This window comes from Planococcus citri, chromosome 1 (genome assembly GCF_950023065.1).
Source record: "Planococcus citri chromosome 1, ihPlaCitr1.1, whole genome shotgun sequence".
Lineage (NCBI taxonomy): Eukaryota > Metazoa > Arthropoda > Insecta > Hemiptera > Pseudococcidae > Planococcus > Planococcus citri.
This window is the reverse complement of record NC_088677.1, coordinates 78491068-78562903: the sequence shown is the minus strand read 5'-3', so window position 1 is coordinate 78562903 and position 71836 is coordinate 78491068. Positions and strand designations below refer to the sequence as shown.

Here is a 71836-nt window from a genome sequence, read left to right as displayed (position 1 = left end):
TACTCGTGAGATCCGGGGGACCCTGTACACACATTTTCAGCCGGATCTCGTTTTGCCTACTATTCATATACTTATACACATGAAACTTGGTATTACGCAGCCCATACCCGATGTTACCCCGACTATTTCCAGCCCAATCCGACTATTTGCGGACCGGGTCCGGTCCGCAAAAAGTCATTTGAATTTTTTTCACTTTTCTCCACGTTTCAGACCAAATGAAGATGATTGACAATTTTTTTTTTTTTTTTTTTGGCGGAAAAAGTCGGTGGCATATTGCGAAAACATACAAATTAGTCCGCGGTATAATTCTGAAGGTAGCGCTGTAATCGACATACATGATACACGCGACTTTTTCCAGCCCATGATATTTCACTACTTTTTTGCAGCCCGTAAGTTTGGCAACATGTTATTCGCGTACTCGCATACTGATTTTTTTTTTATTTAGTCAGTGAAAATGAGTTCATGAAATTTTCTGATACGTATGGGATGCAATAATTGAGGTAGTGGCTTTTCGGAGTAACATGGTGAGATCGCTTTTGCGAGATGAATATTAGATTCAGTTGATGTTGACTCTTTTGAAATTTGTCTAAAATATTCAAAAAATGCAAAAAAAAGTTCAAATTTTGAAGAAGAAAAAAATCATATTTACCTAAAAAATGTGACCCATTGGCTGGTTTTTGGACAAAAATGTCTAAATTTGTTCCAGCCAAGTCTTAAGACTTGACTGCCGGCCCACCTCCTCAATTTTTTATATTTTAGAAGTGGGTTACCTACTGGCAAAATGGCTGTCATTTTGATTTACAGGTCATCCAAAATCTCAGATTTTGCTTTCCAACACTCTCTAAATTTGAAACGGTCAAATTTCACTGCTTAGCAGTCACGACATATTTTGCCTTTTTGAAAACAGTAGTTTTTTACTGCAAAACAGTGAAAAATCTACTGAATTGGTCAGTAAAAAATCATTTTAACTGACCGATTCAGTAGATGTTCTACTGTTTTGCAGTAAAAAACTACTGCTTTTAAAAAGGCAAATTGTGACTCCTAAGCAGTAAAATTTGACTGTTTCAAATTTAGAGAGTAGGACTCCGGCAAAGAATTTTGAACCCGATATAGCTAGATCGAAAGATTATGAAAAAATTCATCACCAGCTAAAATTTTTAGTAGGTAGGTACCAAAAGGTTTTTTTCATGTGATTAGTGTCTATGATTTTTTTCATTTGAAAATTTTACCAATAATTTGAATGATAGTTTTGCAAAAATTTCAAGTTCGAAAAAGATTAACAAATAGGCGCGAACGAAGTGAGGGCAGCTTTCAAAATTTGAGTTTGGAGAAATAAAAAAATTTTGTGTTTAATGTGAAGAGTTCATTTTTTGATTTAAAAATTCTGAATGAGAATAATAGAATTTTAGAAAGTTTGATTTTGAAAAAGAACTGATAGGCTCCCTCCCACTCTCCCCTTAGTTTTGTCCCTGGGTGTGGTATAGTGAGTGGTGTGGGTAATTAGGTGAATACATTTTCGTTTCATGAATGCGTACTGTTGTCTGTTGTCAATAATTTTCAGGGGTGATTCTCAAATTTGAGGAGGGGTCCGGTAGAGGTCATTTTCATATAATTCAAGCGATTCAAATTTCAGATTTTCCAAATGAGGATTTTGTTTTTTTTCTCAAATAATATGTTAGTCCAAAAAACTGCATTTTTGGCATATTTTTGAGAAAAAAAGCAAAATCCTAAATTTCAAATTCTCAAATAGGTATGAGGCACTTGAATTATATGAAAATGACGCCAAGAACGGTCAGAAAATGGCGTTTTGAAAAATGGGGGGCTGACCCCTTTGTTTGAAAATTTTTTGGAGTCCTTGCATGGGCAACAAGGAAAATTGCATAGTCGAGGAGGCCCCCATAAGGATCAATCGCACCCCCAGCCCATCCTCCGGGACAACTTTTTTCTTACAGGGGAAGTCCTAAGGAACATTTATAGCCCTTGTCCTACGAAATTTTTCAAACCTTACAACGGTAGATCGAAAGAGCAGGCAAAAATGTATCATCTGACAAAATTTCAAGTACTAAAGTGTCTTTTTCGATTTTTGGTGAATTTTTGAAAATCAAATTTTGGCCAAAAATGAGGGAAAAAATCAAAATCTTACCAAATTGACCTAGAAAGCAGAAATTTGGGATATACCCTATTGTCGACCTGCCAAATTGATTGGAAACTGTTTCAGACCGTTTAGAGTGGTTCTGGAGCCTCCAGCAGATTTTTTGAAACTTGGAATTCTCACAAAATTTCATCAAATAAGTAAGTATTGAGTTGGAAAGACGAAATTCATTCTGGAAACCAATTTCAATACGCTACGAAGACGATTTCAGGTGGGTTCAAGTCATTTTGGAGCCTCCAGCGACTTTTTGAAAATTCCTGGAGTCTCCAATAGATTTTTGAAACTTGAAATTTCAACAAAATTTCATCAAATGGAGTTGGAAAGCTGAAATTCACTCTGCACAGTACGTGCTAGAGTTAATTCGAACAGATTTTGTGCCATTTTTTTAAAAAAAACTGAAGTTTCAAAAAAAATCTTACCAAATTGACCTAGAAAGCTGAAATTTGGGATATACCCTATTTTCGACCTGTCAAATCGATTGGAAACTTCAGACCGTTTAGAGTGGTTCTGGTGCCTCCAGCAGATTTTTTAAACGTGGAATTCTCAAAAAATTTCATCAAATAAGTATTGAGTTGGAAAGACGAAATTCATTCTGCAGACCTCAGAAATGAGGAAAAACAGTGGGGCGTTGGGGGTTTCGAAGGGGGTCAAATGTGGTATCGGTGCAAAAAGGAAGTCAGCATGACCTCAAAACATGAAAGTTCCCAAATTTTTGAGCACCGGGAGGGACGTGGGAAGGGGGAGTAAAATTATACGGCGTTTTGATCGAAAAAAATACATTTTGATCTGTGTAGTTACTGCGTTTTGACGCAAATTTACTGATTTTTAATGCGTTTTGACGCAAATCTAAACTTTAACTTGGATTTTCGGGGTGGCAGATGGATTTATGACAATGGCTTCAATTAATTCCCCGTTGAATTTTACATAGGAAAACATTCTTATCTCATTTTTCATAAAAATGGACTTACTGCGTTTTGATATACAGCTCCTCAGTTAGGTATGTACCTACTAGGCATTTCAATTTGAAAACCTATACTCATTACTAAGACGGCGCAGTTGACTTTATTTACAAAGACAAGACTTGGAAACCAAATGGTCTAAGACTTTCCTTTGGTGGTAAGTAGTAGATAGTCTGAGTGACCTTCCGTCAAATTTTTGTCCATTTTGGTTGAATAGATTAGGAGTAGGTATCAGGCTTCGAGTTCACCGTCTTAGGACAGGGTTTCCTATTCCAGTTCGAAACATTGAGGAGCGATATTCCAAAACGCCCTTAGTCCATTTTTTTTGAATTTTTTTTTAAAGAAAAAAAGTGCTCCAAAACGCATTTTGTCCATTCTTATTGAATTTTTTTTAGCGGTATCTGGTGGATGAAGTTTTTAGCTACACTCCTATACATCATAAATCCACCCAAATAAAGTTTTCAACCTGCCTAAATAGCCAATTTACCAGATTAAAAATGAAAATTTTAAAAATGGACATGGGCGTTTTGGAATATCGCTCCTCAATTATTATACCTACTTTTTGTGCATCGATTTCATACTTAATGTATTTGAAAATTTTAAAAATGTTAGATCGTGGCTGTACTATACTGTACTAGCCACGCCCTATGTATTCCCAGATGATCGAGTCTATACTTACGAGCATAGGTACGCGGCTAGCTAGCTGGGCTAACCAGTTCGGTGGTGTCGCGTATGTATAGAAGTTGGCTATATGTACGTGTATGTTGACGCGATGTTTTTAATTCTAAATAAAGGCTTTAAGCCCCGATGGTGTTTTTATTTCTATCGTTACGATTCGCGAGTATATCAGAGCCGAATTATTCCAACATGGTGGAGGCGCCGGGTATCCCCCCCGGAACGAATATTCGAGTATTCAGAGAAGTGACAAGATGCTGAGGAAATGAAAAAGCAGATACCTACGAAGACGAAGATGGTACTTGGCACATTGGACAAATTGGGTATGATCATTTCATTTTTGGTAAACTGTATCAGTTCGTACATGGGTATGATTGTTTCGTTTATTTATTGCTTGATTATTTACGAATTACGAAATTACGAATTGCATATTATGATACCTACTAAAAGTCTTTAAAGTTGCGCAACTTAGGCAGGTACATACGAGTAGAATATTTTAGATTGTGTTGCATGTGAATTAAATACTCGTAGATACGTAATTTATAGATAATGTGTATATGTGCATGTGTGTAGATAGATACCTATCCACGTAAGGTGCACATTCGTGGATATGATAGGTACCTACCTACCTTAGGTGCGTTTATATGGCCATATTGGTGTGTTAGTATGTGGTACGTAAATGTGTGCATGTAAAACACATTGATAGAGCAGCGTAAGGTATTCTACCCTAGCTGTAGGCACCAAGATGCGTTACGAAGGGGAACCCCCATGGACATACCCGCGGATGATATTTTAAAACGTTAACGATATGGTGTGGTGGCGGCATGCGGCCTTGGTGCAGCCGTAGACAAAGTTACTACCTGTGATAGGTACAGGGTTTTAGTTACTTTTGTCAACGTTATCTTTTATTAGATAAACTTGCCGGTTAGATGTGATGGCCAGTAGGTACGAGAGGTACATTGGTGAGATGGCGAGACGCGGCCTTTTATTTTTAACAGCGTTGTTTGTACCTGGCGTGGACACAGCCCTTGATAGTGTCGAGTATGTAAATACGAGTACCTACGAGATGCGATGCGCGCAGTCGTTTTTACGACTTTAATTTTTGTTTGGCCGTATGAGACGCGAAGGATAATAATGAGATGTGAGGTGCAGCACATGTGCAGGTGCGTTGACTTTTACTGTCTTGATTTTTACTGCCTAATGAGCAGTACGCATCGTGAGAAAGGTGCGTTGATTTTTACTGCCTTTAGTTAATGAGCAGTACGCATCGTGAGAACGGAAATTGATTTTATAAAAATCCTATTATTCTAGAATAAATGTAACGATGCAGTGAATATTGTATATTTGTTGTGAGATGCGAGACTTGGTACCAAGCCATAAATATGTCGATTTTTGACAATTATTTGAAATGAAAAATAAAAATATTGTCTAGTTTTAGAGATGATAGAAAGGGGTGGAAAGAAACTTGCAGCTGCAACCTCTGCAAGGTACCAGCACAGAGTCGAGATGAGAATACAATTTTTATATTGTGCTACCTGGTGAAGGTGATAACTTGTATTGTGCTCTTGTGCTCTTGTGCTCTCGTGGTATAGAAAAGACGTACGTACGCATTTCTCGAAGTATTCTTATCAACTGTTGGGTGAGTCGATATTGATTATTTAAACTTTGAATATTTTGATGTGTCTTTGAATTTTTAATATGTGCATGTCTTTGAATTTCGGATTTATGATGATTAATTTACTGGAGCAAATTTTGAGTGTAGATTGCTATGAATTTACTGAACTAGAACATAAGAGTCTAGTTTGATATCATGTCTTGAGCTGTGTAGATTGCTATGAATTTACTGAACTGGAACATAAGAGTCTAGTTTGATATCATGTCTTGAGCTGTGTAGATTGCTATGAATTTACTGAACTGGAACATAAGAGTCTAGTTTGATATCATGTCTTGAGCTGTGTAGATTGCTATGAATTTACTGAACTGGAACATAAGAGTCTAGTTTGATATCGTGTCTCGAGTTGATAAATTTAATTTTCGAGCTCATGTAATTAGGATTTTTGAATTTTGATTTTTGATAGATGGCTGTTTGGTTCAGACATATGAGCGTTCCATATACCTACCTACAGCTTGAAATCATTGGCTATCGAATCTGAGTGGGTTCTATGTATTCACTTATACCGTGATGATCAATCTACGAGTGACCTTAAAAGTGATTTCTAAATTTGAATAATCCGAGAAAAATATCGAATAATTTGACATATGAGCAAATTTGAGAAACAGTTGAATAGTTTGAGCACATTACTTACGTATGGCTGACGTATATGAGTGTTCCTTATACTGAGGCTGAGTTGTGAATACGTGTAGCTGATGTGTATGAGTGTTCCATATACAAAAGCTGAGGTTAGAAATTTGAAATTTTGAATCTGAATAAATTGAATAAATTGATTCGTCGAATATTTCAGATATGTTGAGATCTGGTAGAGGTCGTAATCAGGGTCAGGACCAAGGTGAAGGTCGTGGTCAAGATGGAAGAGGTGGTTTAATACCTCCTCAAGATCAATCTAGAGATCAATTACTTGACTTGGTTTCAAATTTGATACAGCAGAATAGCGAATTGTTACGAAACATGAACCCTGGAGAAGCAGACGGTGAGCGTAGCGTTAATTTGAATATTAGAACGGATTATAAGCTTACTTCCCATGTAAGGTACGATGTGTGGTATGATAATTTTACGAGTGAGTTGTCCGCCTTGAATTTATTGGATATTGTTGAACCTACTACACCTCCTCCACGAGTTTTCACTCAAGGTGAGACTCAACGGAGAAAGGCAAAAGTGAGACACATTTTGATCAATCGTATTGACGAAACTTATCACAATAAAATAATCAGCATTCGAGATCCCTATGAGGCTCTCCTCAAAATTCGTGAATTTAGAATCGCAGAAATTAACACTACTTCATCAACCCTACTTAAACAACTCGAAGATGTTAGGTTTAATAAGCGTAAAGAGTCTGTAGCTATTTTTGCAGCTCGGTTTGAGGCAGCTGTCGAAAAGTATGAAATGTTAAGTAGCTCCCTTGACAATTCAGCAAAGTGTAATCGATTCATCATAGCTGTGCGTGAAGAATACGATCAATTTGAGCTTACTGCTGAAAACCGTTTTCTGACTAAAAACTATGAGGAATTATACAAGTTAGCTCTTTGGTTCGAAGCTAACGAAAAGGATAAAGGAACCTGGAAATCAAATGTTTCAGGTGAACAGGGTGCGTTTGTGTTTCATGGTCGCAATCGTGGTGGTCGTGGATACCATTCTGGTGGTCAAAATTTTAATTCTGATTGGCAAGGTCGTGGGCGTAGTTCTTGGCGAGGTCGAGGTCAACAATCTGGACGAGGAGGACGTGGACGTGGATTTGGACGTTTTCAAAGAATTGAACCTAGAAATGAGCCTAGGACTTTCTTTAATGATCCAAAGCAACATTGCTATAATTGTGGCGCGAACAGACACAAATCTCACGAGTGTCCTATTGACCCTAATAGTGGTATAAAATTTTGCTACAAATGTAAAAGGTATGCAACGCATATTTCGTCGTCCTGTAAAGGAATGTCCTCTGATTCGAATAATCCGCCAAGAACAGGTATGAAAAGAAAATTCAAGCGGTCTCAGGAGAAGGGGGAGACTGCTATAACTAAAAAGAAATAAATTTTACAGATAGAGTAAACGACCAAAATGAAGCGGGCGTGGCAGAAAATAATATAGGTGGTGCGTTTCTGCAGCTTCAACGTAAAAGTAAGTCGTTGATCTCATTTATCGCAGATAGTGGTGCGTGCGAACATTTAATTAAAGATAGAGATGCGTTGATTAATATCAGGAAGCCAAACAATAGGCTGTCCTTAATAGGTGCGAGTAATGATAGCAATTTGGTCATTACTACATGTGGTGATTTATTGGTATGTGATGAGAAAAACAAAGTATCTGTACTTAGCAATGTGCTATATTCAGATAAAGGAAGTGAAAATTTACTATCCTTGAGAAAATTTACTGATTTGGGTTATTCAGTTTTGCTGAATTCAAAAGTGGTGCGTATATTTGACCCTGAGACAAATGAAACTATAATCAATGGCGTATATCGGAATAATTTATGGTTCGTTGAATTTGAATTGTGTGATGAGAAGCAAATCTTGGAATTTTGCAATGAAACGAAGTTTATAATGAGTGGTGTGTGCACTAGAAAGAGAAATTATGATCATAATGATGAACCTGATGTGATAGAAAATAAAAAGGTCAGATTGGTTGATAACAAGACACCTGAGGTCTTGAAAAAGTCTGAAGGTTTCAAAGTTCATGAAAATTTAGGTCATATTTCTCGAACCTATTTAAAGAAAATGGCAACTGTTCATGAGAAACTTGAGAGCATTAATTTTGATGATTCTATTCTGGATTGTGAGGTGTGTATTGCTAGCAAAATGGCTCGTTTACCTTTCAAGAATAATAGGAGAGTAGCCTTGAAACCATTAGAAATTGTGAACTCAGATATTATGGGACCAATTAAGCCAGTGAGCTTCCCAGAGAGAAAATGTTACATTGTTTCATTCGTTGATGAGTATTCAAGGTACACCTATACTTATTGTATGAAATCTAGAGATGAGGTTGTTGGCTATTTTGAGAAATTTTTGGTGAGTGCTCGAAATAAATTGGGCCATGATGCGAAAATTTGTTATTTGAGATGTGATGGCGCTAGAGAGTATACTTTAGGTGAAATGTTGAAGGTCAAAGATAGGGAGAAATTTGAGATTGACGTATCACCTCCCTATACTCAACAATTGAATGGAAAGTCAGAGAGATGGAATCGTAAACTTCAAAATACAGTAAGATGCTTTATGCTTGATTCAGGTTTTCCTGCAAACCTGTGGCCTTTGGCTGTAGAAGCAGCTACTCATGTTTTGAATAGAACTTGTCATAAAGGCATAAATTTTGAGATTCCATTGTCTAAGTTTGATCCTAGAGATACAAATGAGATAAATCATTTGTCACGTTTTGGATGTTTAGCTTATAGAAAGGTTTTAAAAAGAAGTGATCTGAGAAAATTTGATTCTCGTACTTATGTTCAGAAAGAGTCTCCTGTAGAGAACTTGAAAAGGTATTTTCTGATTGGTTATGAATCGAATTGCTATAAGTTGCTGGACATTCAAACAGGTGAGATTGTCAAGACCCGTGATGTGAGACTTAATAGAGGTGTTGTCTATAAAGATGTGAGTAAAATTTTGAAAATGAATGCTATTCCTTTGCCTGATGATGAGTTGAATTATTATGAATGGTTTTCTGATGAGATTTCTGAATTAGAGGCGTTGAAAAGGACTAGTTTGAATAAGCCATTCACGCGACTAGATGCTAAAAAGATACTTTCTGAGAAGGAAGAAATTAAGTCTGATATTCATCAGAAGTTGCTTGCATTGGCCTTACTTGAAGATCATGGAGATGTTCAGGCTGTAATAAATAAAGATCCAGTTTCTTACGCTGATGCAATTTCACGTAATGATTGTGAGAAATGGCGTGAAGCAGTGAATGATGAGAATTTATCAATGAAGAATAATGATGTGTGGGACTTGATACAGAGAGACGAAGTTGAACCTCATGAGAAAGTGATGACTTACACTTGGGTATTTCGAAAGAAGATTAGCGTTACTGGAGAGGTGAGATATAGAGCAAGACTTGTGGTACGTGGTTTTGAAGATCCTACTGAATATGGTTTATATGAGACCTATTCACCAGTTGAAAGATTGCCTAATATTAGGGTCATATTTTCCCTAATAAATAAACTAAATTTGGATGTTGTCCATCTAGATGTGAAGACGGCATTCTTATATGGAGAGTTAGATGAGCCAGTATTTATGGAAGTTCCTGAAGGTGCGATGGATAATACTCAAAGAAAGAATTATGTTTGTAGAGTGAAAAAGGCGTTGTATGGGTTGAAGATAAGTCCTAAGAAGTGGTATGAAAAATTGGAGTCTGTACTCAAGGAATTAGGTTTCGAAAATAAATTGAACGAACCGTGTATTTTCTTCAAATACATCGGTAATAAATTAGTGATAATAGTGATCTATGTAGATGACTTGTTAGTGTTGAGTAATAATACCAGTGAATTGAAAGAAATTGTTGAAAAGTTGTCTGCCACATTTTCGTTGAGTAATTTAGGTGAGCCACAAAAATATCTAGGCATTAACATTGTGAGAGACCGAGGTAAGAAAATTATTACTCTCGATCAAATAAAATATATCGATAATATTTTGGATCGATTTGAGATGAGTAATTGTAAGATTGTTAAGACACCTATGGTGGAAAAAGGTGTGATGACCAAAGAACTAAAAGCTATTGAAGAAAGTGACGAGGGAAGTGAATTGAGAAAACTCTTAGAACCAACTGAGTACCCTTATAGACAGTTGATTGGTTCTTTAAGATATTTGACAGATGGTACTAGACCAGACATTGCATATGCTGTGCACGAATTGTCGACTAAAATGTCAAATCCTACAAATTATGACTGGCAGAGAGCCAAACGTGTACTTAGATATTTGAAAGGATCAAGAGATTTGAAATTAGTATATTCTAGTTTGACAAATGAAGTTGAAATTTATACCGATGCCAGTTATAGAGATCTGAAACCATCTAATAAAACTACTGAAGGTTTTATTATCAAAGTATTTGGAGATGTGATTTCTTGGGCTGCAAGAAAACGAAGGAGGCGCGTAACTTCGACTTGTGAAGCCGAATTTAGAGTTTTAAATGAAGGCATCAGAGAAATGAAGTGCATTCAAAGCACAATTAAAAGTGTGATGCGAGATTATATATATCCGGTGGTTGCATTTTGTGATAGTGAGTCAGCTATCAAATGCACTACTGTTACTAGTAAACCTAAACTCAAGCATGTAATTGAGGAAGAGGAACAATTAGTTAGAGAATGTGTCAAATATGGCGAGGTGCGAATTATGAAAATTGACACTGAAGATCAGCTTGCCGATATTTGTACTAAGCCACTTGGTCTGGCTAGATTCGTGAAATTGAGACACGAATTGTTGCATGATGAGATATAGAATTGTTGCATGATGAGATATAGAACTTTTGCATGATGAGAAAGAACTATTGCATTTTTCTAATACATTTTTGTAAGTTTCAGAAATGAATGTGTCACCAAATAATGCGTGTCCAAATAATGAGTCCATGGAACATGATTTTGAAATTGAATTGTTTGCCAATGACGAGGACATGGAATTGGACTTGAAATGATTTCTGATGTATTTTAATTATTACTTAGTTGTTATGCAAAATTGATTTATTTATTCATGATGAGGTGCGATTTATAAATAGTCACAGTATTTTGGCTTTCACTGTGGCGGGGCTTCTGCGTGGTGCGATTTGTCTTTTTCAAAATTTTATATTTTTATCATCTGTGAATAGGGGGAGTGTTAGATCGTGGCTGTACTATACTGTACTAGCCACGCCCTATGTATTCCCAGATGATCGAGTCTATACTTACGAGCATAGGTACGCGGCTAGCTAGCTGGGCTAACCAGTTCGGTGGTGTCGCGTATGTATAGAAGTTGGCTATATGTACGTGTATGTTGACGCGATGTTTTTAATTCTAAATAAAGGCTTTAAGCCCCGATGGTGTTTTTATTTCTATCGTTACGATTCGCGAGTATATCAGAGCCGAATTATTCCAACAAAAAATTCTCCCTTTCACCTCCATTTGAGGTAGAAGGATGAGATTCAGTTGACACCCTATTCTTGGATTTTGGAGCCTCTGCGCCTTCAAGTTTCAAAAATCTATTGGAGACTCCAGGAATTTTCAAAAAGTCGCTGGAGGCTCCAAAATGACTTGAACCCACCTGAAATCGTCTTCAGAGAGTGCTAAAATTGAAGTGAAGAGTAAATTTCCGCTTTTCACATCCATTTGATGAAATTTTCACTGGAGGCTCGCCAGTAATTTTCAGAAAGGTCGCTGGAGACTCCAAAACGATTTGAAGTCCACCTGCAGTCGACTTCGTAGCGTATTGAAATTGGTTTCCAGAATGAATTTCGTCTTTCCAACTCAATACTTATTTGATGAAATTTTGTGAGAATTCCAAGTTTCAAAAATCTGCTGGAGGCTTCAGAACCACTCTAAACGATCTGAAACAGTTTCCAATCAATTTGGCAGGTCGACAATAGGGTATATCCCAAGTTTCTGCTTTCTAGGTCAATTTGGTAAGATTTTGATTTTTTCCCTCATTTTTGGCCAAAATTTGATTTTCAAAAATTCACCAAAAATCGAAAAAGACACTTTAGTACTTTAAATTTTGTCAGATGATAAATTTTTGCCTGCTCTTTCGATCTACCTTTGTAAGGTTTGAAAAATTTCGTGCAAGTCCTATGTTGCATGAAACGCAAAATCTGCGAGTTAGGGTGACCTGTCAATCAAAATGGCCGCCATTTTGTGAGTAGGGCCATGTTTTTTTTTAGGACAAGGGCTATAAATGTTCCTTAGGACTCCCCCTGTAAGAAAAAAGTTGTCCCGGAGGATGGGCTGGGGGTGCGATTGATCCTTTTGCGGCCCCCCTGACTATCATGCTTTCATAATGAAATGTACTTCACTTGCTGTTTGCCCTTGGACTTTGTTTTTACCTACGATTGAGGCTCAAAATGGAAAATTGCCATTTTCATGTCTTTTTGCGTACCTACTATGCTTGAAACTTCATTTTTCCAAAAATTTCGACCCTGCGAAAATCCATACACGGCGAAAAATGACAAAAAATCACGTTTTTTTCAAATGTTTGAAGGAACTAAATTTCTGAGAAAAATTTACAGACGGCCCCCTGCTTGTTTTTTTCCTACAAATTGTTGAAATTTTCAACCCCCCTCCTCACAATTTCCAAAAATATAATAAATTTTTTTAAAAAGTATTCCACATACGCACCTATCTGGTGACTGATTTCTATGAAAGTTTCAAAATTTTTTGAACCACACCCTCCGGAGAACGAGAATTTTAAATTTTGAGCATGTATGGGCACATTTCTTGGGTTTGGAGTGGGAGGGTCGACTCAACAAACTTTTGGCGTCGTTTATTTACATCAAAACTAACATTTTGGATGAGTGAGTGTCGTCAAAATTAGAGAGAGTGCAGATTTCACTATCTCACCCTGAGAATGGCCTGAAACGCTCTATCACATTAGCGAAATCCAGATCAGATCACATCTAGGAAGTGATGAATAAACAAGACAATGAACGAATGTGTACCGTTCTTGGTTGCCATAGCAACGAGCATCTTCACATATGTCGCATGTACTAGAATTTCACTCTACACTCCAATATTAACACGCCATCAGTGACTCTGATAATGGAGAACATAACCAAAATGACCCGAAGGAAGCAAGGGCAAAAGTTCTGAAAAATTTACACTTTCAAGTAAAACTCAGTCACCGCATCAAATTTTTAAAATTTTTGAAGTAGGTAGGTAAAGTTACATTGATGATATAGATGTCGTTTTCATAATTTGAATCTAACCTGTTGAACATGAATATGGCTTCAGATTTAGTGCCATACTCACTCAGCATCTTCTTAAGTTTCAAAACTTTTATAACTTTTATCCTCAGCCCGTCCTGGTTTTTTTTATTTGTCGAAAATTTCATGCTTTTCACAGGTTAAAAATATGTACCTACAATCGAAAATTTCACCGACACCCAAGAACGAGGGGGCCAACAATTTTCATAAAAAATGTTTTGGTACATTTATACGATAATTCACGAAACAAATTCACCTCTACTTGCTGCGCTATCTAGTAAGGTTTCGACAATCTTTATAATTTCAGGCAACCCTATTTTTTAAAGAAAAAAACAATTTGTCTTCCCTCCCCCCTCCCATGATCTTCTGGTACAACTTTATCCTCAAAGGAAACATCATAAGGAAGATTTTAAAGCCAGCTTACTTGTTAACAAAAAAAGTTGGCTTCGCTAACAATAAAACAGTCGCCAGTTTGATTGTCAAGTCAGCTAAAATCGTATATTTTGTTTTTTGCCATAGAACTGACGTAAATTTGAAATCAACATTTCATCAAATTGACCTAGAAACCCGAAATTTGGGATATGCCCTATTTTCGACCTGCCAAATCGATTGTAAGCGGCTTCAAATCATTTCGAATAGTTTTGAAGCCTCCAGCAGATTTTTTAAAGTTGAACTTTCCACAAAATTTCATAAAATGAAATTGGAACGTCAAGATTTACTCTGCACTCTAATTTCATCGCTCTATAAAATCCATTGCAGATGGTTTCAAGTTATTTTGGAGCCCCAATAATTTCCATGAACCTACTGGAGCGCTCGGCAAATTTTTTAAACTTGAATTATCCATAAAATTTGATCAAATGAAATTGGAAAGCTGAGATTCACTATGCACTATAACTTCAACGCGCAATAAATTCGGCGTGTGATCTGTGGGAGGCTAAAGTAATTTCCAAAAAGTAGCCGGAAGCTCCAAAACGTCTTGAAACCACCTGCAGTCGATTTGATGGCGCGTTGAAATTAGAGTGCAGAATAAAATTCGGCTTTTCAACTTCCTTTGGTGAATGTTAATAGAAATTTCAAGTTTCATAAATCTGCTAGAGATCGAAAAGGTTCGAAACCGTTTCTAAATTGATTTGGCATGTCGAAAATAGCGTATATCTCAAATTTCAGTATAGTATGCCAATCGGGTAAAATGTTGATTTTTTTTTTTTCATTTTTAGTCCACGTTTGATTTTTTAAAATTCACCAAAAATCGAAAACTGCATTTTGCTGGAAAGAAACCTGTCAATCGAAATGACTGCCATGTATGTAGTTAGTAATGCCAATTTTTTTTGGCAAATTTGCTTCAAAATGTTCCCTTACAAAGTCCTCTTTCAGGAAAAAGTTGCCTCATAAAATCGGCGAGAGGGAGTGAGTGCAATTGTTCCTATTGTCACATGCAGAATCATCAGTAACTAAACCTCAATTATCACTTGAATGTTTTGTCATGGGTAATGCCTTATACCATTTCCTTGAAAGATTTTTCAATTCGTAAAAACAAAATAGGATCCAAAAAATTTTAAAGAAGGATATACAATGTTGGTAAGCGGTTCAAAGTAGCTTTATTTCAAAAATATCAAAAATTGATGCGGAAGTCGAGGCTTGAGAGAAGGTTTGGGAGAGCGTAGCATCAAGTTTGAAGTCATATTTGTGTCCAGCAGGAGATTCGATTCAAATGGAAATGATACCTGCACCATTCTTCAGAATTAATATTTCCCCCAAAAATCTATTTTCATCCCTTCACAAGTTTTTTCAATTTTCAAGTAGGTACAACTCACCCTATATTTTTTATTTTTTGAAAAAATATGTTTTTTTGCGATCGAAAATATTTTACGAGTAATTTTATTCCCATTTTGCATTATCCTCGCTAAAAAATAATAAACGAATTGGTATGTAATACGCCATTTTCAGGACAAAATATGTCCATCAAAAATGTCTACCGTAAGTATTCTAAAAAATGTAGAAAATTTGTCAACATGGGTCTTAGAGAAAAAAATTGTATGCAGTAATTTTACAAAAGAGAGTTGCTCTATGTCGGATATGGAAATTCACAGAGGTGATCTTATTGAATAGGATTTCAGACTGAAAGAAAGTATCAAGGTTGCCTCATTGGCGAGACAAGCAGTACCGGATTAAACCCTTACAGGGCACATTCAGGTTTACTCCCCCCTTCCCCATAAAAAGAAAATATTTTTGTACTCATTCAGACAGACACTCACCAGAAGATGCATTCCAAAAATTCGCCGAGTGAAACTCAAGTATTGTTTAAAAGAAAATGAAATGGCATAGATGAAGCAAGGGCTGAAGCTTTCGAAAATTAATTACTAAATACCTAAATTTTTAATGATTAAAAAAGTCAATTTTTCCTCTTTTGATATTTTGAAAAATTTGAAGAAAAGTTTTCAAAGAACAGCAGTCAAATCAAAAGAAAAAAACGCTTCCAGTTTATGAAACAAAACAAGTAAGTCTAAGTACTATGTACTTTTCGATTAGCCCATGTTTTTGCCTTCACATTTTAGAACATTTTAAAAAGTGTTTTCCAAAAATTTCTATTTTGAAAAAGAAGTTTCAACAATAGCTCGAATAAAGCGAGGGCAAAAGCTTCTGAAAATTCATAATTTAAGAAGGAAGTGAAACAGATTTTCATTTTGATGAGAAAAGTCATTTCTTTTTCTCATATTTACATTTTTGAAAAGTTCGAATCCCTCATTCACGAAAAAGAAAAACGTTTATTCCGAGCAAAGCGAGAGCAGAAGGAAGTTTTCAAGAATTTTTACTTGTAATTCAAAGTCAAGGACATCAAAAGTTGTAATTCAGTAGGTAAGCATCATTTCATTATTCTATACAAAAAGACTGCTACTTAATTTTAATTCTCAAATAATATAATTTGGAATCCACGAAATATTAATCAAATGTCAAGTTTTGGGTCCATATTATTTGAAAATTGACATTAGAACAACTGTTGGCTAACATTTTGCCATGGGTGCTTGAAAAACCATGAAATTTATGAGTATGAAAATGTTGAAAATACGTATGTCACTTTTTGGCAACTTTTCACCCCCCCTTGTACTCTCGGAGTAAGGTTGGGATATGGAAGGCTCACATGGGTCCCAATACATCAAACATGCCCTGTACAATCCGAAAATCGCCCCTAAGTCCAAAAATGGTATTTTTGAGGGGGGAAAAGCTGAATTCCGAGTTGAAAAATCTCAAATTTAAGGCAGTCCTCCCCTTCGGATCTTGAATGTAATGGCATTTTAGAACTCAGCGAAGTTGAATTACATGAAAATGGCCCTTACAACGACTCAATAGTCAAATTTCGAAAAATGGGTAGTGACGGACCGGATTGCATGGGGGGCCCTCAAAACGTGTTGTTAGAGGGTAAGACTAAAATTTTCCGACTTTCTTCTAACCTCAGACCCCCCCCCCCCACCTGTCCAGTATTTTTCATCTCAATTAGCCAAATGTTGTTATTCGAACAAATTTATTGAATAATACCAAATATTCAAAACCGATGCTTTTATGTACTTGACAAAAAATTTGAAATGTTCTACTGCAAGGTTAGTATACTGACATCTAGAATCAAAAATTCGTAATTTTTTGGTCTTATTCGTGGTTTTTCACCGTTTCGGCCTCTGAAAATCAAAGCGAGAGCGAAAGTTTCAGAAAATTACAGTTTTAGTCGGGGAGTCCACTTAAGGATAAATTGCACCCCACCCCCGTCGATCCTCCGGGACAACTTTTTTCTTAAAGGGGGAGTCCTAAGGAACATTTTTAGCCCTTGTACTCAAAAAAAAAGTGGCCCTACTTACAAAATGACGGCCATTTTGATTGACAGGCCAGCCGAAGTCGCTGATTTTGCGTTCCAACATAGGACTTGCACAAAATTTTTCAAACTTTACAAAGGTAGATCGAAAGATCAAGCAAAAATTCATCACCTGTCAAAATTTCAAGTGCTAAAGTGCGTTTTTCGATTTTTGGTGAATTTTTGAAAATCAAATTTTGTCCAAAAATGAGGGAAAAAATCAAAATCTTACCAAGTTGACCAAACAAGCTGAAATTTGGGATACACCCTATTTTCGAAATGCCAAATCGATTGGGAACGGTTTCAAACCGTTTTGAGTAGTTCTGGAGCCTCCATCAAATTTTTGAAACTCGAAATTCCCACAAAATTTTACCAAAGTGGAGTTAGAAAGCTGCAATTTATTCTGCAAACTAATTTCAATACGCTACGAAGTCAACTGCAGGGGGATTTCAAGTCGTTTGGGAGCCTCCGGTGACTTTTTGAAAATTCCTGGAGCCTCCAGTAGATTTTTGAAACTTTAAATTTTAACAAAATTTCGTCAAATGGAGATGGAAAGCGAAAATTTACTTTACGCTCCAACTTTAACACCCTCTGCAGACGACTTCAGGTGGGTTCAAATAATATTGGAGCCTCCAGCGAATTTCTGAAAATTACTGGAGCCTCCAGTAGATTTTTGAAACATGAAATTCCCGAAACATTTTACCAAAAGTAGTTTGGCAAGCTGAAATTTACTTTGCAAACTAATTTCAATACGATATGAACTCGACTACAAGACTACATGGTGGTTTCAAATCCCATACGACCTTTCAAAAACGTGGCTGGAGGCTCCAAAACGACTTGAAATCCACCAGCAGACGACTTCGTAGCGTATTAAAATTAGTTTGCAGAAAGAATTTCGTCTTTCCATCTCCGTTTGATGACATTTTTAGGAAATTTAAAGTTTCAAAAATCTACTGGAGGCTCCAGGAATTTTCAAAAAGTCGCCGGAGGCTCCAAAACGACTTGAAATCCCCCTGCAGTTGACTTCGTAGCGTATTGAAATTAGTTTGCAGAATAAATTGCAGCTTTCTAACTCCACTTTGGTAAAATTTTGTGGGAATTTCGAGTTTCAAAAATTTGATGGAGGCTCCAGAACTACTCAAAACGGTTTGAAACCGTTCCCAATCGATTTGGCATTTCGAAAATAGGGTGTATCCCAAATTTCAGCTTGTTTGGTCAACTTGGTAAGATTTTGATTTTTTCCCTCATTTTTGGACAAAATTTGATTTTCAAAAATTCACCAAAAATCGAAAAACGCACTTTAGCACTTGAAATTTTGACAGGTGATAAATTTTTGCTTGATCTTTCGATCTACCTTTGTAAAGTTTGAAAAATTTTGTGCAAGTCCTATGTTGGAACGCAAAATCAGCGACTTCGGCTGGCCTGTCAATCAAAATGGCCGTCATTTTGTAAGTAGGGCCACTTTTTTTTTTGAGTGCAAGGGCTAAAAATGTTCCTTAGGACTCCCCCTTTAAGAAAAAAGTTGTCCCGGAGGGTCGACGGGGGGGTCCAATTTATTGTTAAGTGGGCTCCCCGACTATTTCTGAGGTACAAAAAAAATCATTTTTCGTGAATCAATCATTTTTCAAAAGTAAAACAACATTATTATTTCGATGTGAGAAGTAAATTTTTCAAACCTCCTACTTTAGCCGGAAAAAAGAAAAGAATTCGCGAGGACGGTAGCTGTGAAGAACGTGAAGAATTGTTAATTCGAAACGTAGTGTTACACTCGTACCTGGCGAGGAATTGCACGGCAACGTCGCCGGGCCGCAAAAAGGCGGACCTTCATAGCAGAAAGATACAGAGGGCTGGAAAAAGATAAAAAGATATGTTGGGCTGCTAAAAGTCGGTGTAATATCAATTTCATAAACTTCGTAATTTCTTACCCCTCTGGGAGTGCCTTCATTACTTGGTCAAAATGAAATCGAAGTAAAAAAAAAAAAAAATTATATACACCATAGGAAGCCCGGGCTGGAAAAAGTCTGAGTGGTGTTGCGGGCTGCGCAATGCATGGAGGAAATCTATATATATACAATTTTTGAAAATAGATAAACGACGCATCTTGCGAGATCCACCCCCAAATCAGGTTTAGGCCGTTGGTGGATCTCGGTTTATGCGGATCGCGAAATTGATGGCGGCAATGCATAGAAAGGCACTGTTTACACACTGCAACGTGCGTTCAAACGAAGTTGTAGGGTTATTATTTCAGTTTTTAGCATTTTTCGGATTTTTTTTGGGTGGATCTCGCAATGCCTGTGTATATGTCGGATCTCGCAATGTACTCTAAGACAGTATATATATATATATTTTATAGATGTTGCATTTGTATCTGTTATGAATTCTTCATCCAGTTTTGCCCATCAAACTGTATCGAATGAATTTCCCCGAGATTAGCATCCATCCAAAGAACTGTCTCCGATAATTCATCTACAGTCAATGCCATTGGATGATGTAGATTTCCGTCATAGATAATTGTCGTATCACGTCCATCCATCCACGTTCTAATAATTTGGCATAGGTTATCTGAGTCATATATTGTTCCCGCTGAATAAAATAACAGCCTATAAAAATAATTTTGTATTATGCTAGGTATGTACTATGTATCATGTATGAGAGAATATTGAAATAGGTACCTACCCTGAACGTGGAGCTAAACCAAGATGGCGCGTATCAAACCAAGATAAAGGTGTAATTATGGTACAAAATTCTTCTTCGGAGCAAACTCCAAGGCACTGATCAGTTGAGAAATATATGTTACCAGTGATCCAATCAACATCGATGGAATATACCATAGATGAATCTGTACCTAAATACGAGGTAGGTGAAATAAAACATACAACCATTTAATTCACATCCCTCTTTTAAAGATAATACAAATTAATTATTTAGGTAAATTTCAACGTACATGTTTCAATGATCAAATCCGTCTCACCAGTCATCCACCTTGTTTTATGTAAATGAGCGGTTCGGTTTTTAGCGGTACCATAATAATAATAATCACCAGATGCGGCTAATCCTTGGCAATTGACATCTTCCCGGATCACCGGAGCCTCATTGGTAGTGAAATTGTACAGTTTAATTTCACTATCCGTCGAATACAGGAGAAGATTTTCGTAAGATACTGAAAAAAAAAGATACAAATTAATGCAATAAAATATCTAACCTGATGCGAGAACCATGTAGATGGTCTTACCATCGCTCATGCATTCTCGCCCCTTGGTTTCCGGCTTCGCTCGATAATTTTCTCTGCATGAGCATCGTTCTATTCCTTCATACATGACACATTTTTGATCACAAACTGCATCCGGACCACATTCTCGGAGATCTAGAGAAAAATTCTAAGTTTAGTTTGAAAGAAATGCGAGATGACTATGAGGGGAAGGATTTTGTACTCGTAGATTGTTTCATGTTCACAAACCTACGAGTAATGGACTGGATTTGCGAGTATTGTTGCTACTCAAACACACCGAGCCATGCGGGGAAGGAAAGCACAAATGATCACACGACTGACATAGAATTTCATCTGCAAATTGATTCCCAGGTTAATTTAATTCACCATCTATGATCATCGCACTTTGGAAAAGTTTACTATGGAACAAAACGCTCACTATATTCCCAACACAGGGCACTTTCATCTGAACAGTCGAAGCAATCGCATTCATCGTCGCACGCTTCTGATAAGTCGATGCATTTCTCCGTATCTTTGCACAAGAATTGGCCATTGTGGACTGAACAGTCTACAGAGTTTGTTTAAATAGCACTCGTAAAATAAAAATTGATTATAATAGGTACCTATATAGATAAATCAAGTAGGTAGGTACTCCATCTCTTAGCTGTATGCTTTACATACAATTTAAATTCGTTCACTTTTAAGCTAAAAATATTTAGGTAATTTTACCCTGTTTCATTGGTGAATATTCGTTGTTTTGTCCATCGACATTTTCGTTTTCTTCGCCAGGTAGGTAAAATCTATGTAAAACATGGCACGATTTAATTTCTCCAAAACGTTCTGTAAGTAACTTAAAAATTACCCATCAGCTCTGTTGAAATATTTACCGAGGAGGATTCTTTACAGACTCCGCGTTTACGACACAAAATACGAGTAGACAAAATATCGCAAAAATTCTCATCAATACTGATAAACGCCAAAATCTTGTAGGTATTTTTTCACACATACACATTTTGGATTAAATTGTTTGATTGAACACTTGAGAATTCTTATTGATGTTACTACCTACATCGTTGTATTTTTAAAATCAAAATGACGAAAATCATTTCAACGCAGTACCTACGAGTATTAATAAATTATTATGGTACCTAATTTAATGCCTTATCAAAATTAAATAGAAGTTGGGTTATCTCATACAGGTGGAAAACGAACCATACAAAGTTCAAAACTTATTTTATCAAATTGTAAACCTTCAAATAATGGGGAAATAATTCAATTTTACCTATTATCAGTTTCTATCTCAAACAACCTAATTAGTAATTACATTACGTGATAAATTTCAGTTTCCTGTTAGGTACCTGCTAAATAAGCGATTTGCAAAAATGTGGATTATTATTTTAGGTATTTTGAATATTCAGATGCTATTAGAATATGAAGTTATCTTTGATGGTTCTAAAGCTGTAAGTCATGGCGTTCGATGTGAGGGTAAAAAATTAGGTAAGTAAGTGTATTTTCAGTTGTGAATACTTACATTTGAGGTGGAACATGTAAAAATAATGTTGGAGGATTTTGATCAAATTCAGTAAAGACTTTGTTTTTTATATTTTGAAAGTCACCCTGAATTTTTTTTAGCTCCGGAGGTGTACCTGGAAGAGAGAAATTGGCGCTCGAAGATTTTTGTGAGCGAATTTTCGAAAAAATCGTTGTTCTTTCACTCCTAACGACCTCAAAATGGTAAAAATCAACGATCACATAATTTTTTTAAAACGGAATGGCTTGAAAAGTGTAGAGAACTGAAACGGCAAAGTAAAGTAGTTGTGTGAGTTTCATTTATAACAACCCTTAAAAAGTTAAAACATCGATATAAAATTTAACCAATCCTCAGTGAACTAGGTAGAGATTATCGAAAATTTCCCTTTTAAATCAATTTTGAGTGGGAGAGAGTATAGCCTATTGTAAGTGAAGGGTCCACGAAAAGAACCAGGTATGTAGGTAAGTCAATTCTTTTTAAAAATGAGTTTAGGGTTGAATTAAATTCACAATTAGGAGTGGAAAAATGTAGTCCATTAAGATTTTGAAAAAAATCGATTTTTTGTGGTTAACTAAAATGGCCTTTAAAAAAAGAGGAGGAGAGCGAAATGAGCCGAGACCAAATGTGAGGCGACAGGGGAAAAATGTCAACATCGTTAACTACTCAGAATGCGATAATTTTTCATTATGTCATCATAATAATCGATTTTCATCGAATTCAAGTTGTTGCAAAACACTAATTTTTCGATTCTTCGCTTGATTTTTTCACGAAAAGAGTGACTTTTCAACTCGTGACTGGCATATCTCTTCATTTTTTTCCTACTATGCCTCAAGTTGTGTTTTTGGGATGTTGTGTGATGCATTTCTTCCAATAATTACTTTGATGAAATTCAAATTCACTGCACACAAAAATTGAAAAAAGTGACTTACCTGGTTCTTTCCGTGGACCCTTCAAGTGCTCACACAACGTTTTCACTCAAATAGGGCATCTTTGTGAACTGTTGCGTGTTGCTATGTTGCAATCATGCTTGTTGAATAGTTATAGGATAAAATTTGAATATTTTTAGACTAGGGAAGTAATGAGTGGTGTAGGTATAAAAGGATTCACGTATTTGGATTATTGGGATGGGTAAATAGGAAGAATGGAAACCTACCTATCAACATAAAATTAAGCTCTATCAATTTATGAGAATAAGATTTGAATTAACAATTCTAAAACCAAAAGAGAGGGGAGAAAAACACACTATTTACATAATAGGCAGAGCCTATTTCAACAAGCACATGTTTAGGACTTGTCCTAGTTATTTATAAATTCAAATTGTAATTATTTTTTCATAACTACGAACATTCCAAACTCACGGTAGGAATTAGATGGTACTGTCTTATTAAATCTCTACAAGATTATCTTTATTTATTAAACTAGGTCCTTTGAGTCCTTAACTAGACTATCTTATTGGAATCTAATTACTAAACCATTACCTTGGATATGTCATAATCAAATTTCAACTGAGCCATTTACCTTGGCTATCTCTAAACCTAATTATGAAGAAAGACCTATACTCTGACCGGAACTGGCATGGGACCTAGTCCCAGCCTAGCCAGTGTACTCAATATAATGACTTACTCCATTGGATCCAATACTCAAATTATGAAGAAAATAAGTTCATTAGTTCAAATTAACTTTCACAACGCGAATATTAGATCATTGAAATAGTTTTTAATCCATTCGAATAAACACAATTTACATTGTATTACAAAATTGAAAAATAAAAAAGGAAAAATAAGCGATCGAACATAAACACGTTCTTACTATTGAATCGAATAATATACTACTGAAGCTAGGTAGGTAAGTACCTAGCGTCATAAACTTTTCCATTTCCCACTCTAGATTTATTCTCTGACGTAAGCTCATTGAGTCCAAGTAGCAAGTACAGTCTATCCCACGATAGCAAGGGGTACTTATGCCACATGCTCAGCATCCTCGAAAAACCTACAGGCACTCTCTAAATCAACGTTGGGCCCACCATTTCAGATGCATATTTACTCAATTTCCAAATAAAGGAGTGAGTTTGGTGCAAAACCTCCCTGGCATCAATTTTCATCTCGTTTTGGCGACATTCCCTTCTGCCTTCTATGTATCAAATTTAAAAGTAAATAATTATGTAGAAAAGTATAGTAAAATCTTGGTATAGTCCGAGTCGGCTTTTGTTTCTTTTTTGTATCTTCACTCGTTCCAGAGTTACAGTGGTGGGAAACATTTGTTTTAACTTACTCGTAATTACTCTCGTAGTTACTGGAACTTATACGAATTTTTAGTTTTTGATTCAATTCTCGTTTTCTAATTTTATTTTATTTGTTATAATCAAATTTTCAACAATTTTTATACGATTTTCGGCGTTCGATTCAATTTTTGAACTTTCATATTGTAGCAATTCAATTTTCGATTTTAATTTCTTTTTTTTTTTGTTTTCAGTTTTTAAATCAATTTTCTGAATTTTCTATTCCATGTTCAGTTTTTATTTCAATTTTCGCTTTCTAATTTTTATTTTTATTTTCTCAAATGTTGATGAAATTTTTAGAATTTTTTATTTGGTTTTCGAGGTTTGATTGTATTTACAGTTTTAAATTCAGTATACATTCTTTCGATTTTAATTTCAAAAATTTTTAATTACATTATCAGTTTTTAAATTTATTTTCTGATTTTCATTCAAATTTTTATAGTTTTTGATTATTTTAATTCACAAAATATTCGATTTTGTTTGCAGTTTTTGATTTCAATTTTAGTTTAGTTTCATTTGCATGGTCCCATTTTAAAAATCATATTTTTTATTTTCGGTTTGCTCAAAGATTTTCAATCTCATAAAGTAAGGTATTAGGATTCGTATTTATTTTCAGAGTTTTTGATTTCATTTTCACTCAATTTTGATTTTCACCCAATATCCCACAACCCCACTATAGCTATCTCAGCTGTACTTTTGATGAGAAATTTTCAAAGTTTAAAAATTGAAAAACTGAAAAATACTATTTGTGCTATATTTGGTGAATAAATGAATAACCAATGAATTATGGCATATTTTAATATTATTTTTCACAAAAAATGTCGTTGGTAATTATTTATTTTCACCCATATAGGTACATCTGCCTATAACTCCGTATCTTCATACTCTGTTGTGGGCCTGTTCAACATTTGAGAATACACTAATTCATCATTCTTACAGAACCCTTTCCTTCGAAAAACGAAATAAACTGCAAAACTGGTCAACACGATCAGACAACCGAAAATTAGTACTAAGATCATAGGAATTTCATCGTTAGAATCTTTTTTGATTGTTCCTTCTGGTTGGGAAGGTCGAATGTCCTCCTTGAAATCTTTTTCGAATCCTCCTTCAGTTTGGGAAGGCGGAATAAACGGATTATTACACCACTGTTTTCTGCTCGAGGATGTCACATTATCACACAGACATGTGAAATTTAAAAATCCTTTATCTGAAGATGGTCTGAGTAAACATAGACCTTTACAGGCTGAATTCGTGCAAGGATTCGAGATCTGTGAAAAATGAACAAACAAAAGTTCATCAGCATCCTTTAATCATTAGACACAAGTTGGCAGATATCCTTTTTTGGAGACTCAAGTACTGATTACTCGTAATTTAAGAAATAGGTAGGCTGATGAGTAAGTACATATTAGTAGTTTATGTATACTCACTTTATTGTGTTGTAAAACAGGGTTAAAGGCGTACAAATACTTCACCGAAGTTGCATTTTGGTCGATGATGAGATCCGTTGTGTTTTTCAAATGCATTCCAATAATGTTTTTGTTTTCTTCCGTCCAAAACAAATTATTTTCGAATTCGCTAATGGCAAAAACATGAAGCTGCCGACTTTGAAATATCCTCTGAAATTGACCTCTGGTGTTAGCATTTGATTTGATCGATAGTTCGTGTATTTAGGTAAATATGTAAACCTACCCTCCAATTTTTTCCATCAAACTGTATACAATCAATTTCTCCGAGATCTGGATCAATCCAAAAAACCTTTTCAGATAATTCGTCCACAGTAAGCGATATTGGATGGAGTATTTTTCCTCTGTGCTCGTAAAATAGTATTTGATTAGAGCCATCCATTGATGATTTCAGGATTCGGGCATCTGAATAATGATGCCATACAGTTCCCACTGAAGTAAATAACAACCTAAAAAAATAATTTCGTATTATTCTAGGTAAGTATATCTGTAGACATGAGCTCACAAGATAGAGAAATATTGAACTAACTACCTACCCTGAACGTGGAGCTAAACCGATATGGCACACATCAACCTGAGACAAAGTCGGGCTTACTCTTGTACAAAATTCTTCTTCTCTTGAACAAACGCCAACGCACCGATCAGTTGAGAAATAAATGTTACCAGTAACCCAATCGATGTCGATGTCGTATATCTTAGTTGATCCGTTACCTAAATATATGAAATTGTACAATCATATTCACATTCCTCTGCTATATGATACATATTTTAGGTAGGTAAATTTCAACTTACAAGTATCGATAATCAGATCCGTCTCACCACCAGTCATCATTGAAACTTTATGCACATGAGCTTTGTTATTATCATCAGTTGTACCGTAATAAAAATAATCACCAGCTGCGGCTAAACCTTGGCACTTGACATTTTTCCGGATCACACGAGCCTCATTGGCAGTGAAATTGAACAGTTTTATTTCATTATCCGTCGAATACAGGAGAAGATTTTCGCAAGATACTGAAAAAAAAACATTACAAATTAATGCAATAAAATATCTAACCAGCTGAGAACCATGTAGACGTTTTTACCATCGCTTATGCATTCTTGTCCCTTTGTTCCGGGCTTCGCTCGATAATTTTCTGTGCAGGAGCATCGTTCTGTTCCTTCGTACATTACGCATTTCTGATCACAAAGGGTATCGGCCGGATCACATTCTTGAAGAACTAGAGAAAAATTCAAGGTTTAGTTTGAAACAAATTCGAGATGAGGTGTGAGGTGAAGAATTTTCTATGAGGATTGTTTTACATTCACACACCTAATACGAGTAATGGGCTGAATTCGCTAGTATTGTTGTCTTGCAAACACATCGAGCCATGCGGAGAAGGGAAACACAAATGATCACACGATCGACATAGAATTTCGTCTGCAAATTGATTCTCACATTGATTTAATTTACTACCTACAATCATCTTACTTCGAAAAAGTATAGTCTGCAACAAAATTCTTACCATATTCCCAACACAGGACACTTTCATCTGAACAGTCAGAGCAATCGCATTCATCATCGCAGGTATGATAGAAATCAATGCATCTTTGCTCGTCTTCGCACAAGAATTGGCCATTGTTGACTGAGCAATCGACTATAAATTTGTTTAAATAGCATCAGTAAAATGAAAAAAAAAATTAATAGGTACCTAGGGAAGTCAAGTAGGTAGGTACTCGATACCTTTACATTAGCTGTATGCTTTACATGCAATTTAAATTAGTTCACTTTAAAGCAGAAAATATTTAGGTAATTTTACCTGATTTTATCGGTGAATTTTCGGTGATCTGTCCATCTTCGCCAGGTAGGTTAAATCTATGAAAAACACGACATGATTTAATTTCTCTAGAGTTCTGCAAGTAACTTAGAAATTAACATCAGCTACCTATGTTAATATATTTACCGAGGAAGTTTCTTCACAGACTCCGCGTTTACAACATAAAATAAACAAAGCATCAACAATCTCATTGATACTGATGAACGCCATGATTTTGGCAAAAATTCGATAATTATTTTTTCACACATTATAGTACAGTTAGATTGACCGGTTAATGGAACACTTGAAATTGCTTATAAACGCGACTACCACATTGTTGTATTTTTAAGATCAAAATGATGACAATGATTTCGACGCCAATAATAATGAATTATTACCTAACATGGTGACTTTACGCCTTATCAAACTCAAATTCCGGTTGCTTTATCTCACCCAAGTGGAAAACAAACCGGAAGTATGAAGTTCAAAACTTGATTTTATCTAATCGTACTTGGTCCTTTAAACAGATGTACATTTATGTACTCAGTGTATGTAGGTAGTTATGTAAGAAGGGTGATCAAAAAGAACATAAGACAATTACTCTGGTGAGCGTTCTATTGAAAGCTACCTACACGATTCACAAATATATCGTCATCTGAAAACGACATCTTTCCTCTATAAAATCATCTCTAGTATGTATAAGGGGTTTGGTGGTTCCCAAAATGCGGTACATAGAACAAGTGTGCCCAAAGTGCGCTCGACGATTTTTTAAATAACAAAAAATTGTTGAAAAAACGTTTATTTAAATAAATGCACGATGAGTATCAATTAATTTTCCATCACCTCCAAAGCAACAACAACCGTTATCGATATATCGTATTTACCCCAGGGGCTGGTCAGCTTCTTGAAGCACTTTCATTCCGCGGCAGGAATTACACAAAATCTTTCGCTGGTCAACTGGAAGCGCTCCCCTTTCAAAAACGCTTTTTAACCTCCAGAATATCCACAAATCACACGAAGTGAAGTTTGGGGAATATGAGGAGGTGATAAGGCGCCTGTCTGACCGAATGACATGTAGAACGCCTGACAGAATAACCATACTCGTAAATTTGTTTCACTCACTTAAACGACTCTGTGAACGTTTTATTTGTCTTCAAACACAATTTAATATGTATTCGCGCGTTAGACATGGAGAAAACCGTTGAAATGAAATTGAAACAACCAAAATCTGATGAAATATCTCGAAACATTAAAAAAAAAAAACCAGATCATTGATAATCATTGCAAATTAATCCGAAAATTTTGCAAAACTGCACAAAATGTAAAAAAAACATCAAAATTAGTGTAAAAATCACCAATGATTATGTACGTAGGTACTTCAATGTTACAAAGTTCAAGTGAAATTGATCAAATCTTTGCTCAAAAGTCAGAACTGTTAAAATTTGTGAAAATGAATAAAATTTTAAACAAAACAAAACACTACTAACTGCTCTACAAAAACCAAAAGGTGAAAAAAACGGGAAAAAATTGTTATTATAACCGGTTTTTAACCGCAATTTTTGAGGTCAAGGTTTCGGTTAAGGTGATCAAATTTTGGAATAAAAGTTAAGGTTATTGGTTAAGGTTACACAGATTTAAATGCAGGAGTTTTTTTCAGTCAAGGTTTATGCAATTTTTTACCATTTTTCGAGTTATTTCCTGAATGAAGGTTAAGGTTAAAAACTGTTCAATATCCCTGCTTTTTTGCCAAAATGTTTGAAAAATTTTATCGGCAGAATAAATGCCAAAATTGTAAAAAAAATTACGTTTTTTTGAGTTACCAAAATATTCTCTATAAGTAACTAAGTACTGTAAACTGGGGTAACATTGAAGGGTGCGGTTTTTCATCACGTTATGCTCCATGGCGATGGAACTATTAAGTATGGAACAATTCTGACACCCGGAATCGATAGAGTACACTTTGGCAGTTATTTTTCCTATTTTATCATTTTCAAATAGTGTTTCCAACACCAGTGAAAAAGCAAGCGAAAAAAAGTGGTGTTTTAATTAATTTTAATTAATGTGAAAAGCTTAGTGTCTGGAATTTTGAATTTTCAAATAATAATGAGTCAAGTGACATTATAGATGTGTTGGCACACCTCCCGACTATAAATTAGCGCATTTGTTCATGTGCCAAAATTCTTCCCTGAGGAGTAAAAAAATAATATTCAGACCGGGGTAACTTTGAAGGCTGTAAAAAAATCATGAAATTTCAGTAAAATTGGCCAAAAATGCATGAAAATGCTTGAAAACTTGTTAAAAACGATGTGAAAACTTGAAAAACAGCTCTAAAATCATTGAAAAATCATGAAATTTGGTCAAATTGGCCAAAATGCATGAAAAACGCCTGAAAACTAGAAAAATTTCAAATTATCATTTTGGAGCACACTTTCATAAATTCAGTTGTGAGTATGGATCATTTTGTAGGTGCTTGACACGTATAAAGTGACCAAGAAGTGAATACTTATTTATGTTTTTGATAATTCTTGACCTTGAGTGAAGCACATTTCAAGGGGGCCTTCAAAGTTACCCCAAACGCTGGGTAACTTTGAAAGGGCACTTATTTTGGCTCTTCCACTTGACAGGAAAAAGGTAGGCCACTTCTGTAACCGTCAAAACGTAGTGCTGACATAGCTTTATCAAAAGCACCACACACATTTCCCCTACCTCCGCCATTCATACCTCTAAACATAAAAAATTTTGAAAAATCCCTCAATGTTATCCCAGGTTACAGTACCAATTAAATTTTTTGCAGAATGACCAAAAATGTGTTAGTACCTAGCCAAAATTTCAAAAATTCCTGCTTTTATTGCCAAAAATTATGCTAAGAAGTCCTTGTTATGTTTTTTGCCAGAATCACCTTCAAAGTTCAAAGTTCTGTTTTTGCCTAAATTGTCAAAAAAATCTTGTTTATGTCAAAATTGTAAAGAAGTTCCTGTTTTGTCAAAATTATACCTAAAAAACTCCCAACTTTTGTAAAAATCCAAACAAACTCCTGATTCTTGACAAAATGTTCAAATCCTGTTGCCAAAATTGGCAAAAATTCTCGCTTTCGCCAAAATTATCCTAGAAAGTCTTGTTTTTTGCCAAATCATTGTCAAATTTTTTTGGTACTTTATCAAAAAAAAACAGCTTTTTTGCCAAAAGAAATTAAAGTATTGTAATAATTATGTATAAGTACTGCTTTTAGCCAAAAATTTTAATCTCCTGCTTTTTGTCAAAATTGTCCACAAGTTTTACTTTTTTGACGAAATATTGTATGTACTTAGGCAATGACCTTTTTTTTTCGAGACGTTTGTCCGATTTTTCTATAATCGCGTAAATTATCTCTTGATTTTTGGGACAGTAACCTGATTTTGAACTGTTGGTTATGGTTTCTGAATTGGTTTTTAATCACAGTTTTTCTGGTTCTGGTTTGAAATGGTTTCAATTTTTTCAACATATGGCGTGGATGTGGTTTTGGTTTTGTAGGTATTAATACTTTTTTTTGAGGTAGTGGTGGTTTTTGATACCTATTATGAAAAACCATTTAAAATTTTCAAATGGTTTTGGTGGTTATGGTTTTGATATCAAAAAAAATGTTGAATTTTCAAATAAATTAACCGAAAAACAAATGAAGGTATGAGTAATGTCTGATTTGAGACTAGCAAACAGAAAATTTCCATCACTGGTCTGGAAAAATTGAAAAAAATCACAGAAACCAATAAAAAAAACATTTTATGAATTGGTTGTTATTGGTTATGGTTACATTTAAAAATTGATTGGTTCTTGTGGTTGTGGTTTTCTCCAAAGAACACAACTTTTTGGTGGTTTTGGTTTTTTCAATCCATTTTTTTCCCAATATATTGGTTTTTTGTTGTTGTTTTTGAAATGTACAAAAAGAAGTTGAAATAGTTGTGGTAGTGGTTACAACCAATTGAAAAGCAATGACGGTCAACATTTTTTTATTCTAAGTATACATTTTTTCGTATATTTTGCATAATTTTGGGGGGAAAACGTGTATTTTTCAGGTTTTTTTTTTGTGACAAATATGAGCCTTTTGCAAACAAAATTTCAATTTTATGGATCGGTAGGAAGAAAGTACCTTCCTACTTGTAAAAAGACACTTTTTGGCGAAAACAGTTTTCGTACCCAACCCTTCAATCCGGAGCTGTGGGAGTTCAAAGTTTTCTTTTGTCAATTTTACCTCTACCACTATGATAAAAATTTTTGAAAAAAATTGTGTTGAAAGGCGCAGGCTTTCCCTACAGGTTCCATGTGGTACCAGAATTTCCTTCCCACTACTCATGGATATTCAATTGATTTTTTCCCACACAAAACGCGTTTTTTGGTTATGCTGTACAGGTGGAGAGGGAGGGGAGGGGGGTTGAAGAGCGGAAATTACGCTCGATAACTTTTTTTTGAAGGTATTCTACAATAATCCATCATACTTAATTGTCCAAATCTGGGAACAGGGGCATTTCGCCTATCTTACCTGGGAATGGAATAGGAATATCTTTTCATTTCCAGTTGTAGGCCTACATTCATTTTTAAATTTTTAATTCAAGTTTTATGGTTTTTGATTTTATTTACCAATAATTCTGTTTCATTCACAGTTTTTGATTTCAATTCTAGCTTCATTTGAATGATCCATGATTTCATTTTAAAAATTGTAGGTATTTCTTATTTTTGGTTTTTGATTTTAATTTTTTGGGTTGCTCAAAGATTTTCAATTTCATCAGGTAAGTATTAGGGTTTGAGTTTATTTTCAGAGTTTTTGGTTTCATTTTCACCTGATTTTATTTTTCACCCAATATCCCACTGGCTATCTCAGTTAAACTTCTGATGGAAAATGTTCAAAGTTGGAAAGTTGAAAAATACTAGGTACCTTACTTATTAGATATGCAATGCTAGGAATTTGATAAAAAGTGAACAAATGAAAAATCAATGAATCATGGCATATTTCAATTTATTATTTCTTTCAAAAAATGTCTCAGGTACATCCCTAAGCATTTATTATAAGCTTGCATTTTCACACTCTGTCAAATGCACATATGATATTATTTGAGAATCTGCATTACTTCTGTACAAACTCCTTCTTCGAAACATGAAATAAATTGAAACACCGGCTAATAGGATCAGAAAACTACAAATTATAACTAATGAGATCACGTTTAACCATTTGAATCTTTCTTCTGTTTGGGGAGGTTGAATGTCCTCCTCAGAATGTTTTTCGATTCTTCCTTCTGGTTGGGAAGGTCGAATGTCCGCCTTGAAATCTTTTTCAAATCCTCCCTCTGTTTGGGAAGGTTGACTTTCATCCCCATAATCTTCTTGAGAATCCCATCCATGTGGAAGTGGAATAAACGGATTATTACACCACTGTTTTCTGCTCGAGGATGTCGTATTATTATCACACAGGCATGTAAAATTTAAAAATCCTTTATCTGAAGATGGTCGGAGTAAACATAGACCATTACAGCCTGAGTTTGTGCAAGGATTCAAGATCTGTGAAAAATAAACAAACAAAAGTACAATATCAGTAGCCTCTAATCTTTATATAGGTATGTACAAGTCGGTAGATATTCCTTTTTGGAGACTGGTACAGATGAATTTAAGAAATAGGTAGGCTGATGAGTAAGTATACATTAGTAGGTTAGGTTTAGGTACTCACTTTATGGTGTTGTAAAACAGGGCTAAACACGTATAAATATTCTATGGAAGTTGCATTTTCATCGACAATGAATTTTGTTTCATTATCAATATTCATTCCAATGGTGTTTTTGTTTTCTTCTGTCCAAAAAAAATTATGTTGGAATTTGCTTACGGTGAAAAAATGAACGTAAGTATTTGGAAATATTATCTGAAATTGACCATTCGGGTTAGCATTTTATTTGATTAATAGTACATACCTATAGCCTAAGTATTTATGTAATAAACAGTGTTGCGGAGCGGAATGAATTTCGTTCCGGGTTCAGGGTTCCGCTCCAGCATGAAAAATAATTCTGTTCCGGTTTCCTATATCGTTCCGCTCCGCTTAAAAATACCGTTCCGTTCCGGTTTAGCGTTCCGTTCCGCTCCGACTTTTCTTTTTTGTTTTAGAGAAGGTTGCATTCAAAGTACATCAGAATTTTCATATTCTGAGCAAAAATTGAAGTTGAAAATGTTGAAATACCCGAAATTTAAAAAAAATGGTTGAATTAGGAGCGTTTTAAGTTTTAACGAAATTTAAAGTCCATCTCGCACAAGAAATTTGAATTTTGATTGCTGAAATTGCAGCTTTGTTCCAATAATACATTGTATATGGTCTTTTTCATGTCATTTACCATGTTTTTTAAAACTTTTCTAGTTTATTGAGGTAAAATTTCAGCAAAAACACCTTTTTTTCACACTAAAATCTTGAAAATCGTTCATTACAGGTCAAAAAATGTTGTTAGGTCGGAGCTTTAAAAACCGAAATTTTTATTCCGGTTCGGTTCCGGTTTCGCTCCTGTATATTTTTTGAAAGTTGCTCCAGGTTCCGTTCCGCTCCGCCAAAATTCTCCCAAAAGTTAGGGGTTTAGCGTTCCGGTTCGTTCCGGTTCAGTTCCGCTCCGCAACACTGGTAATAAATTTAAACATACCTTCCAATTTTTGCCATCAAACTGTATACAATGAATTCCTCCTTGACCAACGTCCATCCAGAAAACCATCTCCGACAACTCATCGACGGTTAAGGATATTGGATGAGCAGCATCCCAATACAGATCAGTTTCATTTGTTCCATCCATGGATGCTTTTGTGATGTAGGATTTATTTACATGTGGATTACGGTATGTACCTGACATTGAAGTAAATAACAACCTATAAAAATCATTTTTTATCAACTTAATTATTATAATAGGGGGTATCTGTATGGGCTCATAAGATGGATAAATACTGAAATATGTACCTACCCTGAACGTGGAGCTAAACCAATATGGCACAAATCAGACTCAGGGAAAGATTTAACTCTTGAACAAAATTCTTCTTCTCTTGAACAAACACCAATGCAAAAATCAGTTGAGAAGTAAATGTTACCAGTGATCCAATCTATGTCGATGGAGTGAATTCTAATTGAATCGTTACCTAAATAGGTGATATGAAACAATCATTTACCTTATTCACATTCCTCTGCTGAAGATATCCATTTAGGTAAATATCAACTTACACATTGTATCAATAATCAGATCCGTCTTGCCAGTCGTCATTGAAGTTCTGTGCACATAACCTTTGTAATCATCAGATGTACCGTAATAAAAATAATCGCCAGCTGCGGCTAAACCTAGGCACTTGACATTTTTCCGGATCACAAAGGTCTCATTAGCAGTAAAATTGAACAGTTTTATTTCGTTATCGGTTGAATACAGCAGATTTTCATTAGATACTGAAAAACCAATAGGTATAGGTATAAATTAATGCAATATAATATCTAACTAGCTGAGAACTATGTAGGCGCTCGAGCCCGTGAAATTTTTGAAGTGCTTAAGTGCATGCAGAAATGCATGAGTAAAAAGAGACTTTTAAGGTGTTTCAGCATGTGGAAACGCATGCGGTTCCCACTTCTTTTACTACCTATAATAGTACTTGATTATGTAGCCTAACAAAAGAAAATGTTCTTTTGTGCCAGGACTACAATTAAGGGAAAGATACCTTGCCTGTACATCAGACTGTCTCACATAAGTGGTATGTGGTAGTGTAGTTGCTCTCTATACAGTGCACAGAAATGTCATCTCTTCCTTACACCCAAACCGGTTTTCTCTCTACTTTCTCTTGGAATATTAATTGCTGTTTAGATGCTGCATGGTCTCCTCCAACCCCGCGTAAGTAGTATTGTTAAGGGATGTTTCTTCATTTATAGGAGTACACCACTGTTGCAGGTCTAGAAATGGGTATTGAAATATGCATATATGTGAGGGCGCATCCCGTGAGGCCTTGATACGCTGATATTACGCTGACGTACTTTACGCCTGAAATACGCCAAAATAACCATGGTAAAATTGTAGTATAATTGTCGTAAATATGAAAATTCTGCATACGCTCAAAATACTGCAATATTACAGTGGTATCTTTAGCGTAAATTTGCAGTTGGTACCATCAACGATGCATGTACCAACGTATATTCAGAGTACAAAAGCGAAATTTACGGGCAATAATACGCAGGTAAATTTGCAGTAAATTTACGTCAAATTTACCTGCATATTATTGCCCGTAAATTTCGCTTTTGTACTCTGAATATACGTTGGTGAATGCATCGTTGATGGTAACAACTGCAAATTTACGCTAAAGATACCACTGTAATATTGCAGTATTTTGAGCGTATGCAGAATTTTCATATTTACGACAATTATACTACAATTTTACCATGGTTATTTTGGCGTATTTCAGGCGTAAAGTACATCAGCGTATTATCAGCGTATCAAGACCTCATGTGTGCCTCACGGGATACGGAAAGGGACCTAATGACCAAAAGTAAAATTTCACAAGAGGAGGGTTTAAAGTTTTGCGTTATTTCCCTTGTTTTAAGGTACGATTACATATATAGCCAACTTCAAAGGTCCTATACATTATCACACATTCACACACGCCCTCCAACGACCTGTACTGGCCAAATTAGGCCCTACAAAGTTGATAAAGTGAGCAATTCTGTTGATATTATCAAGAATTTTAGGGTATTAGTTTTGATAAAAATCGTTTGCTGCTGATTGTGGCAGTGTTTTTCGGTTCAACTTGTGTTTTCTATATAGTTTCACATTAAAGTTAGTTGTATATTGTTAAAAAATACATTTCGTAAATCGATACCGGTGGCTAGGTGTATGTACCTTGCCAAAAGTCTTCGATTCGAGTTCTGCTATCAGAAAATTTTTCTAATGATTTTTTCCACTCATGTCTTATTAAAGTCACGAGTTTTTGTAAAATTTTAATTTTTTATGCGTTTTTACGTCTTTTTTCAAAATTTTTGCGTAATTTTTCAACTTTAATGAATGATAAATGTATGCATGCTTCACTTAAAAGTAAAAAAAATCGATGAAATAATAAAAATTGGGGCCTATGGAGGGTTCTACTCGATTTTTAAAGAGTCCCTACAAAAATTTGGCGAAGAAATAAAAAATTGATTTTTTGGTCATAAGGTCCCTTTCCGTATGCGCCCTCACATATGCCAATCTAGCCTCATTTAGGGAGGCAATTTTTTTTTCATCAATTTTGACTAATTTATCCCCAAGAAATACGCATGCGTAGCACATAATTTTTCAAGTTTTCTGAGGTGTGTTTGAGCAGCATGTGCTACTTTGATGAGGGTGAAATATTTTTTTGAAAAATAAATTGGTTATTTGTGAATGTATTTCCTACATAACATTGCAAAAATATTATTTCCCATCCCAAAGTTAATATGTAATAGGTAAGTATATTTTGTAATGTACCTCTAAAAAGTACTTTTTTTTTGAAAGTGCTCACATTAAAAAAAACTGATACATAATTGCATATCTATGCAGATATCCAGTGCATAAATGCACAGAAAAATACAACACCAAGAAATGCATTATCATTATCAATAGATAATTATACCAAAACTCACAACCTACCTAGTTCAATTAGTAAAAAAAAAAAAATAAATAAAATAAATCCAATATGAATATCTACGCACTGCATAGATAGGTAATGCTTTGATGCATGCATAAAATAGTTGCAAAAATACATGCACTCTGAGCTATGCTATGAGAAACGTCTGTCTTTATGCAGTTCAAACTGCAGTGATAAACGCATGTAGTATACGCACTACGCAGGTAGTAAACGCGGAGTTTTAGACATGCTAATATGCATACATTAACGCCTTAAGTGTCTCTTTTTATGCACACCTATGCGTATACGCTTACCAAACGCATGCATAGTTACATGCACCTTTGCACATTTCACGGGATGCAGCATTCGTTCACTTTTAAGCAAAAAATAGGTATTCAAGTAATTTTACCCTGTCTCTTCGGTGTATATTCGTCTTCGTTATTCCGTCCTTCGACATGTTTGTTTTCTTCGCCAGGTGGGTAAGATCTGCGTAAAACATGGCATGATTTAATTTCTCCAAAATTCTGGAAGTAACTTGAAAATCGCATACCTATCATAATATACCTAAGTATGGTATGTTAAAATAAATATTTACCGAGGTAGATTCTTCACAGATCCCACGTTTACGACACAAATTATACAAAATATTGCTGAAAATCTCATCAATACTGATAAATGCCAAAAATTTGGCGAAAATTTAGTAGGAGTTTTTTCACACATAAATATAAGTTGAATTAAATTGTTTAATTGAACACTTGAAAATTCTTATAGATGCGACTACATCGTTGTATTTTTAAGATAAAAATGATGACGATCATTTCAACGCCAATAATAATCAAATTACGAGCATATTAAAAGGTACCTAACAACTTTACGCTTTATCAAAATCAAATGTCAAGTTGGTTTATCTCACACAAGTGGAATAGGTACTTACGAAGTGTATACAAAGTTCAAAACTTGATTTTATCTCATCGTAATTGAATACATACTTGATTGAAAAAAATATCTATACCTATATGGGTATATTTTTAGCAATGAATATATTTGTGATGGACCATCGAAAGAAAAATGTCGTCTTTAAGAGCTGTCGCATGCTGCAAGATTTTTAGCATCCTCGAAAAACCCACAGGAGTTCTCTAAATCAATTTTGGGGCCCATTCCGGTGCATTCTTACTCAGATTCCGAATGATGCAGTGAGTTTTGTGAAAAATCGACTCCGGAAAAATGAACAGAAAAACCAAGATGCATAATTGGACGACATTTTCTCCGCACCAAACGCTGGAGGAAAATAAGCGATCGGACCGCCGCAACAAAGACTGTTTTGGACTAAATTATTACCTGATTCTCATAAATGAAATAGTATCTAAGTTCAAATGCAGTCAAAATAGGTATATTTATTATTCAGTTAGGTATACTGTTTTTTTGGATAAGTCCTCGAATAATTAGCCGGACAACACTGAGCCTCACAAGTGATGGTCCAAAAGGTGCTTTCATTAGTGCACGAAATCCAGTTCGCTGTACCATATATGATGAGTTTCTTTTCACCTTTGGCACAAGATTTACACATGCTAGTTGGACATGGTAGACAGATTTCTCCATTGGAGATATTCATGCATGCTTCTTTCCTATAGAAGCTTTCGGTTTTTGCGTTGGCGATGTCTGGTTTGCAGTAACAAAAGCAAGAATTTGTGGACTTGGAAGGTGTCGAGTTCGTACCGCTGTTATCGAATAATGGCGCGAAAAGTCCATTGTTTCCGAACAATGACTCGTAAATGTTGCTAAACCAACTGGTGAAGGTATCCCATAAAGTCCAATTTTGGGTTTTCGGGGAGGTGGAGTTTTTTGCTGATGAAATCACCTAAAAATCATTGTAAATTGTTCCCTATTTACTAGGCATACTTATTCCTAATTATTTATTTACCTATTTGAAAAATACATACAAAAGTACCTACCTTTTTATTATGTGTAACAAAAATAAAAGCTAATCTTTTGCTGGTGGCTTACCTGTAAATTTGTCAAACTCACAAATATCAGCAGGAAAGAGCATTTCGAGAATGAAAACATGTTGAAATTTGAACCGATGTCTTACAAATTTGTGAACGAAAAATATACCTATTTGGTGTATCTACCAAAGCTTTAATATGAATGTAGGTACATTATATGTAGTAGATACCTACTGAAAATGTTCTCTTTATTCGTTGGGTATGGTATGTATAAACCATAGGTATCTTTCATTTTAAGAAAAATTTATGGCTTTAAAAATTCCAACAAATGTAGCAATAATTTGTTTCAACGAAGAAACATCACCTGATTACTAATATTGTTCGAAGTATTTGCAGTGAAAAAAATATTTTAAAAAGAAGAAACATCACCTGATTACTAATATTGTTCGAAGTATTTGCAGTGAAAAAAATATTTTAAAATTTTTTCCCTCGTAAATAATAGCATGACAAACTCAAGCAGACGAGCAATTCAAATGTGCTATGACTGTAATACATACATATTATGACAGGAGTAAACTATTTTTGGAATTTAAAGAAGTTACAATGAGGATAAATGTACCAGTAATGAACTCAGACAGTTGAAATATAGGTTACAATTTGTTAGAAAGTTTGCTTGCTTATAGAAATTTTTAAAAAAATTGCAGGTGAATAATATTTTCTTCTAGTAGGTATAGTTTGCTTCATCATCATGAACATTGGTCCAGTATGAATACATTGCAGTTCATGTGTATGCGAGATTAGGAAAGAGACGTGGAATATAATGTAGAAAACCGCTACATATTTGTAATCAACTTTTGAGACTTCTTCAATCTGAGGATTTTTTGAATTTTGGCTTTGGCCGCTACTTCTTCATTTCGGACCACTGTGCGCCATCTACAGTACATTGTACAACAATTGAAACGACTCTCTTAAAGAGAGAACAAATTTCAAAATTATGAGACAGCGCTTCAGGCGTTGAAAACGAGAAGTTCTTTTGTTATACTCATTTTGGATATAGAAAAAGGTATTTTTCCGCGTGTGAATGAGGATAATAAAAGAAGTTCCCATTTCTGCCATCTGAAGCGCTGCATCATTTTTCAACAGAATTCGTTCTCTTTTTAAGCAGTTGGTTCACTTTTAAGTTACATTAGGCCTACCACTGTCGCATTTTGGAAATTATTTTCTGAGCTTTCATTTTCTAGAAATAAATTTTCTTATAAAAACAGCAGGGTCATTCCATGTCAACTCAACCAAAAAAAGGCGATTTTGAAAGTCATGTCTTTCGATTTCGCTCAAATTTTTTTTACAATATATACCCACCCAGTAAGTAAGAACCCCGCGATTAGTTTGGTCCCAGCCGCCTCAGTGGGCAGGTGGGGGGGGGGGGCTTCCATTATTTTCACATTGTCTCGAGGTACTCAACTTCAGCAGCCCATTCCTCCAAAACTATGATACTTTGATCAAAATTGATTTCACAGTTCGAAAGGGCATTGCATTTAAAACTTTTTAAGCATTTTGAAATTTTCAAAAGTTGAAAGTTGAACTTTGAAATTGAAAGGAAAAAATTTCCATAGATGTAAATATTCAAGCTTCGAGATGGGATCTCTCAATGGAGGGGGAACACCCCCACCCCCAATTTTGGGCAAAACTTTCGAAAGATAATCTGAGGCATGTGATATATCGAATTCTATGTTTTCGGTGACGCTAAACACGAATATGACGTCAAATTTGTGATTGGACCCTATCCACGGCCCACAGCACCACCCCAAAGGGGGTGACCCCCAAAAAAATAGTTACATTCGTGTGACACATGAAATAGTATGTTTTCGATATCGCTGAACACGAATATTGCCTTATTTTTTCGAATCGACTTCACCCATGGCCCCCAGAACCTCCCCCAAAAGGTAAAAGTCCAAAAAAACTGTTGGGGGCTATGAATGGGGTCCAATCACAAATCTGACGTCATATCGTTTGCATTTTTGGGGCTTGTATGACCCCCCTCAACCAAAAATAACACTTTGAGTTGGGTACATTATCTAGATCATGTAAAAAACCCAAATGGCCCAACTCAAAATCCCAAAAACATTGCAAGTTGTTTGGAGTTATAAGGTGACATCTCAAAAAACTCCACCTTTTTTGAGCAAATTTCGTACATACAAAGTGTTAACAAACAGTTTTGATTGTTTTGAATGTTTGTCAGTTAGAAATAGTCACAAGGAGTGTACCAAATGGAAAAATTTTTTTAAATTGATCACTTTTCAGAAAAATGAATTTGCACATATAATGGAATTTTAGTTTTTTGAGAAAAACTCAAAAACTAAGCACTCTAGAAAAAAACTAACGACATTCTGTCGATTGGAAATTTAATTCTCTACAACCTTGTTCACATGAATTGGACGCTTCCTTTCGCCTCCACATCAACTTTAATGAAAGGTTCTAACTCAAAATGTTTTCCAAACATTGAAATATTTCCTCTTTATGATTTTATTTTTCAAAGTGTTCTTATGCTAAATGAAGGTAGGATACCAGATCTTTAAAATGAGGTGCTATTCATTCCTCACAATTAATTATAAGTTGATAAAAATACAAATGAATCAAGTTTTTAAAAAAAAGAATAATATTCAGACCGGGGTAACTTTGAAGGCTGTAAAAAAATCATGAAATTTCAGTAAAATTGGCCAAAAATGCATGAAAATGCTTGAAAACTTGTTAAAAACGATGTGAAAACTTGAAAAACAGCTCTAAAATCATTGAAAAATCATGAAATTTGGTCAAATTGGCCAAAATGCATGAAAAACGCCTGAAAACTAGAAAAATTTCAAATTATCATTTTGGAGCACACTTTCATAAATTCAGTTGTGAGTATGGATCATTTTGTAGGTGCTTGACACGTATAAAGTGACCAAGAAGTGAATACTTATTTATGTTTTTGATAATTCTTGACCTTGAGTGAAGCACATTTCAAGGGGGCCTTCAAAGTTACCCCAAACGCTGGGTAACTTTGAAAGGGCACTTATTTTGGCTCTTCCACTTGACAGGAAAAAGGTAGGCCACTTCTGTAACCGTCAAAACGTAGTGCTGACATAGCTTTATCAAAAGCACCACACACATTTCCCCTACCTCCGCCATTCATACCTCTAAACATAAAAAATTTTGAAAAATCCCTCAATGTTATCCCAGGTTACAGTACCAATTAAATTTTTTGCAGAATGACCAAAAATGTGTTAGTACCTAGCCAAAATTTCAAAAATTCCTGCTTTTATTGCCAAAAATTATGCTAAGAAGTCCTTGTTATGTTTTTTGCCAGAATCACCTTCAAAGTTCAAAGTTCTGTTTTTGCCTAAATTGTCAAAAAAATCTTGTTTATGTCAAAATTGTAAAGAAGTTCCTGTTTTGTCAAAATTATACCTAAAAAACTCCCAACTTTTGTAAAAATCCAAACAAACTCCTGATTCTTGACAAAATGTTCAAATCCTGTTGCCAAAATTGGCAAAAATTCTCGCTTTCGCCAAAATTATCCTAGAAAGTCTTGTTTTTTGCCAAATCATTGTCAAATTTTTTTGGTACTTTATCAAAAAAAAACAGCTTTTTTGCCAAAAGAAATTAAAGTATTGTAATAATTATGTATAAGTACTGCTTTTAGCCAAAAATTTTAATCTCCTGCTTTTTGTCAAAATTGTCCACAAGTTTTACTTTTTTGACGAAATATTGTATGTACTTAGGCAATGACCTTTTTTTTTCGAGACGTTTGTCCGATTTTTCTATAATCGCGTAAATTATCTCTTGATTTTTGGGACAGTAACCTGATTTTGAACTGTTGGTTATGGTTTCTGAATTGGTTTTTAATCACAGTTTTTCTGGTTCTGGTTTGAAATGGTTTCAATTTTTTCAACATATGGCGTGGATGTGGTTTTGGTTTTGTAGGTATTAATACTTTTTTTTGAGGTAGTGGTGGTTTTTGATACCTATTATGAAAAACCATTTAAAATTTTCAAATGGTTTTGGTGGTTATGGTTTTGATATCAAAAAAAATGTTGAATTTTCAAATAAATTAACCGAAAAACAAATGAAGGTATGAGTAATGTCTGATTTGAGACTAGCAAACAGAAAATTTCCATCACTGGTCTGGAAAAATTGAAAAAAATCACAGAAACCAATAAAAAAAACATTTTATGAATTGGTTGTTATTGGTTATGGTTACATTTAAAAATTGATTGGTTCTTGTGGTTGTGGTTTTCTCCAAAGAACACAACTTTTTGGTGGTTTTGGTTTTTTCAATCCATTTTTTTCCCAATATATTGGTTTTTTGTTGTTGTTTTTGAAATGTACAAAAAGAAGTTGAAATAGTTGTGGTAGTGGTTACAACCAATTGAAAAGCAATGACGGTCAACATTTTTTTATTCTAAGTATACATTTTTTCGTATATTTTGCATAATTTTGGGGGGAAAACGTGTATTTTTCAGGTTTTTTTTTTGTGACAAATATGAGCCTTTTGCAAACAAAATTTCAATTTTATGGATCGGTAGGAAGAAAGTACCTTCCTACTTGTAAAAAGACACTTTTTGGCGAAAACAGTTTTCGTACCCAACCCTTCAATCCGGAGCTGTGGGAGTTCAAAGTTTTCTTTTGTCAATTTTACCTCTACCACTATGATAAAAATTTTTGAAAAAAATTGTGTTGAAAGGCGCAGGCTTTCCCTACAGGTTCCATGTGGTACCAGAATTTCCTTCCCACTACTCATGGATATTCAATTGATTTTTTCCCACACAAAACGCGTTTTTTGGTTATGCTGTACAGGTGGAGAGGGAGGGGAGGGGGGTTGAAGAGCGGAAATTACGCTCGATAACTTTTTTTTGAAGGTATTCTACAATAATCCATCATACTTAATTGTCCAAATCTGGGAACAGGGGCATTTCGCCTATCTTACCTGGGAATGGAATAGGAATATCTTTTCATTTCCAGTTGTAGGCCTACATTCATTTTTAAATTTTTAATTCAAGTTTTATGGTTTTTGATTTTATTTACCAATAATTCTGTTTCATTCACAGTTTTTGATTTCAATTCTAGCTTCATTTGAATGATCCATGATTTCATTTTAAAAATTGTAGGTATTTCTTATTTTTGGTTTTTGATTTTAATTTTTTGGGTTGCTCAAAGATTTTCAATTTCATCAGGTAAGTATTAGGGTTTGAGTTTATTTTCAGAGTTTTTGGTTTCATTTTCACCTGATTTTATTTTTCACCCAATATCCCACTGGCTATCTCAGTTAAACTTCTGATGGAAAATGTTCAAAGTTGGAAAGTTGAAAAATACTAGGTACCTTACTTATTAGATATGCAATGCTAGGAATTTGATAAAAAGTGAACAAATGAAAAATCAATGAATCATGGCATATTTCAATTTATTATTTCTTTCAAAAAATGTCTCAGGTACATCCCTAAGCATTTATTATAAGCTTGCATTTTCACACTCTGTCAAATGCACATATGATATTATTTGAGAATCTGCATTACTTCTGTACAAACTCCTTCTTCGAAACATGAAATAAATTGAAACACCGGCTAATAGGATCAGAAAACTACAAATTATAACTAATGAGATCACGTTTAACCATTTGAATCTTTCTTCTGTTTGGGGAGGTTGAATGTCCTCCTCAGAATGTTTTTCGATTCTTCCTTCTGGTTGGGAAGGTCGAATGTCCGCCTTGAAATCTTTTTCAAATCCTCCCTCTGTTTGGGAAGGTTGACTTTCATCCCCATAATCTTCTTGAGAATCCCATCCATGTGGAAGTGGAATAAACGGATTATTACACCACTGTTTTCTGCTCGAGGATGTCGTATTATTATCACACAGGCATGTAAAATTTAAAAATCCTTTATCTGAAGATGGTCGGAGTAAACATAGACCATTACAGCCTGAGTTTGTGCAAGGATTCAAGATCTGTGAAAAATAAACAAACAAAAGTACAATATCAGTAGCCTCTAATCTTTATATAGGTATGTACAAGTCGGTAGATATTCCTTTTTGGAGACTGGTACAGATGAATTTAAGAAATAGGTAGGCTGATGAGTAAGTATACATTAGTAGGTTAGGTTTAGGTACTCACTTTATGGTGTTGTAAAACAGGGCTAAACACGTATAAATATTCTATGGAAGTTGCATTTTCATCGACAATGAATTTTGTTTCATTATCAATATTCATTCCAATGGTGTTTTTGTTTTCTTCTGTCCAAAAAAAATTATGTTGGAATTTGCTTACGGTGAAAAAATGAACGTAAGTATTTGGAAATATTATCTGAAATTGACCATTCGGGTTAGCATTTTATTTGATTAATAGTACATACCTATAGCCTAAGTATTTATGTAATAAACAGTGTTGCGGAGCGGAATGAATTTCGTTCCGGGTTCAGGGTTCCGCTCCAGCATGAAAAATAATTCTGTTCCGGTTTCCTATATCGTTCCGCTCCGCTTAAAAATACCGTTCCGTTCCGGTTTAGCGTTCCGTTCCGCTCCGACTTTTCTTTTTTGTTTTAGAGAAGGTTGCATTCAAAGTACATCAGAATTTTCATATTCTGAGCAAAAATTGAAGTTGAAAATGTTGAAATACCCGAAATTTAAAAAAAATGGTTGAATTAGGAGCGTTTTAAGTTTTAACGAAATTTAAAGTCCATCTCGCACAAGAAATTTGAATTTTGATTGCTGAAATTGCAGCTTTGTTCCAATAATACATTGTATATGGTCTTTTTCATGTCATTTACCATGTTTTTTAAAACTTTTCTAGTTTATTGAGGTAAAATTTCAGCAAAAACACCTTTTTTTCACACTAAAATCTTGAAAATCGTTCATTACAGGTCAAAAAATGTTGTTAGGTCGGAGCTTTAAAAACCGAAATTTTTATTCCGGTTCGGTTCCGGTTTCGCTCCTGTATATTTTTTGAAAGTTGCTCCAGGTTCCGTTCCGCTCCGCCAAAATTCTCCCAAAAGTTAGGGGTTTAGCGTTCCGGTTCGTTCCGGTTCAGTTCCGCTCCGCAACACTGGTAATAAATTTAAACATACCTTCCAATTTTTGCCATCAAACTGTATACAATGAATTCCTCCTTGACCAACGTCCATCCAGAAAACCATCTCCGACAACTCATCGACGGTTAAGGATATTGGATGAGCAGCATCCCAATACAGATCAGTTTCATTTGTTCCATCCATGGATGCTTTTGTGATGTAGGATTTATTTACATGTGGATTACGGTATGTACCTGACATTGAAGTAAATAACAACCTATAAAAATCATTTTTTATCAACTTAATTATTATAATAGGGGGTATCTGTATGGGCTCATAAGATGGATAAATACTGAAATATGTACCTACCCTGAACGTGGAGCTAAACCAATATGGCACAAATCAGACTCAGGGAAAGATTTAACTCTTGAACAAAATTCTTCTTCTCTTGAACAAACACCAATGCAAAAATCAGTTGAGAAGTAAATGTTACCAGTGATCCAATCTATGTCGATGGAGTGAATTCTAATTGAATCGTTACCTAAATAGGTGATATGAAACAATCATTTACCTTATTCACATTCCTCTGCTGAAGATATCCATTTAGGTAAATATCAACTTACACATTGTATCAATAATCAGATCCGTCTTGCCAGTCGTCATTGAAGTTCTGTGCACATAACCTTTGTAATCATCAGATGTACCGTAATAAAAATAATCGCCAGCTGCGGCTAAACCTAGGCACTTGACATTTTTCCGGATCACAAAGGTCTCATTAGCAGTAAAATTGAACAGTTTTATTTCGTTATCGGTTGAATACAGCAGATTTTCATTAGATACTGAAAAACCAATAGGTATAGGTATAAATTAATGCAATATAATATCTAACTAGCTGAGAACTATGTAGGCGCTCGAGCCCGTGAAATTTTTGAAGTGCTTAAGTGCATGCAGAAATGCATGAGTAAAAAGAGACTTTTAAGGTGTTTCAGCATGTGGAAACGCATGCGGTTCCCACTTCTTTTACTACCTATAATAGTACTTGATTATGTAGCCTAACAAAAGAAAATGTTCTTTTGTGCCAGGACTACAATTAAGGGAAAGATACCTTGCCTGTACATCAGACTGTCTCACATAAGTGGTATGTGGTAGTGTAGTTGCTCTCTATACAGTGCACAGAAATGTCATCTCTTCCTTACACCCAAACCGGTTTTCTCTCTACTTTCTCTTGGAATATTAATTGCTGTTTAGATGCTGCATGGTCTCCTCCAACCCCGCGTAAGTAGTATTGTTAAGGGATGTTTCTTCATTTATAGGAGTACACCACTGTTGCAGGTCTAGAAATGGGTATTGAAATATGCATATATGTGAGGGCGCATCCCGTGAGGCCTTGATACGCTGATATTACGCTGACGTACTTTACGCCTGAAATACGCCAAAATAACCATGGTAAAATTGTAGTATAATTGTCGTAAATATGAAAATTCTGCATACGCTCAAAATACTGCAATATTACAGTGGTATCTTTAGCGTAAATTTGCAGTTGGTACCATCAACGATGCATGTACCAACGTATATTCAGAGTACAAAAGCGAAATTTACGGGCAATAATACGCAGGTAAATTTGCAGTAAATTTACGTCAAATTTACCTGCATATTATTGCCCGTAAATTTCGCTTTTGTACTCTGAATATACGTTGGTGAATGCATCGTTGATGGTAACAACTGCAAATTTACGCTAAAGATACCACTGTAATATTGCAGTATTTTGAGCGTATGCAGAATTTTCATATTTACGACAATTATACTACAATTTTACCATGGTTATTTTGGCGTATTTCAGGCGTAAAGTACATCAGCGTATTATCAGCGTATCAAGACCTCATGTGTGCCTCACGGGATACGGAAAGGGACCTAATGACCAAAAGTAAAATTTCACAAGAGGAGGGTTTAAAGTTTTGCGTTATTTCCCTTGTTTTAAGGTACGATTACATATATAGCCAACTTCAAAGGTCCTATACATTATCACACATTCACACACGCCCTCCAACGACCTGTACTGGCCAAATTAGGCCCTACAAAGTTGATAAAGTGAGCAATTCTGTTGATATTATCAAGAATTTTAGGGTATTAGTTTTGATAAAAATCGTTTGCTGCTGATTGTGGCAGTGTTTTTCGGTTCAACTTGTGTTTTCTATATAGTTTCACATTAAAGTTAGTTGTATATTGTTAAAAAATACATTTCGTAAATCGATACCGGTGGCTAGGTGTATGTACCTTGCCAAAAGTCTTCGATTCGAGTTCTGCTATCAGAAAATTTTTCTAATGATTTTTTCCACTCATGTCTTATTAAAGTCACGAGTTTTTGTAAAATTTTAATTTTTTATGCGTTTTTACGTCTTTTTTCAAAATTTTTGCGTAATTTTTCAACTTTAATGAATGATAAATGTATGCATGCTTCACTTAAAAGTAAAAAAAATCGATGAAATAATAAAAATTGGGGCCTATGGAGGGTTCTACTCGATTTTTAAAGAGTCCCTACAAAAATTTGGCGAAGAAATAAAAAATTGATTTTTTGGTCATAAGGTCCCTTTCCGTATGCGCCCTCACATATGCCAATCTAGCCTCATTTAGGGAGGCAATTTTTTTTTCATCAATTTTGACTAATTTATCCCCAAGAAATACGCATGCGTAGCACATAATTTTTCAAGTTTTCTGAGGTGTGTTTGAGCAGCATGTGCTACTTTGATGAGGGTGAAATATTTTTTTGAAAAATAAATTGGTTATTTGTGAATGTATTTCCTACATAACATTGCAAAAATATTATTTCCCATCCCAAAGTTAATATGTAATAGGTAAGTATATTTTGTAATGTACCTCTAAAAAGTACTTTTTTTTTGAAAGTGCTCACATTAAAAAAAACTGATACATAATTGCATATCTATGCAGATATCCAGTGCATAAATGCACAGAAAAATACAACACCAAGAAATGCATTATCATTATCAATAGATAATTATACCAAAACTCACAACCTACCTAGTTCAATTAGTAAAAAAAAAAAAATAAATAAAATAAATCCAATATGAATATCTACGCACTGCATAGATAGGTAATGCTTTGATGCATGCATAAAATAGTTGCAAAAATACATGCACTCTGAGCTATGCTATGAGAAACGTCTGTCTTTATGCAGTTCAAACTGCAGTGATAAACGCATGTAGTATACGCACTACGCAGGTAGTAAACGCGGAGTTTTAGACATGCTAATATGCATACATTAACGCCTTAAGTGTCTCTTTTTATGCACACCTATGCGTATACGCTTACCAAACGCATGCATAGTTACATGCACCTTTGCACATTTCACGGGATGCAGCATTCGTTCACTTTTAAGCAAAAAATAGGTATTCAAGTAATTTTACCCTGTCTCTTCGGTGTATATTCGTCTTCGTTATTCCGTCCTTCGACATGTTTGTTTTCTTCGCCAGGTGGGTAAGATCTGCGTAAAACATGGCATGATTTAATTTCTCCAAAATTCTGGAAGTAACTTGAAAATCGCATACCTATCATAATATACCTAAGTATGGTATGTTAAAATAAATATTTACCGAGGTAGATTCTTCACAGATCCCACGTTTACGACACAAATTATACAAAATATTGCTGAAAATCTCATCAATACTGATAAATGCCAAAAATTTGGCGAAAATTTAGTAGGAGTTTTTTCACACATAAATATAAGTTGAATTAAATTGTTTAATTGAACACTTGAAAATTCTTATAGATGCGACTACATCGTTGTATTTTTAAGATAAAAATGATGACGATCATTTCAACGCCAATAATAATCAAATTACGAGCATATTAAAAGGTACCTAACAACTTTACGCTTTATCAAAATCAAATGTCAAGTTGGTTTATCTCACACAAGTGGAATAGGTACTTACGAAGTGTATACAAAGTTCAAAACTTGATTTTATCTCATCGTAATTGAATACATACTTGATTGAAAAAAATATCTATACCTATATGGGTATATTTTTAGCAATGAATATATTTGTGATGGACCATCGAAAGAAAAATGTCGTCTTTAAGAGCTGTCGCATGCTGCAAGATTTTTAGCATCCTCGAAAAACCCACAGGAGTTCTCTAAATCAATTTTGGGGCCCATTCCGGTGCATTCTTACTCAGATTCCGAATGATGCAGTGAGTTTTGTGAAAAATCGACTCCGGAAAAATGAACAGAAAAACCAAGATGCATAATTGGACGACATTTTCTCCGCACCAAACGCTGGAGGAAAATAAGCGATCGGACCGCCGCAACAAAGACTGTTTTGGACTAAATTATTACCTGATTCTCATAAATGAAATAGTATCTAAGTTCAAATGCAGTCAAAATAGGTATATTTATTATTCAGTTAGGTATACTGTTTTTTTGGATAAGTCCTCGAATAATTAGCCGGACAACACTGAGCCTCACAAGTGATGGTCCAAAAGGTGCTTTCATTAGTGCACGAAATCCAGTTCGCTGTACCATATATGATGAGTTTCTTTTCACCTTTGGCACAAGATTTACACATGCTAGTTGGACATGGTAGACAGATTTCTCCATTGGAGATATTCATGCATGCTTCTTTCCTATAGAAGCTTTCGGTTTTTGCGTTGGCGATGTCTGGTTTGCAGTAACAAAAGCAAGAATTTGTGGACTTGGAAGGTGTCGAGTTCGTACCGCTGTTATCGAATAATGGCGCGAAAAGTCCATTGTTTCCGAACAATGACTCGTAAATGTTGCTAAACCAACTGGTGAAGGTATCCCATAAAGTCCAATTTTGGGTTTTCGGGGAGGTGGAGTTTTTTGCTGATGAAATCACCTAAAAATCATTGTAAATTGTTCCCTATTTACTAGGCATACTTATTCCTAATTATTTATTTACCTATTTGAAAAATACATACAAAAGTACCTACCTTTTTATTATGTGTAACAAAAATAAAAGCTAATCTTTTGCTGGTGGCTTACCTGTAAATTTGTCAAACTCACAAATATCAGCAGGAAAGAGCATTTCGAGAATGAAAACATGTTGAAATTTGAACCGATGTCTTACAAATTTGTGAACGAAAAATATACCTATTTGGTGTATCTACCAAAGCTTTAATATGAATGTAGGTACATTATATGTAGTAGATACCTACTGAAAATGTTCTCTTTATTCGTTGGGTATGGTATGTATAAACCATAGGTATCTTTCATTTTAAGAAAAATTTATGGCTTTAAAAATTCCAACAAATGTAGCAATAATTTGTTTCAACGAAGAAACATCACCTGATTACTAATATTGTTCGAAGTATTTGCAGTGAAAAAAATATTTTAAAAAGAAGAAACATCACCTGATTACTAATATTGTTCGAAGTATTTGCAGTGAAAAAAATATTTTAAAATTTTTTCCCTCGTAAATAATAGCATGACAAACTCAAGCAGACGAGCAATTCAAATGTGCTATGACTGTAATACATACATATTATGACAGGAGTAAACTATTTTTGGAATTTAAAGAAGTTACAATGAGGATAAATGTACCAGTAATGAACTCAGACAGTTGAAATATAGGTTACAATTTGTTAGAAAGTTTGCTTGCTTATAGAAATTTTTAAAAAAATTGCAGGTGAATAATATTTTCTTCTAGTAGGTATAGTTTGCTTCATCATCATGAACATTGGTCCAGTATGAATACATTGCAGTTCATGTGTATGCGAGATTAGGAAAGAGACGTGGAATATAATGTAGAAAACCGCTACATATTTGTAATCAACTTTTGAGACTTCTTCAATCTGAGGATTTTTTGAATTTTGGCTTTGGCCGCTACTTCTTCATTTCGGACCACTGTGCGCCATCTACAGTACATTGTACAACAATTGAAACGACTCTCTTAAAGAGAGAACAAATTTCAAAATTATGAGACAGCGCTTCAGGCGTTGAAAACGAGAAGTTCTTTTGTTATACTCATTTTGGATATAGAAAAAGGTATTTTTCCGCGTGTGAATGAGGATAATAAAAGAAGTTCCCATTTCTGCCATCTGAAGCGCTGCATCATTTTTCAACAGAATTCGTTCTCTTTTTAAGCAGTTGGTTCACTTTTAAGTTACATTAGGCCTACCACTGTCGCATTTTGGAAATTATTTTCTGAGCTTTCATTTTCTAGAAATAAATTTTCTTATAAAAACAGCAGGGTCATTCCATGTCAACTCAACCAAAAAAAGGCGATTTTGAAAGTCATGTCTTTCGATTTCGCTCAAATTTTTTTTACAATATATACCCACCCAGTAAGTAAGAACCCCGCGATTAGTTTGGTCCCAGCCGCCTCAGTGGGCAGGTGGGGGGGGGGCTTCCATTATTTTCACATTGTCTCGAGGTACTCAACTTCAGCAGCCCATTCCTCCAAAACTATGATACTTTGATCAAAATTGATTTCACAGTTCGAAAGGGCATTGCATTTAAAACTTTTTAAGCATTTTGAAATTTTCAAAAGTTGAAAGTTGAACTTTGAAATTGAAAGGAAAAAATTTCCATAGATGTAAATATTCAAGCTTCGAGATGGGATCTCTCAATGGAGGGGGAACACCCCCACCCCCAATTTTGGGCAAAACTTTCGAAAGATAATCTGAGGCATGTGATATATCGAATTCTATGTTTTCGGTGACGCTAAACACGAATATGACGTCAAATTTGTGATTGGACCCTATCCACGGCCCACAGCACCACCCCAAAGGGGGTGACCCCCAAAAAAATAGTTACATTCGTGTGACACATGAAATAGTATGTTTTCGATATCGCTGAACACGAATATTGCCTTATTTTTTCGAATCGACTTCACCCATGGCCCCCAGAACCTCCCCCAAAAGGTAAAAGTCCAAAAAAACTGTTGGGGGCTATGAATGGGGTCCAATCACAAATCTGACGTCATATCGTTTGCATTTTTGGGGCTTGTATGACCCCCCTCAACCAAAAATAACACTTTGAGTTGGGTACATTATCTAGATCATGTAAAAAACCCAAATGGCCCAACTCAAAATCCCAAAAACATTGCAAGTTGTTTGGAGTTATAAGGTGACATCTCAAAAAACTCCACCTTTTTTGAGCAAATTTCGTACATACAAAGTGTTAACAAACAGTTTTGATTGTTTTGAATGTTTGTCAGTTAGAAATAGTCACAAGGAGTGTACCAAATGGAAAAATTTTTTTAAATTGATCACTTTTCAGAAAAATGAATTTGCACATATAATGGAATTTTAGTTTTTTGAGAAAAACTCAAAAACTAAGCACTCTAGAAAAAAACTAACGACATTCTGTCGATTGGAAATTTAATTCTCTACAACCTTGTTCACATGAATTGGACGCTTCCTTTCGCCTCCACATCAACTTTAATGAAAGGTTCTAACTCAAAATGTTTTCCAAACATTGAAATATTTCCTCTTTATGATTTTATTTTTCAAAGTGTTCTTATGCTAAATGAAGGTAGGATACCAGATCTTTAAAATGAGGTGCTATTCATTCCTCACAATTAATTATAAGTTGATAAAAATACAAATGAATCAAGTTTTTAAAAAAAAGAAAATCACTCTCCTGTAAAATTTCATTTTTTTGAGATGTCATGTCACCTTATTACTCCCGAGGTGCGATATTCGTGTTCAGCGTCACCAAAAACATACTACATTATTCCATGTGTCACACGAACAAAACGCTTTTTTGAACTTTTACTCTCTTTGGGGAGGTGCTGGGGGCTGTGGATGCGGTCCAATCACAAATCTGACGTCATATTTGTGTTCAGCGTCATCGAAAACATAGAATTCAATGTATCACATGACCCAGGTTTTCTTTCGAAAGTTTTGCCCAAAATTGGGGGTGGGGGTGCTCCCCTTCCATTGAGAGATCCCATCTCGAAACTAGAATATTTCGAAAAAGCATCAAAAGGTACCTCTATGGAAATTTTTTCAAAATTTTAAATGGTAGCTCCCACTTACAGCGCCATTTTGAAATTTGAACTTTCAATTTCAAAGTTCAACTTTCAACTTTTGAAAATTTCAAAATGCTTAAAAAGTTTTAAATGCAATGCCCTTTCGAACTGTGAAATCAATTTTGATCAAAGTATCATAGTTTTGGAGGAATGGGCTGCTGAAGTTGAGTACCTCGAGACAATGTGAAAATAATGGAAGCCCCTCCACCCGCCCCCTGAGGCGGCTGGGACCGAACTAATTGCGGGGTTCTTACTTACTGGGTGGGTATATATTGTGAAAAAAATTTGAGCGAAATTGATAGACATGACTCAAAAACGTTGGTTGAGTTGACATGGAATGGCCCAGCATTAAAAATCGAAAAATGCTTCGTTGAACCATGAGAGTAATTATTTTTTCATTTTTCCAATAGTTTTTTTTAACGATGGTTGATTGAAAATAATTTTATGAGTCCATTCCTTTGTATTAATTTATTCAATTCAACTCTAATTGAAATTGTTTTGTGTTGTTTTGTTGCAGATTTCATTGTGCATTCACACGCTACATGTGAAGCTGGAAGATTTCATTTGTGTCAAAGATATGTATTTGCATACCTACCACATGCAGACGAGGAGATGCTGTAATTGTAAAATATTACATTCAAGATGGCTTTCTTTTGAATTAATAGATCGTGGTCATAAGTTTTAGTGCGCTGATTTAATTCTAAAAAAAATGATACCTACCATTAAAACAATTTGAAAATATTAAGTAGGTAATAAATATTTGTGTATTTCTTGTATTTGCCATTTTACTTATTAAGTATAAATAATTACCTATTCTATAAAAGAAGCATCGAGCAAACAGCTTCGAAACATAAAAATCACATAACATAAAATTTATGATCCACGAACTTGTATTATCATGAACATTGATTAAAATAATGATGAAAATAATATCGAAATCGTCATCAGAGATCTCAGATCAAATTACTTGATATAAAACGTCATCAAAATGTGATAAAAAACATAAAATCCGTAATCACCAACCTTAAATTAATAATAAATAGGTACGCTGATTATTTTTTAAAAAATCTACCTAAAAAATGAAATTTACGATAAAAAATTAACAAACGCCTGCAGATACTCCAATAGGCAACTATATTAACAAGTTACCAATGACCATTGGGCTGCATAGAAACATCCACAACTATCAGAAAAAATGACTGAAAAGAGCCATGGGTAAACATGCGAGCATTGTACAAGCACCTGAAACATTCGTGAAAAAATTGCACAGATTAGTGATTTTTCGAGAACTAAACATACATCACATAATATGTATAACACATTAAAAATAACATAACATGTAAGTAAATAAAAATATCATACAACCAATCAAAATGGGTTTAAAATTTTGATAAAAAAAAATAATTTCCATCTGAACTATCCTTTGAACAGTTCTGAAGAATTTTGAGCCCTAAAGTTCTCATATGCATTAGTCAATTAGAAGTTCAATTTTACTCCTGGCGCACAACCCGCATACCTTACAGGTGGAAATTTTTCATTACTACTCTTCATACTCATGTAAAGTAAGACTATAACCATCAATTTCTAAACGCAGCGCATCATAAATACTTACAGGAATACCAACCTAATTTGATAGACCACATTTCCCTTTTTCGATAGTTTCCGAAAATCAAACAAATAATATAAAGTTGCAATTTTTCCAAAATGTCGTAAAAATATTTTTATAGAAATTTTTCATTTCTGAGAATATTTTAATTTATTTTATTGATAGGTTGCTCTTTTTTGAAAATCCTCGAAATCATGATCTCGTAAGCTGTAGTGACAATAAATTGTTCAAGTACTTAGGTACCTATTTATGAGAAATCATGGACTTATCTGCTTAGTGATGTTATTTTTAGTAAAGCATCGCCACCTATCAAATTTCGTCATCAGATATATTTCGTCCTAAAAACACTTTAGAAATTACAATAAATATTCTAGGGGGTAAACTCGTAACTTTTTTCTAGATTAACCAGCAAACTCATAACGTTTTGACAAACTCGTAACCTTTTTAGGACGTGACTTTTCGATGAGGTGCCATATGAATCTACAAGGTGTGGGGAGTCTACTGGCAAAGTTTGAGCAGGGACGTGAGATTGCTGTTTATACAATTTCACTTTTGACTCAATTTTCAAATGAGTACATAGCCTAATTAACAGGTATGAGGATATGAGGAAAAGGTTTTTATTGCCAAGAATCATTTTTTACGTTTTTTACGTTCTTTTTGGTGATTTTGGTGGTTGAAGGTCTCCTCTTTCACATGGAGTGGTCAAAAATCGTCTAAAATAAATGTTTGACGGCTGAATTTTAATTTTAAGTTGATTATACAGGTCCAAATTTTCGTGTTTTTCAATCTAAACATTGATTTTACGGGAAAAGTATGCACCCTAGGAAAAAAATGCAATAAAGGAAATTGTAGAGAATTAAATTTCCTTTCTGCTTAGAGCTGGTTATTTTTCTGTAGGATGCTTTGTTAAAAAAGCATTTGCGAAAAACAGAGACGTATGAGACTTTTAAAAAAAAGCTTCTCTGAAAAATTGATGTTCTGGCAATGAAATACCTTTCCACAGGTGACCCAAAAATCAAGTTAACGAATATAACGCGGCCTAACATCGAGTACTATCAGGCCTATGGGGTGACGCGTCGAGCGTATGCACAGAAACGAAGTTACAGAGGGGTCTTGAGATTGCTGTTTATACAAAACGTTATGAGTTTACCTGTATGCGGCTATATATATATTTTACATAAAAACCAGGTAATAAATGACTACTATTTTCCTTGAAATTCAGTTCATATACTAACGATGTAAAACTATCACCGGATATGACTAAATTGTAGGATGCTAATAATCATTATTTTTCCTGAAATACTCATACCTATCTAATTTCCTTATCAGATACTACATTTATAAATACCCATACAATAAATTTTATATAAAAACCGACAATTATTTTAATATCTATTAAATGACTGTGTTCGTTTCCGTATCGATGTTCACATTTTTATTTTCACCGCGCATTGATTGTTTCGTTGACAGTTCTGCTAAATTACAGTTGAAGGTAGGTAAGAACCATTATTCTTAAAATTAGTAACTAAGTATGCAATTAAATGAACCATAAGTATTTAAATTTTCAAAAATTCGTCAAAAACCGAAAATGAAAGTCAATTTTTGAAATTGGGCCTGACGTATTTTAGGGTGTTTCACGAGAAGAAATGGTTAGATCTGATCAATATTGAATGATACCTTATTTCCTTCCCTTCAAAAGCCAAAATCCTTCTGAAAACACAAATACATACCTACTTATATTCATCCAAGATACCTATGTTTAAAACATTCACTTCTCAGCTTTTAGCTCCTCAAGATTGAGTTGAATTATACAGATGTACTTTTTTTTATGTCCACAGAGTCAGAGAAGGATTGCGAGTTTCTCAGCGATTTCTGCCTGAAAACGAATTACAAATAATTCGAAATAGGTATACCATAAATACCTACACCATGTCACGTTATAATCTAACAAGATGTATAATACCACTATTTGTAATTCTACAATTTCTAACATTATCAAATTCGCAAGAACAAGAGCCAGAACTTCTGAAAGCCACCAATGAACAATTCAAAAATAAACACGTTTTTAAGCCAACTAAAGTAGCTGTAGATTACATCAGCGCATATCGTCCACGTCCACCGCCACCAGTCATAAGCGTGCTTCAAGAAGAGCCCAAGCAGGACGAATACACGAAAATACCAAGTACCGTAGACACATACGAATCTAATGCAGCAATCAATTTTGAAAGTTTTTACACCAAGCAAGTTGACGATGAAAAAGAATACAGGTGCCTGGCATACAACATGAAAATAAAAATTAGCTTCGTAGACGCTAAGCCGGTTCATTTTGCCAGTAAAGTCGACCCTACAGATTTCACGAAGGCCGACTACAAATCTGATTGTATATTTTTGAAAAATAAACTGGCAATTCCTGGAACTTACTATGAAAAGAGCGCAGGAGTAGAAATCATAGGAGAACAGGCGAGCATTGGTTCGAGTAGTTTTAATAATACAGACGGGGCAGATTTATTGATGGAAATTCCTCTGAAACAATAATGACAGCGGGTAGTTAGAAATGATTGTATAAAATGTAATAACACTGAAAAAGTAAATTATTGGATGTGCTCGTAGATGGGTCGGGGTACCCTTTAGATTCTAATTTTCTGTATAGTTTTAGTTTCAAATTTCAGGTACCTGTACCTACCTTCTATTATAAATATATATAGATTAAAAAAGTTATTCAAATTTTAATATTTTTTTTAATGGCCAATAAACTTACATGAGTGAAAAATAAACCCATAAAGGCCTGGACCAGACAAGAAGTGATCCAAAAAAATGCTTTCAATTTGTATGAATATCACTTTAATGTGTAGTATGCCCCCCTGTCCCTCAAAACTATTTCGCAAATGAGGGGCCAATTTTTTGTAAGTTACGAAAAAGCAAAATACCCAATCGGCCCAAATTTGAGGCAATCTTATATAATCGCATTCCACACACCTGATTATTGAAAGCAAATCCTTGATTAGCCCTGCCCCATTTCATTGGAAAGTGGCATTTCATACTTTGCTAAAAAGTCAAAAATAGGCTCCTAGGAAACAAACCATGAGGTTGTGGCAACGAAAATGGGATGAAAACAATTAAAACTGTTTTCCCAATCTTGGAAGTAGGAAAACTCGATTACAGTTTTGCCGGATGTGACAATGAATTGTTCAAGTAGGTATGTGAAATCACATAACCGAATAGTTTTATGTTATTTTTAGTAAAACATCGCCAATTAATCACACTTCGCTTTGAAATTCTTCATACCAACGATGAAAAACCATCAGCGGATATGATTCTTTGTAGGAATGTACGATGGATACTAATCATTTTTCACTATCCTGAAATACGTAAGTAAGTATACCTACCCGTGTAAATTTGTCATCAGATAAATTTTATTAAAAAAAACCACCACACCATACACCCAACGATAAAAAACTATCAGCGGATGTGACTCTTTGTAGGATATCTACTACAAACAATCATTTTTTTTCTGAAATACGCATACCATCTAATTTCCAGATCAGATAGATTCGTAAATACTCATAGGTAGTTACATACAATAAATTTTGTATAAAAACTAGGTAATTTTTTTAATTTTTATTAAATGACTGTGTTCGTTTCCGAATCGATGTTCACGTCTTTCTTTTCATCGCATTGATTGTTTCGTTGACAGTTCAGCTAAATTACAGTATAAGGTATGTAAGATTTATTACTCTTAATATTACATAAAAATTATAGTATAATATTGGATGGACCTCATTTAAATTTTCAAAAATTCGTCAAAAAGTCATTTTTTGAAATTTTGCCTGGGGTATTTTTGAGTGTTTCACAAGGAGAAATGATTAGATCTGATCAATATTGAATGATACCTCTCTCCTGCCCTTCAAAAGCCAAAATCCTTCTGAAAACACAAATATTCATACTAGGGTGTACCTTATTTTGAAAAGTTTGAATTTTGTAGCTCCCACCCCCAAAAACATGACCTCAGGTGAGAAAATAATTCCCTATTTTTTATTTTCCCCCTATCTGTGAAAAAAGTTCTATTCATGAAAATTCTTTGTTTCTGTTCCAGAATGTTTCTAAACAATCCCCTTTTTAAGCGAAAAATTTCCCCGGTCCTTTAAACCATATTGGCCCCCTAGTAAGGAGCCCCTCAAAGTTGAAAAAATCACAAAAAATGATAATAATTCAAAGTTATGGAAAATTTAATAAAAATATCTCATTTCCACATTAGAATTGTTCTACATAACCACCTTTTCAAAAAAAAACCATTGTTGGACCCCAAAATGATCTTGGATCTCTCGCATGGAGCCCCTCAAATTTGCGGAAATTAAAAAAAATATTAAAAATTGATGTCTGTAGAAATTTTTTGAAAATTTTTCATTTATGTGCAGAGTCATTCTGAATAAACACTTTTTCAAGAAAACCCTTTCCCATCCCCCGGTCTCCCAAATCATGTTGGTTACCTGTAAAGCCCCTCAAATTGAAAAAAATCAACAAAAATAATGAAAAATTCATATCTATACAAATTTTTTGATAATGTTTCATTTCGGAGCAGAGTATACTTTTAGATAACCACTTTTTCAAGAAAAGCACCCTTTTGTCCTCCAAATAAATAAGGTGGTCCTCTTTTATGAGACCCCCAAAATTGAAAATGAAAATTGATGTCTATAGGTATTTGTACTTGTAATTACGTGAAAATTTTTCATCTCTGTGCAGAATGCTTCTAGATAATTCTTTTTTCCAGAAAGTCCTTTTCTCAATCCCCTCTACAATCCTCACCACCACCTACATAGATGATAGAGATTCGCAAAGTTGAAATTTGTTTTTTGAATGGAGGTGAAGTCTCCTCTGCAAAGATAGTTTCAAGTCATGGATATGTTTTTTTGCTTTAAACTTGAAAATGAAATCTCATTGATAGGGATTCTTGACAATTTTTTCCTAGTTTTCAAGTCTTACATTACAAAATATCAGAACGTCAATAAGTCTTCTGTGAAAATTTGACATGGGTAATTTTATCACAACACGTCCGCTTCAATGTTTCTCAAAGTCAAAATTCAGAAATTCGTACTTTTTCTACAAGTTTTTAAAAGTTTGACATAGGGACCTTGTGCTTTTCTGATGGAGATCGACCAAATCCAAGGATTAAAATATGGAAGAAAAAAATGTAATAATATTCATCTTTTTTCATTTTCTGGGGAAGGAGACAAGTTCCACCCTCTCATCATGCAGACAGGTCATGAAATATTTAACAGTATTTCTAATGAGAATGGACCAAATCCAAGGATTATGATGTGAAAAAAATGTAAAAATTTCAATTTTTCTGATTTCTTTTATATTTTGAGATGAGGGAGTGGGGAGAGGCTTGCTCCCTTAGCACAACTCATTTTTACTAATGTGATTAGAGAAATTTTTCGAAACCCGACAACAATTTAGGGCGTCATTAATATTTCTATGTACTATGTCGCACCTCGGGAGTAATAAGGCGCATTTTTGGGGTTTGTATGACCCCCCCTCAACCAAAGATTACACTTTGAGTTGGGTACATTATCTAGATCTTGTAAAAACGCAAATGGCCTAACTCAAAATCTCAACAACATTGCAAGTTGTGTGGAGTTATAAGGGTACATCTCAAAAAACTCCACCTTTTTTGAGCAAATTTTGTACAAACAAAGTGTTAACAAATAGTTTTGATTGTTTTGAATGTTTGTCAGTTAGAAATAGTCACAAGGAGTGCATTTTTTATTGGTTTGTACCAAATGAAAAAATTTTCTTAAATTGATCACTTTTCAGAAAAATGAATTTGCACATATCATGAAATTTTAGTTTTTTGAGAAACTAGGGGGCTCCGCCCCCTGGCCGCTTCGCGGCCCAACCCCCGACTCGTTCCTCGGGCTGCGCCCTCGGAACTTCGCTTGGGGGGCAGAGCCCCCCAAACCCCCCTCATGGCCCGTCAACCATTCCTATCTGCGTGATAGGAGAAAACTTCTGGAATAAATTGATATTTCATATTTTTTGATACTTGAGCTTTAAAATCTTATGTTCTATTGCACTGATAACTTTCTAACTTACTCTATCTTGTACAGAACTTAGCCTTGATCGTCTTCCATACCCCAAACACGTATGTCCTTATTCAACATTTCGAGTAAATTTGTAGGTAGATATGTACTTATTTTAAATACTAAAAACAATTTTTTCCAAGAGTTTTACAAATTTTAGTTTTTATAACTTTTTTTCTATCGCATGGATAACTTTTTAAGCTACTCCATCTCGTAGAGAATTTTACGTAGATTATTTTCCTTACCTCAAACACCTATGTTCTCACTCAAAATTTCGTTTAAATTGTATTTTTTTTAAATAACACGTTTCTCAGCCCCATTTCAACAGATTTTGAAAATTTTTCAGTACGTTATGTATATCTTTATTAGGTATCCCCACAAAAATTTTCAACCCCCTCCCCTCATTATTTAACCCTCAAGATGGCGTTTTTTTCATTTTTTTATGCATATCAAGAATCAAGATTGCGAGGTACAGTTTTAGAAACGCGTTTTTTGGATATAATTTTGACCCCAAAACGTCATGTACTTTTTTCGACATTTTTTCAATGGTGCGGCGTGCTGAAAAGTTGGAAAAATGTGTCTTTAAGGGGGGGGGGGGTGAAATGGGAATTTTGGCAAATATAAAATAATATCAATGAGTAGGGTGTCGTTTTCTTATGATACGGTACCGCTGGGCACGAATAATGACGTCAGATTTTATTTTACAGTCACACAGTTCCTCCGGAGCCCTAAGCCCCCCTCAATTTTTAATATTTTTAAAAATAAACTTACTTTGATGATTTTAGTCTCGTTTTCTTATGATTCGATACCGCTGAGCACGAAAATGACGTCAGATTTTCTGCTACACTCACATAGCCCCTGGGAAGCCATCAGCCTTAGTGATGTTATGAGCATATGCTCACCGAGCAAATTCACAAAATATGCGTGAAGAAAAAAGCATGTGACATATCAAAATACACGCCAGAGGTCGCTATTAATCAATAAACTGATAAAAACGCTATCAACTCAACTCACCTCCTCGAAGTCAGAAAATCAAATGATTTGAGCCGTTTTTAATTTTATTCCATAACAATTTCTCGGTAAAGACTGAAAAGTGATGAATTTTGGTTTCATTTGATTCCCAACGTTTAAAATATTTGAAAAAGTTGTCCTTCACTCCAGAAAGTTCTGCTGTTTTCCTCTTTTTTACATGACGTCCTGTTTGTTTGACACTTTGTAGTCTACTAACTTCTTCTATTTTTTTAATCATGAAACAAAATTTGAGACACTCCCTTCTGAAAAATATTGAAGTACCTATTTTTAAGAGGAAATGATTTGTTTTTTCATATTTTAAATAACAATTTTTGTACTTCCCATTTATTCTTTTTTTTCTTCTTATCATTTTTTTTTAAAATATGAATTTCTAAAAATTTTCTGTCAATTGATGATGAAATCAAAGTAAGTTTATTTTTCAAATATTAAAAATTGAGGGGGGTTTAGGGCTCCGGAGGGGCTGTGTGAGTGTAAAACAAAATCTGACGTCATATTCGTGCCCAGCGGTACCGAATCATAAGAAAACGACACCCTACTCATTGATATTTATATTTGCCAAAATTCCCATTTCACCCCCCCCCCCCCCCTTAAAGACACATTTTTCCAACTTTTCAGCACGCCGCACCATTGAAAAAATGTCGAAAAAAATTACATGACGTTTTGGGGTCAAAATTATATCCAAAAAACGCGTTTCTAAAACTGTACCTCGCAATCTTGATTCTTGATATGCATAAAAAAATGAAAAAAAATGCCATCTTGAGGGTTAAATAATGAGGGGAGGGGGTTGAAAATTTTTGTGGGGAAACCTTATAAAGATATACATAACGTACCGAAAAATTTTTAAAATCTGTTGAAATGGGTCTGAGAAACGTGTTATTGAAGTTTCAGAAAAGTGGGGTTCCCCAAAAAGGGGAAGGGGTGTGGATCTGAAACTTTCCACGCGGAAGTTTCTCAATGGTACCTACCTTCCATGCTAATATCAACTCGAACGTTTTGGGGGACCATTTCACCCCTCTTAGGCGCGTATAGCCTTTATGTATTTTTCAGAAAACCTCCCTCATTTAAATGGTTGCCATGTGACCGTAAAGAAGCGTAGTTTTTTTCTTTCAGCAACTAAAGCAAAATCTATGTAAGATAAAATTAAGTATATAGCATTGCGAAGTAAAGTTCTGTACAAAGTAGGGTGGGTTTAAATGTCATCTGCGTGATAGAAGAAAACTTCTGGAAAAAATTGATATTTCATATTTTTTTGTACTTGAGCTTTAAAATCTTGTTTTCTATTGCACTTTCAAACATACCTAATTTTGTAGAGCATTTTACTTTCCTTACATTTTTTTTCCTTTATAAAAACAAAAAAAATCAGTGCTTGTGACGTCAGCTCTAACAGCCTAACATGCTTGAATGTAAGGCTCACCACTACAAACACAGTACTATGTTAGTACACGTCACGTTGCAATTCCACCACTCGAACATTTTCAGTGTATTTCAACTCTCACTACCACAAACATACAGCGTCTTGTAAACGTCTTGTAAACGCCTTACTAACACATCTCCGACTTCCGAGTCGTTCGCTCTCGTCCAGAAGTTGTTTGACGGGTTTTGATTTTTTAATATAGAGAGAAGAGAGACATCAAAAAGTAAATTTGGGACTTTCCACCTCCCACGCCTCATCTCCCAACCTCTACTGCAAAACTAACTCCAGATTCGAACTCTACGACCTCGGAAACATATCAATCGACATATTACACAATAATTGATGCAAAGTTTGAAATTTTCCACTCCCCACGCCTCACCCCCCACCTCTACCAAAAAACTAACTCCAGATTTGAACTCTGCGACCTCGAAAACATATTAATCGATATATTACACGATAATATAAGCGAAATTTAAAATTTTCTCGCTCCCCACGCCTCACCCCCAAACCTACAAAAAAATAAGTGCATATTCGAATTCTACGACCTCGAAAACATACTTATTGACATATTTCACATCGATGAGGGTTGAATCCGAATTATCGCCGTTTTTGGGGGGGTCTGTGGCCCACTGTGTACTTCAAGAATTCGTAGCAACATACTATTGTTTTGCGAAAAAAACACGCGGAACTGTGTTCACTCGAAGTTCAAATTGAATTTTTCGAATATCAAACATTAAAATGAAAAATTAGTCGTACGCACTTGAAACTTTGAAAATCAAAAATCAGGGAAATTTGTTTATGTAAAAAAGTCAGTAGAATCTGAAAACTACCTTAAACAACTGAAATTAAAACTCACTCTTTTTTATTTAGGGTCTAAACATCTATTAAGCCCATGATTTTTTCAAAATCCGTAAATTTCGAGTTTTGCGAAGCAATTGGCTCCTTCAACTCACAAAAAAATCAACCAGTCATAATAACGATATATGTGTACAGTTGAATTTAATAAAATCCTGAAAGTTTAAAATCTCAAAACTAAATCTAACCGATGCCTCAGGATGATTGAAGTCACATAACATTTTTTGAGCGTCGATGGATTCTTGCCCATGGTAGCACCGCAGAACGAATTCATTATAATGCGGGAACTACGAAAATTCACAACCATATCCCCCCCCCCCCCCATCAAAAAATAGCAGGACGTACTTCGGCGATCTAGTGATATCCTCATCCTCGCTTCATCTATCCTTCTCTCCTGTACTTAATCCAGATATGTACTGCTTTCCCGCTCTTCTTGTCCCTCTACCTTCTTTCATCACCTACACTGTCCGTTCTCCTTTCTCCTGTTCCTTACTGCACAGTACTATGTTAATACACGTCACGTTGCAATTCCACCACTCGAACATTTTCGGTGAATTTCGGCTCTCACTACCACAAACATACAGCGTCTTGTAAACGTCTTGTAAATGCTTTACTAACACATCTCCGACTTCCGAGTCCTTCGCTCTCGTCCAGAAGTTGTTTGACGGGTTTTGATTTTTTAATATAGAGAGAAACTCAAAAACTAAGCACTCTAGAAAAAAACTAACAACATTATGTCGATTGGAAATTTAATTCTCTACATCTTTGTTTTCATGAAATTTCTTTTGGACGCTTCCTTTCGCCTCCACATCAACTTTAATGAAAGGTTATAACTCAAAATGTTTTCCAAACATTGAAATATTTCCTCTTTATGATTTTATTTTTCAAAGTGTTCTTATGCTAAATGAAGGTAGGATATCAGATCTTTAAAATGAGGTGCTATTCATTCCTCACAATTAATTATTAAGTTGATAAAAATGATGAATCAAGTTTTAAAAACAAGAAAATCGCTCTCCTGTAAAATTTCACTTTTTTGAGATGTGACCTTATTACTCCCGAGGTGCGATGTAGGCATAAATATGAGCTCTCCCCGCTAATCCACTGGTTAGACTTAGGTGGAGACAGGGGACTAAAATTGGTATATAGGTCAATTTTACGTAAGTAGGGACTTAACTGTAGGAGAGTTTACACTCTTCCGCAATGACTTTGAGAAGTTTAGTAGCTTGGGCAGCGGCTGAGGCTGTGTCATAGGTGATATTAGTATTCAATTCTCGATGAATACCATTCCAAATAATCGATAGGAATTTACGATGAGCTTTGGCAACCCAAGCATTACGATACATTTGAGCGATATCAGCAGGTAGAAAAGATCACTTTTTCCACTATAAGCGGTAGAAAATGAACGAATTTACATATTCTATAAGGTAGTAGTGACGTCATACATGATTGATATACTTAAGGAATTTGTGACGTCAAATGCAAATAATATTCGCAACTTTCCAACCCTTCCACGATACCGCCTCATATTTTCTGCCGCCAATGAAATATACGAGGTACGACAATTTGAAAACGAGACTTTTGCCATTGCGCGAGTTGTAGTTACATTAGAACAACGGACGAGGTCTCATTTGAAAAAGGAGTGGATTTTCTATTACTGTACAAAATTTCAAGTTGATTGGATGATTTTTGCGTGTTTTACAGCCTCTCAAAGTTGGCAACTTTTTTACCCTCGTCGTGAAAATGAGTGTTGCAAATTTTTTCTTAAGGAATTTTTGCCTCCTCAAGACATCTCAGTGCCTCCTCAGCATTTCTACTCCCCAAATTCAATTCCTAATAACCTTTACTTCGTTCTCAGAAAGTTTTTACCTGAAAATCAAAATTCATTTCATTATTGAGCATGACTGAAGAGCCTCCACTCAAATTTTGAGGAAGCTGCCTCTGAATAAGGCCCTACAGATTTTTGAAGGGGGTTTTGGAGAATAATTGTGGGGCATTCTGTTGAAGGATGACTACACTGAAGATATTTGAGGTCAATCTCCTCCAAAAATTATTTTACACTCACCTCAGAGGGAGTTTCCTCACAACCATTAGGAAACGCTTTCCTCATGACCTACTTTTTGTGAGGTTTTGATTGAGTGAGCTTCCTCCAACAGTTCCCTATCTCTTTTAAACATCATTTTTGACTTTTTTGGACTTCCACCACTCCTCTAATTCACAGTCGCCTCTCCCTGAATATAAGGACCCTCCTCAAGACTTCCTCAAAGTTTCACGACCGACTCTAAGGAGGATGTTCACTTCAAGCAGCTGTAAAACACGCAAAAATCATCCAATCAACTTGAAATTTTGTACAGTAATAGAAAATCCACTCCTTTTTCAAATGAGACCTCGTCCGTTGTTCTAATGTAACTACAACTCACGCAATGGCAAAAGTCTCGTTTTCAAATTGTCGTACCTCGTACGCAACACGCGCTGTTTGTCCCTACTTTACGTCAAAGCATCCGTCATCCCTGCCGCTTTTACATTGAACTTTTGTCTATAAAAGCTGTTGCACAAGCGTTTTTTCCTCAGTTGTTAGTTCCAACAACTCATTTTGCTAGCTGTTCCAGTTGTTGTACGCATTCCTCCCTACACTCTCGATTTCTTGCTGCCCAGTGAAAGACTTTGGTGGTCTAGATTACAAGTTTGAATTTATGCTGCGGATACCCTTTCTAAGGATGCTTGGAACTTATCCAATCCTTTGCAGACCAATATACCAAGTCACGCTTTACGTGTTCTTATATCTCTACCATATCGTGATTCGTGGGATATAAGTTACGAAGGATCATAAATGGCGAACCATGGAATGTAACTAGCACTTGGGCGCCAGGGTTATAAGCTCGTCATTAGACACAGCAATCCAGAGAACGCGATGTTCTTAACCAAGACCCCAACTGGGGGTTGTGAGTGAGCTTTTTGGCTTTAAGCTCATTTTGCAACTAAAGACATTGAAAGCCTGCCACCAGATTACGCATTCCATTAATTATGCATTTGACTAGAAGATATTATAATTATTATAGACTCATTCATGTATCTGATTTCAGCAACGGTGATATTACGTGATTACTCTATCAATACATGAATTTATTATTTGGCTAATTGATGCATATTCATTTCCTGATAGCTTTATCCCTGAGACAAATCATTATCAGGGCTTCCTACCTGGACAGTTTATAACGCATTTTATTATTTTATGACTTCGCACTTCACGATATCAAGATCCCCGTTAAATCATGAATTACCATCGGTTCATGAGGCTCCTTAGGAAAGAGTCATGGGTCATAGTGTTGGAGGATAATTGTATTTATGCGAAGAAATGCAATTATTTGAGAACTGAAAAAGTAATGTGTTCGAATATGCAAGCAACATCCTTATTGCAGACGAGGACAGAACAGGATTTCTCCATTCGATCACAGAGAATTACTTTCTCCCCCTACAAAAGTTCACAATTTTAAAACTTTAGCCTGATACTTCAATTTTTTCATATGTGGAAAAATTGGGAGCCCACCGGCAGGACTTTTTTTTCACCTAGGCGGCGCGCGGCTGAAATTTTCAGGGTATTATTTTCTCACCTTTGGTCATGTTGAGGAGGGGGAGGGTGGGAGCGAAAAAATCGAACAAAAATTTTTCACCATACAAATAAGGTAGACCCCAATTCATACAAGCTATGACGATATATTGAACTTTCACTTACTCAGCTTGTCTCCTCAAGATTGAATTTAATTACAGAGATGTATTTTTTTCTTGTCCACAGAGTTTACCTACAGAACGTTTGCGAGTTTTTCAGCGATTTCTGCCTGAAAAGTGAAAACAAATTACAAATCATTCGAAGGAATAATACAGTATACCTGCAGGATGTCGTATTATAATCTAACAAGACGTATAATACCATTATTTGTAATTCTACAATTTCTAACATTATCAAATTCGCAAGAACAAGAGCCGGAACTTCTGAGAGCCACCAATGAACAATTCAAAAATAAACACGTTTTTAAGCCAACTAAAGTGGCTGCAGATTACATCAGAGCATACCCACGTCTACCGCCGATAGTCATAAGCGTGCTTCAAGAAGAGCCCAAACAGGACGAATACACGAAAATACCAAGTACCACAGACACATACATATCGAACGCAGCAATCAATTTTGAAAGTTTTTACACCAAGCAAGTTAAAGGAGAAAAACAATACCGGTGCTTGGCATACAACATGAAAATTAAAATCAGCTTCGTAGACGCTAAGCCGGTTCATTTTGCCAGTAAAGTCAAACCTACAGATTTCAGAAAGGCTAACTACAAATCTAATTGTAATTTTCTAAAAAATAAACTTGCAATTCCTGGAACTTACTATGAAAAGAGCGCAGGAGCAGATATCATTGAAGAACAGGCGAGCATTGGTTCGAGTAGTTTTAATACTATAGATGGGGCAGATTTATTGATCAACGGTACCATTGCAAAAGGAAATTCCTCTGAAACAATAATTTCTGCGATGTAGATGTTAGATGACGGGATAAGAACTTACAGTTTAGATTATAATTTGCTGTATAGTTTTAGTTTCAAATTTGAAATTTATTCTATTATAATTATAGGTACCGATTAAAAAATTTATTCAAATTGTAATTGTGTTTAACCGTAGAATGCCTATTGCCTACCTAAGGTATACATGAGTGAAAAAGAATGAAAACTAAATTAAAATTAGCGACCACGATTGTAGGCACAATTGTTTGTGATAGTGATGAACAACAAAAGTGATTCTCTCGCAAAATAGCGAGTTTCTTGAAGTGAAGGAGTACCTAATGCAAAATAATTTTCCAGAGTTCCTTAAAAATTCAACCATTCACTGATAACATTTTTTACTGGACTAGGGTGTCACTGAAATCCGTACAGCTAAATTTGTTCTTTTTTCATGCCCTTCTTGTATGTATGTATTTGAATAATGATTGTTCTTCAATGGTGTAAAATATCTCAAAAATGCAAAAATTTTCATTTTTTAGGTTTTTGATGGTATTTTTGCAATAAGTGCCAAACTTGTCATTTTTTCCCTCGAAAATGAAAATAGATGCCAGTTCAATTTTTTGACATGTTATTCTACATACATGAAAAGACTAAAACTGAAAATTTTTTCAGATTTTTCACTCGCGGACATCAATGGTTATATTTAAAATTAAAAGTTTTTAAATCAATGTTTGTTTTTAGCTTTTTGAAAGTGGCAACACTGATTTCGACATCATTCGTCGATTACCCTTTCAAAGTACTACAATTTGAAAAAAAGTTCAAAATTCTATACCCCGTACAACCGGAGCAATTCGCAACTGAAATTTTCCATTTTAGGCCAATTTGGAGAACTTTGAAGCCTCCACAGCTCCGCCAAAAAAAATCGAAAAAATGTCCGGTTTGCGTGATTCGTCATCGTTTCATGACCTCCTCGTGCAAAAATCCGTCGATTTGGCATGATTGTAAATACAGCGAAAAGCTGTCAAATGCAATAAAATAACTTGAAAATTGAAATTGAAATGTAGTCAAAACACAGTGTAGGCAGACTGGCGTTGAAAATGGACGTCATATTCGAAATCAGCGACCCAAAGTTAGTCCGAAACCATCGCCTCTAATTTGAAGGACTGTTGGACATTCTGTAAAAGATGTCTCAAGTTTCAAATAAATCAACACTTAAGACGAAGTCGAATAAGATAAATTAAAATTTCAGCAGAAATAAAAATATATTCTCCAAAATTGCCTTGAACAAGTTTCCAATTTCAAAGAGAAAATCAAGGGGCGAGTCTCGAAATCAGGGCTGGAAAACTCGATTACAGTTTTGCCGGATGTTACAATAAATTGTTCAAGTAGGTAAGTATGTGAAATCACGTATTTGATTACTTATTTTATTTTTAGTAAAACATCGCCGCAATTAATCACACTTCCTTTGAAATTCAGTTCATACCAACGATGAAAAACCATCTCAGCGGATATGATTCTTTGTAGGATGGATACTAAGCAATCATTTTTCAAAACTTATCCTGAAATACGTAAGTATACCCATCTAAATTCGTCATCAGATACATTTTGTAAAAAAAAAAAACATATCTACATACAATAAATTTATGGTCAGGAAATTGTTTCAATATTTAATAAATTACTATTTTCCTTGAAGTTCAGTTCAAACCAACGATGAAAACCCATCAACGGATATGAATCTTTGTATAGGATATCAATCATCATTTTTTTCTGAAATACGTAAGCCTATCTAATTACCTCATCAGACAGATTTGTAAATACCCACACGATGAATTTTGTATAAAAACGAGGCAATTGTTTTAATTTTCATTAAATGACTGTGTTCGTTTCCGAATCGATGTGTATACGTCTTTGTTTTCATCGCATTGATTGTTTCGTTGACAGTTCAGCTAAATTACAGTTGAAGGTATGTACGGTTTATTACTCTTATTAAAATTAGTAGGTACTTAATTAACTTTAATTATCAAAAATTCGTCAAAAATCAAGAACAGAAAGTCAATTTTTGAAATTTTGCATGATGTATTTTTGTATGCTTCCCAAAAGATATTAGATCTGATCAGACCTGATCAGTGATCATACATGTTTGATCAGATTATTTTAGACAATTAGACGTGATCAAATATGGAAATTTTCTGGTTGCAATTAGATCTGTTCATGAACTAATCAGACCCAATAGGGGACACCTGATTGGATCTGACCAGATCTGAACCGGACCAATCCGACCAGAAACGTAAAACCAATTTTTAAAAGTACAAAAACAGAAAAAATTTTTATTCGGGTA

At 34.9% G+C, this 71836-nt stretch overlaps 4 protein-coding genes and 2 long non-coding RNA genes across 7 annotated transcripts; 2 read left to right on the top strand and 4 right to left on the bottom strand.

The window, feature by feature from the left end:
* Positions 1 to 19480: 19480 nt before the first annotated feature.
* LOC135834481 (vitellogenin receptor-like) lies at positions 19481 to 21500 on the bottom strand. 2 transcript variants are annotated; one of them, XM_065348376.1, is made up of 8 exons: positions 21258 to 21500; positions 21100 to 21170; positions 20810 to 20938; positions 20620 to 20724; positions 20395 to 20526; positions 20107 to 20322; positions 19839 to 20007; positions 19481 to 19745 (listed from the first exon to the last, which is right to left on the bottom strand). In XM_065348376.1, the coding sequence occupies exons 1-8, from the start codon at positions 21380 to 21382 to the stop codon at positions 19730 to 19732; spliced, it is 963 nt and encodes a 320-aa protein (XP_065204448.1). In that variant the 5' UTR covers positions 21383 to 21500; the 3' UTR covers positions 19481 to 19729. The 2 variants fall into 2 exon arrangements, with proteins under 2 accessions (XP_065204448.1, XP_065204440.1); XM_065348368.1 differs by having other exon boundaries at positions 19481 to 19762; positions 21258 to 21498.
* Positions 21501 to 24779: 3279 nt separating this feature from the next.
* Positions 24780 to 27833, bottom strand: LOC135834473 (vitellogenin receptor-like). The gene is made up of 10 exons (XM_065348356.1): positions 27586 to 27833; positions 27442 to 27497; positions 27148 to 27279; positions 26955 to 27062; positions 26728 to 26862; positions 26435 to 26656; positions 26179 to 26353; positions 25869 to 26091; positions 25607 to 25795; positions 24780 to 25447 (listed from the first exon to the last, which is right to left on the bottom strand). Exons 1-10 carry the CDS (start codon positions 27705 to 27707, stop codon positions 25043 to 25045), a joined length of 1767 nt encoding a protein of 588 aa, XP_065204428.1. The 5' UTR covers positions 27708 to 27833; the 3' UTR covers positions 24780 to 25042.
* Positions 27834 to 32408: 4575 nt separating this feature from the next.
* On the bottom strand, positions 32409 to 37868 carry LOC135834436 (vitellogenin receptor-like). Its single transcript, XM_065348316.1, has 7 exons — positions 37631 to 37868; positions 37445 to 37521; positions 34646 to 34861; positions 34392 to 34563; positions 34080 to 34299; positions 33131 to 33319; positions 32409 to 32964 (listed from the first exon to the last, which is right to left on the bottom strand). Exons 1-7 carry the CDS (start codon positions 37753 to 37755, stop codon positions 32473 to 32475), a joined length of 1491 nt encoding a protein of 496 aa, XP_065204388.1. The 5' UTR covers positions 37756 to 37868; the 3' UTR covers positions 32409 to 32472.
* Positions 37869 to 44401: 6533 nt separating this feature from the next.
* On the bottom strand, positions 44402 to 49862 carry LOC135834404 (vitellogenin receptor-like). Its single transcript, XM_065348267.1, has 7 exons — positions 49624 to 49862; positions 49438 to 49514; positions 46639 to 46854; positions 46385 to 46556; positions 46073 to 46292; positions 45124 to 45312; positions 44402 to 44957 (listed from the first exon to the last, which is right to left on the bottom strand). The coding sequence occupies exons 1-7, from the start codon at positions 49746 to 49748 to the stop codon at positions 44466 to 44468; spliced, it is 1491 nt and encodes a 496-aa protein (XP_065204339.1). The 5' UTR covers positions 49749 to 49862; the 3' UTR covers positions 44402 to 44465.
* Positions 49863 to 57013: 7151 nt separating this feature from the next.
* On the top strand, positions 57014 to 58348 carry LOC135834922 (uncharacterized). The gene is made up of 2 exons (XR_010556792.1): positions 57014 to 57122; positions 57469 to 58348. It is a non-coding gene; the product is annotated as an uncharacterized LOC135834922 (long non-coding RNA).
* Positions 58349 to 59071: 723 nt separating this feature from the next.
* Positions 59072 to 69663, top strand: LOC135834916 (uncharacterized). Its single transcript, XR_010556790.1, has 2 exons — positions 59072 to 59346; positions 68802 to 69663. It is a non-coding gene; the product is annotated as an uncharacterized LOC135834916 (long non-coding RNA).
* Positions 69664 to 71836: the final 2173 nt, after the last annotated feature.

Coding starts and splice junctions, on each gene's coding strand:
- LOC135834481 (XM_065348368.1), bottom strand. CDS start 21,382: ATGTGTATGTGTGAAAAAATACCTACAAGATTTTGGCGTTTATCAGTA. Junction 21,171..21,257: donor TCTGTAAAGAATCCTCCTCG/GTAAATATTTCA, acceptor TGTTTTACATAG/ATTTTACCTACCTGGCGAAG. Junction 20,527..20,619: donor ATCCAGTCCATTACTCGTAG/GTTTGTGAACAT, acceptor ATTTTTCTCTAG/ATCTCCGAGAATGTGGTCCG.
- LOC135834473 (XM_065348356.1), bottom strand. CDS start 27,707: ATGTGTGAAAAAATAATTATCGAATTTTTGCCAAAATCATGGCGTTCA. Junction 27,498..27,585: donor TCTGTGAAGAAACTTCCTCG/GTAAATATATTA, acceptor TGTTTTTCATAG/ATTTAACCTACCTGGCGAAG. Junction 25,448..25,606: donor CTGTTTTACAACACAATAAA/GTGAGTATACAT, acceptor CATTTTTCACAG/ATCTCGAATCCTTGCACGAA.
- LOC135834404 (XM_065348267.1), bottom strand. CDS start 49,748: ATGTGTGAAAAAACTCCTACTAAATTTTCGCCAAATTTTTGGCATTTA. Junction 49,515..49,623: donor TCTGTGAAGAATCTACCTCG/GTAAATATTTAT, acceptor TGTTTTACGCAG/ATCTTACCCACCTGGCGAAG. Junction 46,855..49,437: donor ATATACACCGAAGAGACAGG/GTAAAATTACTT, acceptor TTGGTTTTTCAG/TATCTAATGAAAATCTGCTG.
- LOC135834436 (XM_065348316.1), bottom strand. CDS start 37,755: ATGTGTGAAAAAACTCCTACTAAATTTTCGCCAAATTTTTGGCATTTA. Junction 34,862..37,444: donor ATATACACCGAAGAGACAGG/GTAAAATTACTT, acceptor TTGGTTTTTCAG/TATCTAATGAAAATCTGCTG. Junction 33,320..34,079: donor TTGATGGCAAAAATTGGAAG/GTATGTTTAAAT, acceptor GGTCAATTTCAG/ATAATATTTCCAAATACTTA.